We start from the raw sequence: 70,886 nt of genomic DNA on the forward strand, positions 1-70,886 counted from the left end.
CGAACTCTTTTGGTACGGTCTACCATTCCTTTCTAATCCATGTAAACGCAGATGCGCGGATACAGTCCAATGTGTAGGTGGAGTCACGGCGCAAGAGCTCCGAAAAGGTCCTGATTCAGGCGGACAGTATACCCCCTTCCACCATGGTGCCTCCAGTCCCCACCACAAACACAACATTATTTATCTCTAAAGTGGCACTGTGGTGCAATACTTGAGCGCGGCACTGCAAGGAGGGAATCATCTCTCTGAATAGTTCAGAGCTCTGCACTTCGGATCCCACGTTCTGTAAGAACAGTACAGGTCCATATTTATCTCAAAGTACTGAAGCTGTTTCTATAGTCCGGACGTAGGTCATGGTTTTGATTTCGATAGCATATACGTTGGTAAAATCGTCTTCATCTGCGCAGTCCATGACTCCGTCCGGACTGTCTGCCAACATACTGAAGCGTTCACTCTCAATGAGGCCGGGCGAGCTCACGTGTCTCACTTTGAAATGATACTTTTCATCCCATTGAAAGGCGGAGAATCCAATTCTTCTTCTGTGTGCGCCAGGGTGGTCTGCAAAAAAATTGGGCAAAGATTTGGCGATTTCTACCTCATTCCGTGAACCTTCCTTCATTCCAGCTGTGGCTGCGAGCGGTCTTATTACCCATCAAATGAGGGAGGCCTCTCTCAACGCATGAAAGATACACTTTGCAGCCTCTGAATGCCTTTTCTCGTTAGTTTTCATTACGTCATCTGGCGTTCCATCAACTGCTACTGTACCAGCGCATAGGTCAGCTTTGAGTTGATTGACTGCTGCCACGACTTGTGCCTTCGGGGTACGGTTTTCCAACCCTCTCCCAAACAACGACAACATCGCCAGCAATTCAGGCTTAGTGCTGGCACCAATTCTGCTCGCTGACATGCACTGAAGCGGCTTCGAGGTGCTGTGTAGAGAAGGCGGACGAGGTAACACTCCTATCGTAATTCATAGCATGTTTATGACTCTCTCCCGTTTAGGCCGAATGTGTTCTCGGGCGAAAAGAAGGTCCCGTGGCAACTGCTCAGTGCCAGTGCTGACTCGCTTCTGGGGAAGGAGTCACGCCATGCCGTTTAGGGACTGCTCATAATCTCGAGCTGTAGCCGCAAAAAGCCGTGTGCGGTGCGGGACGTAAAACGAAATGCGCGAAGCAGGAATCAGACAGGGTCCTCGGATTGGTAATACGTCAACATGCGACATCTCCGTACCAGCTGAGCAACCTTCTTTTCGCCAATGTTTGAATTGTCCGATCGGACCACAACGGCCCTTGAAAACGCTCGTCATAGTTCACCAGAGACTCTTCGAGCTTCTCAATTGAACCGGAACAGCGAAACGTCTCCCTTACGACAATCGTAAAACAACGCAACGGAAAGAGTGAGCGGTTGTTTTGGATGAGAGCAGCTATCCTACTGGAGCAGCTCTTACGATACTGGCAGGCCTCCGCTCGACGTACTTTGGATCCACGTCCTCTCCCCTCCTTTGAACGGGCTGTATAAACAGCGCGAAAACCGTGCTTGGATACGTCCATCCACCTGTGTCGCCGGGATATAGGACCATCCACAAACACAAAAGGGTACCATAAAGCCAGCTTGTGGGTGCCGAGAAGGGTGGCGCCCAGAGTGTCGGACAAAAAGCAATCGTATCCTTCGAGTTGTACCCTCTATCGGCAGCAAATATGGCATCAGGCATTGGTCGCAATGCCCCTGTCGTTGAGGTACCTTGCACCAACTGTACTAAACGTTCCCAATCATGTAGTAATTTTTCACCAGTACGAGTAAAGTGACAGGCGCAAAAAGAAGGTGTTTAAAGCAGAGCAAAGTGCGTTTCCAACAGGACCAAGTCCCTTCTTGCGATTATTATGTTCTTACAGATACGTCAGCTCCATAACTGATCTCGACGCCATTCTCAGGTGATCACCGTCTAGAGAGAAAACGGTGGAACCACGTATGTACAGTAGGTCGCCATTAATAGCAGCAGTCTCTGACTCCAACTCCGTTAGCATGCTAGTCGCTCTATTTGACGTTCGGCACCACCCTGTTGCTGAGTAGTCATGAGTCGCCCTTGTCTATTTTGAGCCACCGAGGGCACTCCAGACTTCGTAGTAACGTTGAGAAGAAATTCCCATCTGGAAGAAATGATCTCCCTCTGCCGGGTCACATACTACAGTGGGGTACTCAATGTAAGAGGCACAAAGTATTTGTAAGACCACAAGACCCAGGAGGTCGTTTTTGGTAGTCCTTTTTCTCTTGCTCTCGTGCAGGACCCTATTCGCCACGTAGAGAAGTTTTTCTAATAGGCAGTCCGATAGGAAGGTCATAAGACATGACAGAGGGGTGACCAACTTCCACAAACGATCATCATCAACTGGGTCAGATGCGAGGCTTCTTATACTTGAAATAACTCTGTCCAGAGCTGTGTTAGCCACGTCAAGAAATCGCTTCTGTAAAATTGATTGACGTCATCAACAAGGATAGTCACATCTTGAAACGGACTATCATAGTGCCAATTGGGCACCCCAGTTCCGCTGGGCAGTAGCACGATCTTCAAGCTCTTCGGGGGTCACTGCAGCGCCTAGTTCCCAGTTTTGCATCTCCTGTAGGTTTTCACAATGACTCATTGTGCAGCGCTCTTCATCATAACCATAATATATGCGACTGCTGATGTCCTCACACAGAACAGATGCGGAGTCTGCGCATGGCTAGCTGGAGAGCCCGGTACGTAAACCGCATTGTAGACCTCAGTTCTGCATCTATGACGACTGTTTCAAATTCGTCCATAGTCTGAGAAGAATCCGTGGCAGAGCTTGAACAATGGGTTTTAAGTGCTCTTGCGAGCATGGCATATCAATGGCGTCTGCTGAGTCCTGAAATTCATCAAGATCGAATTTCTCGTTATTTACAGAGACAGACACGCGTTGTTGCTGTTCACAAGTCTGTGCTGCACTCCGTGTGCCACGTGTGGGATAACTCCTCTCCGCCCTGGGTTGGGTGAGAGGCGGAGGCTTCGCAGAGGGAGCACGCAACGCCGATGCGCGGCGCGATTAGATCCGATACGGGCGAACTCGCGAAAAGGGAAAGGCTCACTGGCCGGTTACGCACAGTCGCCCTCGTGGTGCGTAAATGGGAGGGACCGATAACGGGTTAGAAGCCAACGCGCGTATAGTCTTACAGAATGGTCATATATGGGCGCGAAAGGGACGGGGGCGAGCTTGCCCCAGTTTACTGGTGGGGACGGGTGTCAGGTCTTAACCTCTCAGAAGGACGCCTCGGCCACCTGTCCCAGTACAGTACCTGCCGCCTAGTGCGTGCTGGGTACTGTACACTATTAATATACCAGCGCCGATACGTGCGCTAACGCGCACACGTAACACGCGTAGACTACCGCACGGACGACACCTGTGCTACTGTACACGCGCGCCACGCTACGACCGGTTGGTACACGCGCTTGCTCCTTACACGTGGGCACACCCGCCCACGTGTGCTCCATGCACGGCCGCACGGTTAATGACCTCCCCGCGCGCGCGACGGTCGTTATACTACACAACGCACTGTACACTATGCGGAGCAGATTTTCAATGTGTTGAGATATTTGGGACGACTTTTTCTTTGTCTCTGTACTAGAGGCTGTAGTATAACGACCGGCGAGCGCGCGCGGAGGTTATTAACCGGGCGGCCGTGCACGAAGCACACGTGGGCGGGTGTGCCCACGTGTAGGTAGCGCGCGCGTTTGCCGACCGGTCGTGGCGTGGTGCACGTGTACAGTGGCACACGTGTCATCCGTGTGGTAGTCTACGCGTGTTACGTGTGCGCGTTAGCACACGTGTCGTCCGTGCGGTAGTCTGTAAGATCACGCGTGTGCAGTAGTGCACACGTGAAGTAGCAGCGTCCGTGCGGTAGTAGTAATTATGGCGCTAGCTTTTTAATTGTGTACAGTACCCGGCACGCACTAGGCGGCAGCCACTATACTACTGTACTGGGACAGGTGTCCGAAGCGTCCCTCTGAGGGGTTAAGACCTGGCACCCGTCCCCACCAGTAAACTGGGGCAAGCTCGCCCCGGGGGCGCGGTCGTACGTAGGCGCTAAAGGGACGGGCCCCGTCCCTTTAGCGCCTACGTACGACCGTTCGGTATTCTATTGCGCGCGCTGGCTTCTAACCCGGTATCGGTCGCTCCCGTTTACGCACCACGGGGAGACTGCTCGTAACTGGCCAGTGAGCCTCTCCCTTTTCGCGAGTTCCTCCGATCGGTTCTATTCGCGCTACGCGTCCGCGTTGCGTGCTCCCACGTCAAAGCCTCCGCCTCTCACCCAACCCAGGGCGGAGAGGAGTTATCCCACAGAGGCGAGTATAGTGGTGCGGGTGGAGCGATATGTCGTATTGCGGGCTGTATGAGAGGCAAGTGTACAGGGTATTTTCTGTATCATCTGTACAATGGAAGTTATGTTGTTGCCAGGGTTGTTTAGGAATGGGTGCTGCACTATCAGTATTGTAATCTTCAACGTCGGAAGTCAAGTGATGGTGAGCTGTGAGATACCAGCTGTCATCAGCAGATACCACCTGAGGTGAGTAATTTCGGCTCGACGGTCTGCACGTCACGGACATTATGGTCCGAATAAGATACAGACAGTGAGCAGCACTGGTACGGGATGGGGAGCTCTTGTTCACCTTATGTGAAATATGAAATGTGTATGCGTGAAGGTTTGGAGGGAATGATGAGGATGGGCCTTCGGAGGCACAGGGGTCGGCTGAGTGCGAGGAGAGGCGACAGGAGACGCCTCGGGAGAAAGAACTATTTGTGAAGGCAGCCCTTTCTGTGTGTTGGTGCCTCTCGCCGGTTGGGGTTTTTGATGTTCGATCCAGCACTCATCAATAGCATCTTCAAAAGTGCCCCGTCATCCCAAATAGTGCGATATGGACGTTGATGTATGTGACATTTTCAGCACTCTCATAATCTACCATACAGCACTCAACACCGCTTGTCATAAAAAGTCCTGAAAAGCTTTCTAATTCCCAGAGCTATGTTGACGTTTGTGACGTCTTTACAGCACTATACATTCTTTCAGGAGCATTTCTGTTTGCTTTAACAGCACGTATGTTGAATTTGTACTAAACTTGTCAACAAATTCTTGACGCCTGAAATCGCCACGAACCGGAGCATAGGGCTATTTTCGCACAACTCCAAGTCTTTTATACTTTTCAAAAAGGGGCTTTGGGTTCGGAATCCCGCCTTCGAGGGCTGATGCCCTAGTGGCGTCAGGAAACTGTGTTGAAAATGCTATTATCGGAGATAAGGGGGGGGGGGGGGCGTATTGTAGTGCAATACGCACCTGAAAAGGGGGGTGAAAAGAAATGAAAATGATGGGGTATGACAAGCAAAAGTGGAAATCATTTCACTTTATTATTTTAATTATTAATTTTAATTAGTTGCATATTAGTTATTTAACATTAGATTAGATCTAGGATCTAGCGCCGAGAGCTACTGTACTGGATCCGGCGGGGCGATATATACCTTAGCCCTCTGACGACCAAGTCAGTAAAGGTAACCCGAGTTGCCAGAGTCTGATATCGCCTTGGTTGAAGTCCGTCTTTTACAAGACATTCCCTTTAACTACAGATTACTTTATCCTTTGCGCTCGGGGGTCCCCTTTTTCCTTATCAATTTTCCTTTACTTCCCTATCCTAATTTCCCTTAATCTTGAGTTGGTCCCACCTTGTAGGATTGCGATCCGCAACGTGACATCATTTGCCATCGGGCTTTTGTGTTGGTGCACCAGTGGTGCTTTTCTCAGTGTTGGTTCCATCGGAATCTGGTTGCGACCGATCCGTTGCTGGTACTTTGCCATCGGGCAGTACGACGGTGTAGCGCTGCTACGTTTTCTTCTTTCCCGACGGGCTACGTTGCCGTGTCCCCGTCGAAGACCTTATCAAGGGTATAAGGTGTACAAGGCGCTCTTCGGGCATTGGATTTACGACCCATCGGACCAGGTTTACCTAAACACCCCTTCGAACTCGTCGAGCAGTCGCCTTTACAAGTCTCTACCACCATTTACCGATTGCGGGCTGGGCCCTTCTCTTTGCCCCCCCCTATCAGGGATCCGAGCTACTGCGGGCGGCAAACCCGCTTAAAGAGGACAGGGAGCTTCGAACACTCCGTAGCGCTGTGCCGTTGGCAGTTGTTGTTTTTGTTGCTGTTGTGTGTGTTGGACCGTCGGACCTTGGTCTCTGCCTAACAGGCGCATTGCACTACAAAAGTGGTCTCCCGACCTAGAATTGCGTACAGGAGACCCGACCTAGAAACTGCGTAAGCTGAAACGGACTACAGGAGTTTTGTCTGCGACGTAAGTTTATTCAGGTGCGGTGGCGTTTTCTATTCTTTTCTTTGTGTTAAGTTAGGTTCGTTTTTGGAAACGAATCATGTCGACAAGCGCCCCCGGAGACGTCGGTCCCGGGGCGAGTAGGAGCCGATCGGCAAGGGCGTCGAGGATCCCGCGAGGTCCTCGCACCTGAAGCCAGGCCAATACAGCCACGGATCCCGGAGATCAAGAATCCCCGACGGGGATTGAAACCGACAAGGATAACCTATCCTACAGGTACGAGAAGATGGGCGAGGAAATTCGCCAAGAGATGACGAAAAATCTCGAGGCTGAATTAGCCCTCGTCTGGAAGCAACTGGAGTTGCAAGCATCCGAGTTCCACACCGTTTTGGGAGAGCTGTCGGCTCGAGTGGATCTCGTCGAGAAGGAGCGAGGTGAGGCGACCGACGGTCTGGAGCCGGAGGTCCTAGCCTCGTTGAAAATTTCGGTCAAGGACGCGAGGTGCGACGCGAATCAAGCCTTGGAGTCCTTAGGAAAATTCAGAGCAAGCATCGATGACCGATTCGATCGCGCCGCGCAACGTCTCAAGGACCTTGAGCAGGCCGCGGATCAAGTTCCGCAAGGATCGGACGACGAGCCGCTCCCTTCGGGTAGAGAGGGCGACCGTCGGTCGAAGAAGGACAAGCCCGCTCGGCAGCGGAGTTCCAAGTCGAAGCCCTCGAAGAAGGACAAGCGACGTGCAAGCAAGGGTCACTGTAGTGACGATCCGGAGAACCGCGACTCACCGTCGGAGTCGCTTGGTACCTCCGAAGATGGTAACGGCGGTTCGTCGAACCATTCGGGCGATTCCGAAAGCCGTTCAGAAGACGGAAACGGAATTTCGTCAAGCAAGAAAATTTCCTCCAGACGAGGCGGAGTCACTTCGTCCGCCTCGCGGAGAGACAAGGACGCGGAGCCCGAAGATGTCGCAACGCGGCGCGGGCCGCGATGGGAGGAGTTGGAGGAGCTGAATCCGACCAACTACCTCTTCAAGAAGTTACTTTCGTACCGAACGTACCGCTTGCGGAACTCGCAGACATATTCGTCAAGTTCCCGGCGGACCGCCGTGCGAAAAATCAGGAGAGATATTCCGCCTAAGGTGAAGAAGGACAACACGTTCACAGGTGAGGACGGGGTCCTTGTGTTGGATTTTTTGGCAAAATTAGTTCAGGAGTTCGATACTCAAGAAATGAACGAGGGGCAAGCGATCCGCCTGTTGCCTGAATTTTTAAGCGGCATCGCCTTGAGACAGTACACTTCGGTGTCTCAGACGGCCGGGGCCCATCACGGAAAGATATCCGTTTGGCCGGAGGCCGTACAGTGGTTGTTGAGGAGTTTCGCAACCGACGAGGCGATCCGTCAAGCTGTGCTCGCATTGCGGGAAGTTCAGCAAAGACCGTCTGAAGACGAGATGGAATTTTATATCCGTCTGACGGACGCAAGCAATCGATGTGGAAACGTATATTCGATGGAAGAACAAATGACGATGTTTATTGAAGGACTCGATTCGAGTATCAAGCCGATGGTGTCTCAATACCGACAAGACAATCGGGACGTTTCGTTTTTGAGAGTAGTTAATTACGCGAAGGCGCATGGCTCGGCGAGCTGCGCTAAGGACAAAAAGACCAAGAAGGTCACGATTCAGACGCCGTCGACAATTAGGGCGGGTAAGAAGCCGAGGGCTTCTTATCCCGGTCGCAAAAGTCACGCCGACGTCCATTTAGCCGAGTTCATTTCAGCGTCAGATGAGCGCGGTGCGCATGGAAGTAGCGAAAATCACTACGAATGAGCGTTAGTAGCCGAAGGCGAGTTCATTGAGCCATCGGAGGGCTACGGACACGAGGACTACGGGGACAGCGGGTCGTCAACTTTACCGACGCCTGCATACACGACGGAGTCGTTTTCAGAGCCCACGGATCCCGTGATGATGTTTCGAGGGCGCAGCCACACGCCGGCGCCGCGCATTCCGATGGAAGACAAGGGTACGACGTTTCGAAGGCCAGGCTGGATGGGAAGGCCGCAACGTCAAGGAAGGCCGCCGGCCCGTGGAGGACCTAGGACGCCGTATCCCGTCAAGACGCACGGTCTGGTGTGCTATCATTGCTATGAAAAGGGGCACGCCGTGCCAACGTGCATTCTTTCCCTCTGGGAAATGCACCGAGTTTTGGAAAATTATGAGGCGTTGTCTCCGATGGAGAGGTTAGGGATACCATCGACGAGTTACCTGAAGGTCAAGAATTGGTTTGATTCGCAGACGGCGAGCACGCCGAGTGCTTCAACGCCAAGGTCGAACCAACCTTTCAGAGGGCCCACCGCGGGGCCCGCCCCGTCGGATGTGAGAAAGATCCCGCAGCGGCAGGAAAACTAGAGAGGGGAATCTCGCATGAGTCGCGAGAGGCACAGGGTCGACGTACTGTGCCGGGGGCTCAGCCCCGTTCCCCGTCTCTAAAGGAAAAATCAGGCCTCGAGGAGGAGGTTGTTGGATTGGTGGATAAGCCCAAAGGGCCAGCTCAAGTCAAGAAAATTTTGAGCCGAGCCCGAGATCATCCGCTGGAAGAAGTTCGAAGACCCTGGTACAGGGTTAAGCGAAGGGAGTGTCCTGAGAAGATTTTGGTCCTTGCGCGAAAAAACTACAAAGTTTACGCGGACATCGGACCCACAATTGGATTGATGAGACGGGTGTTGTCTGTTTTAGACACCGGCGCGGGACCAAACTTTGTGCGAAAATCGGAACTCCCACCTGGAATGGAATCTCTAGTGTCCTACGGACCGACCCAAGACATTGGCGACGCGAACAATAGGCCACTCTGGACTCTCGGCACAATTAGAATGCCTGTGAGGCTTGGAAAATTTGTGGCCGCAGCCGAGTTTATTGTATGCGCAAAACTAGCCGTCCCGCTAATTCTAGGCGCGGACTACTGTGACCGGTTTGTGGAAGCAATTTATCCAAGGAAGAAAACGGTTGAGTTGGCGGATTTCTCGGAGGTTCCGATAGTTAGGCGGTTCTCGGCGAGAAGAGGGAAGAAGAATCTCGTCCTGGGAGAGGACGAGAATGATGGAAAGGTGGAGCGATTTTCCCCTAAGGTAAAAGTGGCAAGAGCCACAACTATTGAGCCAGGGACGCAACGCGTCGTGGAATGCACCTCGAAGAGGGCGGGCTTAGTTGTGGTTCAGCCGTACTCGTCGTTGTACGAAAGGCACGGGCTGACGTGTACGAATGGTGTTGTTCAGGTTGAGCCTGACCGGCCATTTCGTTTACTCGTTGCGAATTTTAGGACGTACCCTGTAAGGGTGCAAAAAGGCCAAGTGGTGGCAGAATTATTACCGCACCCGAGAGCCGCGCTCGAGAGCAAAACCACCATTGGTGAAGTTCTCGAAATTCAAGAAAGGAAGAAGGAAAATTTTCCTAATTCTACCAAGACGCCTACGGGCGAGGCAAGATGCGAACCGTCGGATCAAGATCGCGAGGACCAGCAAGGAGAACGGGAGGAAAGGCTCTCCGCGACGGCCACTACGACGCCGGAGCGGCGGATTGAGCCTCCTCCGCCGGACGTGGAGGAACTCGACCTGAGCCACGTGCCGGACCGGCTGCGCGAGCGGTTCCGTCGGATGTTGAAGAAGTATTCAAGGATGTGGGATGGGACGCTTGGCGAAATTAATACCACAGTCCATCGGATCGAGTTGATCCCCGAGATTCGTCCCGTCGCACAAGCCTCGTATCGGGCCGGGCCTAAAGCCCGCGAAGTAGAAGATGCAGAGGTGCAGAAGATGTTGGAGGCAGGAGTGATAGAACCAGCGCAGTCAGAATGGGCGTCGCCCGTGTTGCTGGTGCCCAAGCCGGACGGTTCAATGCGTTTTTGCGTAGACTACCGCAGGTTGAACGCAGTGACGGTGAAGGACACGTACCCCTTACCGCGCATGGATGACTGCCTGGACTCGCTTGGTGACACCAAGGTTTTCTCCGCGTTGGACGCGATCTCGGGATATTGGCAGCTGCCTATCCTTGAGCGCGACCGCGACAAGACCGCATTTTCGTGTCACTCAGGACTGTATCGCTTCTCAAGAATGTCCTTCGGGCTAACTAACGCGCCAGCGACGTTTCAGAGAGCAATGGATATCCTGCTCTCTCCGTTCCGTTGGAAGTGCTGTTTGGTGTATCTGGACGACATAATAATTTTTAGCAAGTCGTGGGAGGAGCACATCGTGCACGTGGATGAGATACTTTCTGTATTGGAGAAGGCAGGTGTGAAGCTCAAGCTTCGCAAGTGTGAATTTTTCGTCGAAAAGATCAAGTACCTGGGCCATGTCGTTCGGCCAGGAACATTGGAAGTGGACGCTGCGCGAACCGTCGCATTGGAACAAGTGAGATACGCTCAAACGCAGACCCAGCTCAGGAGCTTCTTGGGACTTTGTAATGTCTACCGCAGATTCGTTCCGCATTATGCAAAAATCGCGCATCCGCTCAATCAACTGTTGAAGAAGGGACAACCGGTCCAGTTGGAAGGATTCGACGAACCGTGCAAGAAAGCTTTTCATAAGCTCAAGGACGCCATCTTGGCACCGCCGGTGTTGGCGCTGCCGAAGAAGGACCTACCCTACTCGGTAGATACCGATGCAAGCGACTACCAAATAGGCGCTGCACTATTTCAAACACACCCGGATGCGCAACGCAAACCCATCGGGTTCTTTTCAAGAACGTCAGCCGCAGCCGAGAGAAACTATTCTGTATCAGAAAAAGAATGTCTAGCGGTAATTTGGGCCGTACAGACTCTAAGACCATATCTATATGGCGAGCACTTCATTGTGCATACCGACCATGCCTCATTGAGGTGGTTGATGAACGTAACCGACCCCAGCGGGAGATTAATCCGATGGAGGCTCCGCCTCTCGGAATTCGATTTCGAAATCAAGTACAAGAAGGGCAAGGCGAACAGTCAAGCTGATGCCCTGTCAAGATTACGGACCGCAGGAGAAACCGTCGACGAAATCGACGACGAAATCCCATGCTTTATGGCCGAACCGGCCAAGGGTACAGTGGAGAACGAGGAAAGTTTTGACGCGATAGACGACATCCTCGCTCTTGAGGGGGGGACCGCCCCTGATCGCCTCGATCAATTCCAAGCTGTCACTCCGGAGGAGCTCATTCGCGAGCAAGCCGTCGACCCCTTCTGCAATCGCATCAAGGAAGAAATGGACGCCGGAAAGGTGAGAACATTCAGCATGGAAACCGAGGAACTCGAAAGAACTCTATGCCGTACCGCGGCAGAGTTTGTACAAGTGGTAATACCACAATCGTTAAGGAACAGCGTCCTAGGGTTGTGCCACTACGCAAAATTGGCAGGCCACCCGGGAGGCAGGAAACTTTACAAGACTTTGAGAATATATTTTTATTGGCCTACGATGGCCCTAGACTGCTATGCAGTCGCGAAGAATTGCGCTGCATACGCGCGGGAAAGGGTGAAGTTAAGAAAAAGCACGAAGGAAATGAAGCTGTTCACGCCCAAAGCGCCGCTGGAATTTATCGCCATCGACATTCTCGGCGAGCTAATTACAACTAAACGAGGAAATCGGTACATTCTCGTGATCAGCGATCGATACTCGAAACTGGTACGAACCGTACCGTTGAAGAAGATATCAGCTGCGCACATCGCACAAGCCTTCGTTCACCATTGGGTATTCGTGTACGGACCGTCGGTTAAGCTGCTGGCCGACAATGGAACACAGTTCACGGCCCGGTTCTTTCAGAATGTCTGCCGAATTCTCGGCATACGCAATGTGTTTACGACTACGTACCACCCGCAAGCCAACGGCCAAGTTGAGAGGTTTAACCGCACGCTGACTTCTGCGTTGCGGAAATACGTTGGAGAGCATCCCAAGGACTGGGACCTATTTAGCGACGCTGTGACGTTCGCATACAACACGCAAGTTCATCGAACTACGAATATCGCGCCCTTCGAGCTGGTGTTAGCTCGGGCGCCGAGAAGCATTGCGTTACAAGCACAGCCAAGTTTGGAAGGATTTAGCTCGAATGGAGCGTACTACTTGAAATGGCAGTCGTGGTTGGAAAGCCTGATGAAAGGCGCTGATAGGAGTTTGCGAAAGGAACAAGCCCGGTACAAGCGAAATTTCGACGCACGTCTTCGCAAACCGCAATATGAGATCCCGCCGGGGTCCTACGTGTTCCTTTGGAAGGAGCAGGGCACGGCTAGCGAACCGAAACACAAGCTGGCAAAAGTCGCCACAGGACCTTATCAGGTCCGAAGATCGGATCAACATACAGTAGTCATTGCCATTGGCAATCAGGAGGAACGCGTATCGCGAGACAGGGTGGAGTTAGCCCCAAGCCCGATGGACTATGCGCCGATAACTGGCCTACGGCAAGCGCTACAGTTCCTGGGAGAGCCGGAGCTAAACGAAGAAGGAGAGGTAATGGAGGACGAGGAACGTCCTCACACCCGTGCGCCTACGACGGGGGACCAGGATAATTTAGTTGGTCGAACGCCGACAACGGAGACACTTCCAGACCTACGCGAGTTTGGAAAGTCCAGAGAAGAGGATGAGTTGGAAGATCTTCAGAAGGGGGAAGGACAGTTGGACACGCAGGAAGAAGGAACCGAGAGTCAGGAGTATGTGATCGACAAGATCGTGGACCACGGCTACGACGAGGAGAAATTAATTCTCAAAGTGAGGTGGTATGGGTATACCATCGAGGACGCAACATGGGAACCTATTGAGCAGATCCCCCGCAGCGCGGTAGTCACATATTTCCGAAGGAAAAGGCTACCCTTACCCACGCAAGCGTCGCACGCACAACCGGGATAGCTATCGTAAATAGAATTAGTAGGTTAGAGACAACAGAGAGGTCAGAACTTCGAGAAAGGAACACATCTACGGGGTTCGCAGATAAAGAGTTTGAAGGAAAGGAGAGCAAGGCAGAGAAGGGAGACTGTATCCTTGGATGAGGCATTGAGCCTCTCGGAAAACACACACGCTTCATCACGGTACGCACGAGAAATGACGTTTCGAACGGACGGTCCGCCCACGTGGGGGGGATGATGAAATCAAATTATATATACATATGTAAGCGTGTCGACAACAACCCGCTGAACAGGCGACACAAGTGAAGAGTCGATTCCAGCCATGCTGTGAAATTATAATCAAAAAGCAGGAAAAATTACGGCAGCTGCGGTACGCACGATAAGTGGTGATCGTTTGCCACAGTCGGCGACATAACTATTCTAAGTCGCCCCGCAGCCAAGCCCCACCCGACCTCACACGAAGCCGATCGTCACACTCACTGCTAACCCACTGCCCATGCTCGCCGAGCACGAAGACTCGTCCAAAGGGACCACCCTCAGAAGAGTGCGATTACGAATTCACCCGCGGTGACCGACGTCGACGCTCACAATCGGTCCTATTATATTTTTTTTCCAGGACGGTCGACTTAGCACTTGCCCATCATGATTTCTCTTCAACTCTGTCGTTTCTTTGTTTCTTTGTTTTATTCACTTTCCTCTTTTCTGTTTTGTTATTGTTCTGTTCAAGTTACTATTATTTTCTGTGTCGTCAAGGAGACGACCCCGCACTGCGGGGGTCGATCAGAAGAACCTACAAGGAATAAGAAGGAGGCTATTGCCACGCCAATGAGAAGGGGAACCCTACAGTAGACCCAAGATTCGAAACAAGGCGTCCATTGAGAACGAAGAAGAAGCCCCTTACCCCCCCGTGGGGATGCGCGCAATGAGGCGCGAAGGACGAGCGAGGGTCGTACGAGACCTGATGAGCACCAAGCGGACAGTATGGTCCGTGTCGCGAAAGAATACGTCGGGAACCCTGAAGGATGCCCTCCCATCTTGTACATGAAATTACTTTCGTGGCGACTCTCTTCACTCTTTTACTTTTTTCCTTTACCGTGCAGAAGGCACTGACGAGACACGTAATTATAATAGCCCCACGGGGTGAAGCTCCCAACTGATGGAGACCTCTCAGGCAACGTTCACCGTATACGTGAACCGGCTACTGTGTCTTGTCATTTTTTTGTTTTGTTTCGAGGTTAATCTACGCCGGACGAATGCTATCGTTAGCTCCTTGGGAGAAGGAGTCAAATCTAAGAAAGGGAGTTCGAACCCCCGACGAGGCCTGGTGCAAGTTTCATTGAGATCCTCGATATTGGCTTGAAAAAAAAGCGTACCGGCACAACCTTCACTGGGTGTGCACCGTGAGAGCATCAGCTCAATTTTCGTGCTCAATTGTGCTTAGGACGAGCCCTCGGGCCGGGCGACGCATCAGTCAGTCCGCGACAGGATCATAGATCTCACCCTACAACAGTTGTATTTTTCTGTACTCCCATTTCTCCTTTGTCATCAGGGATTGAACCCAAGAGCGCCTGCTCGGTGTCCCGTCTGGAAAACTCTGACGTCCTTGAGTACAGACTCCATGAATAATGGCGACGTACCGTCGGCAACGAGAATTAATCCTGAGACCTCTCATCTGAGGAAAGAACAGAACGATGATGAGATGGGATTGAGACGCAGATCAACGCATGGGGCCTTCCTTCATTAACGTGATTTCCTACGAAAGGAGATGAAGGTTTATACAGCGTAAGAGGAAACTTTTGAAGGATTTTAGTTCAGCACTTGACGAAACCTGGAGTGCTTTGCTTATTGAGGAAATCGGGGAGAACGCGGAGGAACGGGGACGTCTCGTATGCATTGGACGACCTCAGGTCGTTGAGATCTGAGAAACCAATTTGACTTGGGAGCATGAGCACATTGCATGCCAACACACGAAAACGGAGGTGTCAAACATCGTTTGAAAATATTAAGGAAATTAAGAAGAACCCTAGTCACTGCAAGAACTCACGCCGGTTTGTTGGCATAAGCCACAGCCGCCGATCTCACGACATATCACAATGCAAAAAGAGGGGAGGATCTGGACTACGACCCCCCCTCCCCCTCTCACTCACAGGGCGCCAACCATCACTGTGATCGCTTAGTCATGATGATCATGCACGTACGTCGAGGAGGATGACATTCAAGAAAAAGGGAAATGACGGAGTCCTAGTCACGCGACTTTCGGGAAGTTCTCCCGAGCGAGAACGCGCTGTACGCGCATAGCGAAGAGTTTCGCCCGTCATTTTCGGACCGCCGGTACGCTGAGCGACCTCGCCAATGGCCTCGCACACGCGTTGTCAACTGGTTTTCACGACCTACAGGTTACACTCGCCGCCCCGTGTCCCTAATGACAGAGCGAGGGCCACTCGCCCGATAGCAAGGACTAAAACGCCAAGTTAGGCAACCGAGCGGATGACACTATGTGAGAATGGGGTTGCCGTGAACCCCGGGATACCATCTAAATGTATGAACCGAGACCGGATCAAGATGGCCGCTCATTGCGACGTGATCAACTAATCGTAATACGTACGACCGGACGTGTACGAGGAATCCTCGTCGCCACCTCAACTAGTTGCGACTCGCCGTCAGGACACAGTCCGCTACCTCAGGTAGCAATCTAACAGTAAGAGGGACGCCCCAAACGAGATCACGGGCAACGAAATTGACGTCTCCACACCTATCGCGCCGCGAATCTGAGTCTGCACGTAAGGGATGTTTTCAAAGAGAGAGAGGGTAGAACCTACGTGTGAATGAACCGAGTTCTTGATTCCGCCGGAGTCGGGAGAGCAGAGGTTTCCCCGCGGAGCTTCCGTCGTCGGTTCAATATTTTTCATGGCATGAAATGTGAACAGGGGAAAGGGCTTCCGATCGAGGAACTAAAAAAAAACGGACAGCAATGAAACGGAAGGTCGCGGAAATGGCGAATGCCACTGAAGGCGTACAGGGGAACTGAGTCGAACCGGCAACTACAACAGATAAAAATTGTAGGGAGTCATGGTGGCCATGCTCCTTGTCAGAATGACAGTTTTTGAGGGATTAGGAAACCGAGGGCGGCCCGCCGCGCGAAAAAGAGGAGGTAAGTGAGGAATTTGAAGAGGTAAAAAGGAGAAGACAAAAAGAGGAGGTAAGTGAGGAATTTGAAGAGGTAAAAAGGAGAAGACAAAAAGAGGAGGTAAGTGAGGAATTTGAAGAGGTAAAAAGTGGAAGACAAAAAGAGGAGGTTAACCACAAAAGAGGAGGAAAAGGAAGACGCACATCGAGGATAGGAGAAAGAGAATGCGCAGGAAATTGGGGGAAATTGAAAAATGAAGAGGAGGACCGAAAAGCGGACCACCTCAGAGATCCTAAGGGGGACTGTATTCCCTTGAGGAGGAATCCCCAAACGGGCAACGGAGCAACTGAAGATGCGATCATTGACGACGTCTCGTGGATGGCTGAACAAAAGGGGGGAGGGCGACTAGAAAAATTGTCTGGGACCGCCACGTCCCCGCCTACGGCAAGAAGAGGGCAAACGAAAGGAGAAAGTCTGAGATGCCGTAAACACGCACGTTGCCGCCCCCGTTAGGCAGAGTCAGGGCGTAGGAAAAGAGGGAGAAAAGTGGTCAAGGATAAAGAGGAGGAATTGAAGAGAAGGAAACATAGGGAAATCAGGAAAGGGAAAACTGAAAATGCAAAAGAGGAGGAAGTGGGAAATAACAGGAGATGCGCAGGTGGGTCCTTTTTATCGCCCAAAGGTCGTACGATAAAGTCGCTAGTCGACTATCAGGTGGGCAGGATGGGAAAAGAAGGACAGGTCGCAAGGAAGTGCTGTGGCCGCCGTCTCAACGAGACTATGCCCCAAGGAATTTTCTCTTTGGAAGGGAGGTGACAAGCCGAGCTAGAACTCGCAAGTCGTCCAGGGACACCCCCTGGAGAGCTTCTCCCTCCACACCATGAGCCATGAGAAGGCGATGGTAAACGGCGGCAGCAGAGGTATTTTCTTTGGGAATTGTAGATGATGGAGGGCCCGATGTAGGGGCGAGGAGCGGACCCTCAGGTGAAGGGCAAGCCGGACGTGGGATCGGATCCCCGGCCGACGGTGGGGCTTCCCGAATTGAAATGGTTCCTGTCGAGCAGCTCGTAGGAGGAAGCTCGACGCGCGGAGGAGCCTCAGGGCGGGTTAAGCCCACGGGTGCCGTACATGACGGCAATGGCAAGGTTGAGGTGGGTGTGACGAGCTGTCCCTCGCGTAATGGGGAAGAAGGAAGTGAGGTTGGATTCACGTCGGAGGAAGACACGACTCGAAGCGACAAGGTTTCCGCCGAGTTCGTGGGAGGAAGTACGACGCACACTGGGGCCTCAGGCGCGGAGGGACGGACCGGTGCAGGGAGAGGGGACGTTGGGGCCGAAGGTCGAGAGCACATCTCAGGCTCTCGAGGATCCGCGTTCACCACAGTGACTGCGTTGGGGGTTGGTGGTTGATTTCCGAAACGGCGGCTCATCTGGGCCTCCCAGGCAGAACAGAGGGAGGAGGACCAGAGGTTGATCCACACGAAGTCGCCGGCAGCTGGATGATTTCTAGCAGGGGAAAAAGAGGGTCGCTGGAGTGAAAAGGACCGAGACGAATTTTGTGGAGGAACGCAATCCCACGCTACGGTCTCGATCATATCGAGGAGGGCGTGCACTTCACGGTCCACATCGGACCCGCCAAGGGGGACAGAAAAATCGAGGGGACGCATCTGTTCGCGGAGTTTCGAAGGGAGGTGCCACAGGCGCCAACAGTCGAAAACTTCCCACAGGAGGGTGGCGGCGACTTTCACGCACCACTCCGTGAGAAACACAGTCCACAGCCCGTGCTGCGGATCGCGTAAATGACTGCCGTAATATGTCAGGATGGGGCCTAACTCAGCCCAGAAACCCTGACATACCTCGTATTGACTCCACCAGGACGGGGTTCGTTGGTATTGATTGGTGTAGTGCTGTCTGGAAATTTCACGAGCCTCAATCATCTGGTACGCCACGAAGTACCCAGTGTCGGATCGGACCCGACGTTCAAAGCGTACAGTATTTTGGAAAAAGAAAATACCGTCGCGCTTCGTATGGCGAAAGTTTGTGGGAAGAATGGCTTCGGTCCAAAACGTGGCGTCGGTCGTGACGGTGCGTCGGTTGCGCCACAGTCGGCCCGCCTCGGACACGGGGTCACCGTAGGGGCAGTCGATGAGGTGGTCGAGGGAGAGTCGTTCCCCCTCCGTACGACACTGCCAAGTGTCGCAGTGGTAACATGAAGGTATGAGGGCGTCGGCCATAGGAATCTCGATCCGAGTGAGCACAGCGTCCATGAAGCGCAGGGATAAGGAGGAGCGACCGCGCGGGGAGGAGTGACGTAGGATGGAGGTGGGTATAGCAATGCGGGCGCGCCAGTCAAAGGTGTGAATGGCCTGCAAAGGGAGGTTACCGGGCAACATGCCCGCATCATCGGCGAAATGTTTTTTGATGCCGTCGAGGTCGCGGACGCCCACAGAGGAGAACCATTGAGCAGAAGCAAACAGGGCTGCGTTATCATGCATGGTTTTGTTCTGCAGCTCCTCGAGCGAAGGATGACGGCGGGCTACCCAAGAGGAATGGTAGCCCGGATGGAAGGCCGGCTCGGCAGGGATGGTAACAGAGGGTAGACGGGGTATGGAAGGAAGACCCCGGGGCACTTCAAACTTGCGAGGAAAGCCAGCGCCCGGACGTCTACGGGTGGCACTATCTTCCCAGTGTTCCGATGGAGAAGGAAGCATGGTATTTTCGTCTTACCCTTGCCAGAACGCCGCACAGAGTGATTGATGACCGGGAAACACGGTCAGCAGCGGCAGGAGATTATACGATGGCTGGGCGTTGCGCAAGGGCGCTCAGAAGGGGGATATGTAGTGCAATACGCACCTGAAAAGGGGGGTGAAAAGAAATGAAAATGATGGGGTATGACAAGCAAAAGTGGAAATCATTTCACTTTATTATTTTAATTATTAATTTTAATTAGTTGCATATTAGTTATTTAACATTAGATTAGATCTAGGATCTAGCGCCGAGAGCTACTGTACTGGCTCCGGCGGGGCGATATATACCTTAGCCCTCTGACGACCAAGTCAGTAAAGGTAACCCGAGTTGCCAGAGTCTGATATCGCCTTGGTTGAAGTCCGTCTTTTACAAGACATTCCCTTTAACTACAGATTACTTTATCCTTTGCGCTCGGGGGTCCCCTTTTTCCTTATCAATTTTCCTTTACTTCCCTATCCTAATTTCCCTTAATCTTGAGTTGGTCCCACCTTGTAGGATTGCGATCCGCAACGTGACATCATTTGCCATCGGGCTTTTGTGTTGGTGCACCAGTGGTGCTTTTCTCAGTGTTGGTTCCATCGGAATCTGGTTGCGACCGATCCGTTGCTGGTACTTTGCCATCGGGCAGTACGACGGTGTAGCGCTGCTACGTTTTCTTCTTTCCCGACGGGCTACGTTGCCGTGTCCCCGTCGAAGACCTTATCAAGGGTATAAGGTGTACAAGGCGCTCTTCGGGCATTGGATTTACGACCCATCGGACCAGGTTTACCTAAACACCCCTTCGAACTCGTCGAGCAGTCGCCTTTACAAGTCTCTACCACCATTTACCGATTGCGGGCTGGGCCCTTCTCTTTGCCCCCTCCTATCAGGGATCCGAGCTACTGCGGGCCGCAAACCCGCATAAAGAAGACAGGGAGCTTCGAACACTCCGTAGCGCTGTGCCGTTGGCAGTTGTTGTTTTTGTTGTTGTTGTTTGTGTTGGACCGTCGGACCTTGGTCTCTGCCTAACAGGCGCATTGCACTACACGTATTTATGCTATTTTCATGCACTGTACCATTGCTACGTTGGGAAAATCCTTCCGGTTGGGGTAGAAAGCGAGATGTGCCATATTGTCTCGTAACAATTCGTCTTGCCTTGCTTCAGTACTGTACTGAAGTACGGTGCGCCCTGAACCTATAAAGACACCATTGGAATCCTCATCTGCCACATAAAAAAGGGTACGATGGTGTCAGTAGCGTGTATTGAAGCACAGAGTAAGGGTATCAATATTCTGAAACCTTTTTAATGATTGGGTATGTCAGTAGTCCGTTAAGGTTTAAAAAACTGAAAACGACCGCACTGTAATTATAAGGACAAACGAATCAGTGCCACGCAACCCATTCTTCATGTCCACTTCAATAGGATTTGCTGCCACCATTTCTCTGCATGACAGCGATGCAACGCCTTTGCATCAAGCCAATCAGATTATGAAGAATGCTGTGGTCGATTTCCTGCCAGCAATCCATGAGAGCTTCGGAAAGCTCTAGAGTATCATTAAACTGCCTTCCATTACCCTAAACCTTCCTCGCCAAGATTCCCCATAGGTTTTCTATAGGGTTCAGGTCCGGTGACCTAGTAGGCCACTGTAACACATTAACAACGTTGTCCACAAACCACTTCTTTGTATAAAAAGAACGATGAATAACTGAATTGTCTTGTTGATATATCCAGTTTTCTCCATGTGCCACAGCTGCAAATGGAAGAAAATTATCCTCAAGTAAACTATAGTACTTGGCTGAATCCTGCTTGCTGTGCATGATAACCAAATTGTTTCGCCAGTAATAAGGAAAACAAGACCGACTCATTAACAAACCACGTCCTTGATGGCGTCTACTTAAAACCTTCTTCTCTTTCTGAAGGTCGTGCCAATAATAATGGGAGCCATTTAGGCCGTCTAAATTGAACTTCTTGTCATCGAGGAAGATTGTTTTGTTCCATTTATCATCGATGCAAGTGACATGCTTCTTAACGCAATATGAAATGGGGTCAGAGAAGGAGCACTTATAACTTGGTATACTGCAGACGCGTATCCTTCTTTAAAAGAGCTTGATCCCGAGACCTGTGTACAGGCAGATCAAGCGCCTTAAGTGTCGGATTGGACGACTTTTCACGCTTAGATGCCTCTAATGACTCTTCACTTTAAAGCTGGAGTTAGTTTTGGAGGCCTTCCCGTCCTCTTTTTTCATCCATATGCCGGTGGATTCTTTAAAACGTTATGTACGACAGTCTTAGAGCGACTGATGGACTCAGCGATCTCCCTTATGGACAAACAGTCATTGTGAAAAACCAAAATCTGCCCCTTTTCGACATTGGTCAGTTGTTTTCCTTTGGGCATGTTGAACTGCGGTGTGGTGGACAACTGTGGTTTGAGATGGCTGTGCAAGCTAGGGAAGAAGGTAGTGTGGTCTTCTGGTCGCGCCAGAACTGGCTTACTGTTCTACTGTGTCCCTCGCGGCGTACAGTCCTTATAATTACAGTGCGACGGTAATTGGGTTTTATAGAGAAGTCACTGTATACGTTTTACACTATAAAAAAGAATGCGGGTTAGTAACACGCTTGTTCTTTGCTTTCATTTGAGCTACGGTTCAGTATCGTATCTTTTGTATTCACGTGAAAGCTAAAGGTTTTGGGGGTGTCCTTATACTTTCAGTGCGCACTGTATACAGTGCAGTATTCCCAGATGCTGTGCTATTTGTCCGAAGGTATTAGTCACAGCAAATTGGTACTGTACAGGGAGATACCTAGAAGATGTCCTACGGCAAATATCAGGACAAGCCCCGGGAACCCCAAGTAGTATCTTTCAGTAGCCGCCCATTGGCGGGAATGTCCACCACGTGTACACGTAGAAAATCTCCCCCCGAGGGGTAGTTGTACCTCGGAATGGAAGCTGCGCTGCCTGTAGTTTATGAGCGCGCGCGCAGAGATGAATAATGGGGTGGCACTACGGTACGAACGCTCAACTTACACAATTTCCAATCCTCCTCCCCGAGCCCTCACCTTACACCACTTTCCCATCTCTTCTTCCCCTAAGCATACAACACAATGAAGAGGCAAGTTGTGTCATCACAACGACGACTCTCTCAATGTGCGTATGCTCCCAAATTATAAGACCACGTTGTAGGATACGTGCACGAGTCGGGCCACCTTTCTTTTCAATTAAAGCAACACAACGACGCGGCATGGACTAAAAATGCGCCTGTGGACGTCACCTGATTGTAGTGCAATACGCACTTGAAAAGGGGAGTGAAAAGAAGTGAAAAAGGAAAAAATTGGATACTGTAGTCCGGGTTTGAGAGACACACGTGTGCGACTAAGCGCACGATTATTTTAATTATTTAATTTATTTACTAATTAGATCTAGAATCTAGAGCCGGGAGCTACTCTACTCGCCCCGGCGGGGCTCTATATAACTTAGCCCTTTGACCGACCAAGTCAATAAAGACAACCCGAGTTGCCGGAGTTGAATGTCGCCTTGGTCGAAGTCCGTCTCTACCAAGACGCTCCCTTTTTCCCTAAGCCTACGGCATCCTTCAGCGCTCGGGGGTCCCATTCCTTTTTCCTTTATTTCCCAATCGAACCCGAGTTGCCAGAGTTTGATATCGCCTTGGTCCAAGTTCGTCTTTTACAAGACATTCCCTTCTACTCTAGCCTACGGTATCCTTTGCGCTCGGGGGTCCCCTTTTTTCTTATCAATTTTCCTTTACTTCCCTATCCTAATTTCCCTTAATCTTGAGTTGGTCCCACCTTGTAGGATTGCGATCCGCAACGTGACGTCATTAGCCATGGGGCTTCTGTGTTGGTGCACCAGTGGTGCTTTTCTCAGTGTTGGTTCCATCGGAATCTGGTTGCGACCGATCCGGTGTTGGTACTTTTCCATCGGGCAGTACGACGGTGTAGCGCTGCTACGTTTTCTTCTTTCCCGACGGGCTACGTTGCCGTGTCCCCGTCGAAGACCTTATCAAGGGTATGAGGTGTACAAGGCGCTCTTCGGGCATTGGATTTACGACCCATCGGACCAGGTTTACCTAGACACCCCTCCGAACTCGTCGAGCAGTCGCCTTTACAAGTCTCTACCACCATTTACCGATTGCGGGCTGGGCCCTTCTCTTTGCCCCCCCTATCAGGGATCCGAGCTACTGCGGGCCGCAAACCCGCATAAAGAGGATAGGGAGCTTCGAACACTCCGTAGCGCTGCGCTGTTGGCAGTTGTTGTTTTTGTTGTTGTTGTTTGTGTTGGACCGTCGGACCTTGGTCTCTGCCTGACAGGGGCATTGCATTACACTGATATATAATACCAGCAACTTACAATCGTCTCCTCCAAATCTGAATGGATGTAAATTGACGTTGGTTATGATAGACTGCACGTGCCAGGATGCCCCACACGTTCTCGATAGGGTTCAAGTCGGGAGCTTTGGCGGGCCAAGGTAACGTGTAAACATCATTTGCATCCAACCAATCCTTAGTGTAATGACTTCTATGCGTTGCCGCGTTGTCCTGCTGGAAAATGAACGTATCTCCCACAGTCTCCTCAGCAAATGGGAACAATCCATCCTCCAAAACGTTACAGTAAACGTTTGAGTCCTGCTTTTCATTAATAAAAACCAAACCTGAGGTACCATTGTAGGCAATTGCTCCCCATACCATGACTGACTGATCGCCTTACTGGCGGGTAGAAAAATATCTTGGTTCTGTACGTAGATCGTGCCAATAGTGTGCGGATCCGTCCGGGCCATCCACGTTGAACTTCTTCTCATCACTGAATATGACATCGTTCCAATCCGACAGTGGCCAAGTCACGTGTTCCTTCGCCCACTCATACCTTAATGTTTTATGATTCTCCGTTAGTGCTGGAACACATTTCATTTTCTTATACGTCATGTGGCCACTGGAGGACAGTAGTTGCTGGACGCGGCGAACAGTGACGGACAGTTCCAACGTAGTTTGAAGCTGCCTAGCCGTATAGTTCCCTGTTGATGCATGCCTGAATAAAGCGCGAAGCTGAGTATTTGAAATTTCTTTCGGCCGTCCCAGCTTTTTGTTCCCTTTTTTGACGCCTTGACCTGCTAAAAAGTTGTGGATGGCCGTCTTAGACCTGCCGATGAACTCAGCAATATTTCTTTCCGGGACCATTTAATGCGCTAGACCGAGGATGCTTTCTTTTTTCTGGTCTGTTAAAGGGGTAGACTGTCCCATATTTGGCAGTAATAATAAAGAAACGGGGATTGAAGCAGATGTAGGACCGTAAATATTACTGTTTAACGTTGTTTTAAGATGATTTATATGGTGTCGTACGCGTAGAGATCTTACTTTCTTTCTTGGTCCTATGCTAATTTCGTGCGAAATAAGTGGACGACCAAGAAGAGGGGGGACACTCATCCGTTTATGTTTGTGCACTTGTCCGGGAAGAGAGCTCTTTTGGCTCTGATTGGTAGTATTAAATTTCCACGCCCATGCTTGGTTCTGTAGCGCAACGGCTGATGCTGTGCCGAAAAATTCTGATGTGGTCCTAAATTTATTTTGGGGAGTGTACTGTAGACTCTACTACTGTATGTACGAGTAACCGTTCAGTCCCTAATTCGTATTATTTTCCTAACCCGTATTCAGAATTCCGATAAAATTGCGAAACATATGATCTCCTCCTGCCTCCTTCGCGCGAAATAGTACAAACTGTTCTGGAAACGGGGTACCTTTCTCGTAGCGACGCGTGGCGCGGCAGTCCTGCACCCTTTCCGAGGGGTGCAGTGGTGTGACGCGGCAGTGGCGGGACTCACGAGGGCAGCAGACTGCTCTGTGCAGTTGTGCTTGCTTCAGAAGTTTGATAATGTCAAGCGGCTGAGGATCGTGTCTCTCCCAGATTTACTCACCCAAGCCAGAGCCGGCTTGATATAAACAAGTGGAGCTATACCTACGTATCGCAAAACGCAAACAGAACCATATCTCTCTGATGTGGGAGTTGTCTCCGACTAATTAATATCTAGAAATTAACCAATAAAATGTCCAACATCACAAGTTGATGATTCGAATAACTTCCTTATGTAAGCACCATCACTTATGTAAGCACCATCACTTCCGCTTTCTCAAGTTTGAGAATAATGCTCTACTTTCGTAACATGTGGTCGACAATATACTGCTTGATTGGATGCGTTGCTTTGTTTGTCTGCATCAGCTTCTGCAGAGCCGCGTTCGGTGCGACCTTTGTCACGCCATCCGCGGCGTTGTAGTGTCTCGAGATAAGGCCGATGTTGGCAATTGTTCTGTCATGATACGCTTGTCTCAGAGCAGAAATATCAACCACTAGGCGTGCTTCTGTGGTGTACTTGTTACCAGTGATAACATCAAAGAGCACCTTGGGGTCGGTAAGCAGTAATAAGGGGATAGGCTTTCCGAGAATTATTTGCAAGTCATGCTTAAGAATGAAGGCCTGGTCAAAGGCGTCTGCCAGAGCCAAAGTCTCTCCAGCGGCACTGGACCTAACAACCCTGCGCGACTTGTGAGATGAGAATTGGGGAAAGCAGCAGTCAAAATTCTTGTCCATGAGCAAGATGATAAATCCTGACTGACTATGATGGTCAGGTGTATTGTTAACAAAAGAATCAGAGTGCACAGTGAGCTGTAGACTGTCTTTGTCCAACTTTGGGAAACGCAAAGAAAATTCGGTTGTGGATCTTACATACTTGATTATCTTGTTCAAAGACTTGTACGAATCAGAGTTGAACGTCTCCGGTGTGACCTGTGCTGCAAAAGAAACAGCACACGCAATATCGGGTCTTGTGTTGACAACCCATGCCAGCTTAGCACGAACAGACCTGAAGTCATCAAACGTTGCAGTACCGGGTAAAAGGACGAGCTTCGAAATGTAGGCCTTTTGCGAGATAACTCTCTCTGCGGGCGTCCCTTTGATCTGCATCCCTGCAAATGGAAATGGAACCTGCGCGATGGGTTTTGAGTCAAACGTTGAGGCAGTGATTTTTGAGGAATCCTCCTCAAATTTCTTATCACCTGCCCTCAGTATGTCATCAACATAAGAACCTGAGAGACAACAAGCCTGTCTGTTACACGTTTAAAGAAAAGGGAAAAATCCCCTGTTGCCCGTTCCATTTTTAGCTCCTTCTTGTGGTGCTCGCTCAATGTCTCACCCCAATAATCACCAGCATCGCTCAGCCCGTATAGTGGCTTTACGACCTGTAGAACTGTTCGTTGTCTAGCTGAAGTACATCTGGTCGGACAAATATTTTCCTCTGCAGTTTTTCAGCAGATTGCAAATGCGCTTGGTTTATGTCCGTAGACCAGAGGTTAAAACCAAGGATCGTTGCCAGAGCAACGAGTATTCGAATTGATGACTGCTTCAGATTTGTGGCATTGTGAACAACACTGCGCTTGTCACGGTCCATATGTCCACCGAGAACATAGCGTGCCTTTAGAACTTCTTCTCCATTCTCGACGCCATTGATAGCCAATACAAAGCGAGATGGCACAATATTTGGCTTCTCCGGTAGTTCCTCTTTCATGACCAGCTTGAACGTACCTCTCTTTAAGAGCCCTTCGATCTCGCGTCTCTTCGCTTCATCAAATTGGGCACTTCGTGGATCCCTGGGAGAAATTACCTCTGTGAGATACGTATGTGCGGGCAAGCTCTTCTGCATATTGGCTGGTTCCTGATTCACCAGAGGAGGAGCACTTATGCTCTGTCCTGCGGCATTTTCTGTTGCAGGCGGCCGTGGATGACTACTATGTCTTGTAGCGACTCCTCTGGCGGGGCTCTGGTGGTGCTCCGGTGAATCAAGAAGGCTGGATATGGAAGGCAGTTTGGCAGGCTTGACTTGCGCAAGATTGAACATGCACGGACCAGTACGATCACCAAGGTCAACGTAGTTAGCCTTCCCATCTACGGAGGACACAGGATATGGTCCGGTCCACCGTCTCAGATTGTCTCTGAAGACATAAACGGGCTGATTCAGGCGGAAATAGAACTTAGCAGAGGGCGGGGGCTTTCGGTTCAATGCCTGTTTGACCCTTCTCTGTGCAATGATTTCAGCATACTCATCCCGAGCTGATAAAATTGCTTGTTCCCTTTGAACTTGGTTTGGAAGGCCTGAGTATACTCTTGGGATGCGCGGGAGTCTCCCAAACACTATTAGCGATGGCACAAGGCCCTTGGGTCCGGCCATGTATTCGAAGTGGGTGACATCTGAGTACTCGGTCGTAGTCTGTACTCTGCAAAAAGCTCATTAGCTCTGTTCTTCAAGGTCGAGTCGTTACTATAAAGTGCGCTAGAAACGGCTTGTGGCACAAACAGACCTCTCCTTTTGCTCCACAGTTACACCTGAGAACTGTAGAACTGCTCGCATGTGAAAGAACAGAACATTCATTTTGAGGCAAGGAACGGAAAGCAAGGCCTCCGGCAGAAACAATTCTTGCAGAGCGTCAATGCTTGCATCCGTTGACATGTACGTGGTAGACAAGATATGCAACAATCCATCCTTAAATACATGCTGTTCCTCAGACAGCACTCGCACTTTCTCGATATTGTCGATGAGACTTGTACGCGCATGTTCACGTGTACTCTCTTGTGTGACGCTGTCTACCATAAATCCAGTTTCACTCAGTCCACGAGAGAGGTTCTTGTTCACGAGACTGAAAGCAACTCCGACCCGTAGCCTCGCTCAGATTACTGCCGACTCCGCTTGTGCCAACTAGGAGACCCACACTCACAGTGATTTGGGTCGGTCCTATAGCACTAAGTAGGACTTACTGCGCACCGTGTTCAACGGAACAGGGGGTACGGCGAATATATAGCCTGGCAGTAGCCCTCGCACTAACGGTCCAGAGGACCGCTTCGCACTTTAGTCCGGCAAGCTCTGCGCTACCGGTAACCGGGCGCAAGATTTGCGGCGAGCTCAAGGCTCGCTCTAGCTAGCTTTGTCTTGTGGCTCCGGCAAGACGACGAGCAGAATCGCGTTCAGTTTCGTGTGCAACCAATCTCTCTCGTTTTCCAGGTCCGGTTTCGGCAGTGGCTTTTGGAGTCAAGTGACGATTTTGGGAATGCGGGTAGGCCAACGTTTGTTCCATCCACTTATAAGTGTTCTGGAAGCAGGGTACCTTTCTCGTAGCGACGCGTGGCGCGGCAGTCCTGCACCCTTTCCGAGGGGTGCAGTGGTGTGACGCGGCAGTGGCGGGACTCACGAGGGCAGCAGACTGCTCTGTGCAGTTGTGCTTGCTTCAGAAGTTTGATAATGTCAAGCGGCTGAGGATCGTGTCTCTCCCAGATTTACTCACCCAAGCCAGAGCCGGCTTGATATAAACAAGTGGAGCTATACCTACGTATCGCAAAACGCAAACAGAACCATATCTCTCTGATGTGGGAGTTGTCTCCGACTAATTAATATCTAGAAATTAACCAATAAAATGTCCAACATCACAAGTTGATGATTCGAATAACTTCCTTATGTAAGCACCATCACTTATGTAAGCACCGTCACAAACTAAGCTCCTTTCCGACTATGCAACTGATTTCGCGCCATCAAAAAGGACCCCATATAGCCACTCGGGGATGGAATGCATGGTGCAGACCAAAAAAATGGAATAGAACTACATAAACCACTAACTGTGGGAACGAGATGGCCTCCGAATTGCCTAAGTTGTGTGCTCTCGCCCCAGAACGGTCAGCTCGAGCCCGGATTTTGTCTGACACAAGGAGGGTTCGTAGACAAAGTGCAGAGATGAGGGCTGTGAGGCGTGCATTTGAGATCTGATTGATGGGCCACGTCGCTTTCTGTTGAATGCACCAGAAATACGAATTAGGAAAATCCCTCTAAACAGGCTCCATTTGAATGTTTTTAGCTGACGTGTTGTCAGAGCAGGTGCCTATCACCAAAGTCGACTGTTGGTATAACAGATGCGTTTTTGTTTGAAGATGCGCTCGACTCTTTAAAGTGTCCAAATCGTTAAAGAAATGCTTTTTTTTTAAATCTATCCAGCTCAGTGTCGGTAACAGAACAAAATACGAATTAGGGACCGAACAGTTACATGTAGACCAAGGTTATTAAATCTCACCCCGTCGGTATACCATGCTGTATTACCATATGGTAAACTATGTATATTGCGAAGGGTATAGCTCTATACCCTTCGCAGTAGAGTAGCATGTTTTGGTCCGAGTCCATGCTTGATACTGTATTGCATCAACAGTAAACAACAGCTACGCAAGAACGATACGTTTCATGTGCGAGTGAATACAATTTCCCGTGTTCAAAGTGACGATATTAGGAATTCTGATGTCAAGATTGCAAAGGCTGTAGCAGTAGCCATGCGGTTTGCACGATGGTGTGCACAACGTTAAATAGGGTTTAAAAGGGCCGAGTTCCTAAAGGGTCTCCTCTTCAATGCAGTTGTGCTCCCAAGGTAACCGCGGAAAAGCTGGAATGCAAAACTATAAAAATTCAAGCGAAGGTTGGGCTATCTTGAGATGCTCTCTTGACATCCACACAGCGTCTCTGATCAATTCAGAAGGGGTCACACTCCATATGAAAAGGGCGGGGGTTTCTAATCGAAGTGCAGTTGCTGACTAGTGTCTAGACGACCGGCAATTTGCCTCATATGAGGTCAGGCTTGGCCTCATATGAGGCCGGGTTTTTTTTTGCAAAAATGTATACATTAAATCGAAATTTTATAAAATCAGTTTAGACACCATTTCTTTAACCAATATTCCCTCGGTAATAGCTTCCTGCAAAACATCGGGATAGCAGTTATGAATACACAGAAATACTAAGAATCTAATATAGTTTCAACAATCGGATGATATTTTAAACAGGCGTTTTGGTTTCGAAGATATCAACAAAAAACGTTTTGATGTTCTTTAAAAAAGCTTCTTCTTTAGGTATTCTCAAAAAGCCTGGAAAGGACGTGCAGATCTCACCAAGCTCCACCCTTCCAAAGCGCAGAAGTCAACTGCGGTGGCGAGAGTATATTTTTCCATTTTGTTCAGCTCGCACAAGTCGAGAAAAATTAAGTTGAAAAGTGACCTCATATGAGGCCATTTGTCACCTAGACACTAGAGCTCATGGTTTTCTTGTGCTAAAAATCAGGGAATGTGTAAAGAAGTGTATTGTGTGAGAGCAAGGCAACCAGTGCGCTAAATTTCGAAATTTTAGAGATTTTCCCCTGTTGGCATGTCAACTGGTGCGCTAATCGCATTTTTCGGTTGCTATCTGGAAGCACCTATCTCTATATTCGTTTCTTTCCTGGCGCAGGATAGAAATGGATATAGCACGCGATCACTCAGAATTCATCGATATTTCATAATCACTATAACCAGTCATCTTTCGAGTGCTATATGCGCCGTGCTTCAGACCCCTTGTCTTGGCGAAAAACTTGGGAAAAACTAATACTCGGCCCCTTGCGGGCCGTCACATATGGCGACGCACTTGTTGCGTTGCGCACTGTTTAGAGCGCTGCATGGCTAAAAATGTGCGCTATAAATTAGCGCACTGGTTGCCTTGCTCTGAGCGGTGTGCTCTGATCCCACATGGTAGTGCTACGCAAAACACGGGCTTGAGGGGCGTCCGTTGGAGGTGTAATGCGTCCAGGCGAATCGAAAGTTGAACAAAAAAAAGGGACAGCGGGGGATGAAAGAAACAAAAGAAGAAGTGGGAGCTTAGCGCCTTAGACCACTCGGCCACGCTGCCTAATCAATTGTGACAGCGGTGAGATTCGAACTCACGCATACAAAGTATACTACGACCTGAACGTTGCGCGCCCCACTTCGCTGATGAAGTGCGGATTTCATTTGTATTTATACCCGAAGTTATTTGTGATCCAAAGCATGAAAATCGGATCGCGAATGGATCACGTTGGGGGCCTCTGAAAAAATTAGGGGAGAACGGCGCCTCGAATGGATCAGAAATAGGATTTACAGTTCTCTGTCAACCAAGTGCAAAAGGCGGGCGGGACGCGGCGGTGCGGAAGACCTCCCGCAAGGCGGTGAATTTGAGGCGGTGGATGTGTGATGGCCGAATTCAGAGGCGTCATCGGGCGCTGTTCCACTTCCGGGCATCGTTCCGCTGTTCCGCCTTGATTTCGACCAGTTTCTGCCATCTGCCGCATGGATCAAAGTGTTTTGATCACGTACTCATGCCCACGTACTCATGCCCAGCCTTAGGTACCGCTCCCGCGACAGACGCTTCAACGTGTCCACTGTAAAGAAACCGCGGTAGTCCACCGCCAGAAACAGCCCAGGTCGCCAGCCATCGACAAACAATGAAAGACCTCGTTACAGGCACAGGGTACACTATGCCCCGAGGGTGTTCACGGCAACGATAAAGCCAGTGGGTTTAGTGGCATGGGTGGCATTACCCGTCTTAGCCGCACGCAGCGTACGCTAGTCGAAAAGCCCAGGTTACCACTCGAGTGGTACAATGACAAAACTCACGGCAAGCAGCTGCCGACCTCGCTTTATTTTGCAACGGTAAATGAGATCTCACTCCCCTTCACCACAAAGTTCTGGCTCGTGTTGGACCTGCCGCCCCTCCTACTCACCAATTTCCCCATCACGGTCACCCTGAGCTTCCAAGTCGTCGGGCCCTCCTCACAGTTTGTCGTGTGCTCCGCAAACACGTTATACGTCCCATCCATGAGCATCTTCCCTCTGTACACGATTCTCTCCAGCCCGCTGCGCTTCTTCGTCCCGCACGTGACTTCGTTACGATCCTTGAGCAGCCGTCCCGCCTCGCTGCGCGGCGCCGCGAACGACACCATGCCACCATCCGGCTCCGTCACAAACAGGTCCAAGTCATCGTTCGAGTTCCACATGAGCTCGACCTGCACCTCGACGACGCGCGAGCGAAACGCGACGCAGTCGCCCGCGGCGCCGCCCGTCTGCACGTTCCTCATGTCGGCGCGGAGGGCCCACGAGCGCACGGGCAGCTTGACGCACTTGGCGGTGAGCGCGCCGACGACCGGGCGCGCGATGATGACCGAGCTGTTCCGCCGCACGGCCGTGCGGAAGGTGTTCTTCGGCAGCGTGCGCCCGCTGCCCGTGGGGAGGCGCGACACCAGCGTCGTCGCGTCCCGCGTCACCATCGCCTCCCCCGTCGAGAACACGCGCACCTCCGACCCGTTGCGGCAGATCGGCTGGCTCGCCTTGGCCCCCACTTTCGAAAACACGGCTAGCTGCGGACCGCGACATAGCTCGAATTCACACTCGCCGCCGCACGACAGCGGGGTGGCCATCCGCTCGGAGGCGAACGGGAATGAGGCGCATGGCGTCGCGGTGAGGCACAGCAGGCAGGCCAGGGTGATGGAAGCGAGTCGGTTGGGTTGGAATAGCATGGTGGTTTGAGGGTGGTTTGAGGGTGGTTTGAGCGATTGTGGTGGGGAAGGTCAAAATACTTTCCAGCGGTTGTGGTTGCAATGCGAGTGGCGAAACGAGATTCGAGTTGCGGTTGATATACGGGGAAGAAGGAAGATTCGGCGGCGGGGTGCGTGGACAGGATGGACACAATTGGGGTGTTGAGGGGGGCTGTTGAGGGGGGGTGTTGAGAGGGGTTATAGAGGGGGGGGTTATACATATATGTATAGAGTGGGGTTGAGTAGGAATGAGATGTATGATTTGGTGCACAGGGGAGTTTTTTCTCCAGCGGCGAATTTGGTGTGTTGCGGGCGGGCTTAATATAGAGGGGGCAGTCTCGCGGGATAAAGTACGGGGAACCCATGGAGTGTACCAAGGGTACAGTAAAATACGTAGTTTACATCACTGGCGACGGAGGTACCCTGTACACGCATCGGGCTCCGACGTGCCTTGATCCTGACCAATCTGTTTGCAATGTGTTTTGCAAGCGTGTGCAACTCGGCGTAACGTTGCCGTCCGGCTTGTCGGAGGACGTGCATGACCACTAGTACGGTAGTGTGACGGATGCACCACAGCGCCGGACTGTACGTGCATGGGCAATGGTTGTACCCTCCGAAGGGTACCGGTACCGGTACCTACCATACAGGGCCGTCGGTAAAGCCCCTCCTCTGTTTGATTCGAGAAAAGGTGGTCCCACCTCCCAGGAGGTGATGCATTCCTCAAGCACAGCGACTGTGGAAATGGGCTCTCTCTACCGTAAACCATTTACACAGTTGATGGTTTTTGTGTTGGGGGATTTACGGAGCCGCGGTACGTAACCGAATAGCGTTCCTCGATCGACGTCATGTACGGTATGCATCCATTTTCCAGGGCGGCGAAGAAATTCAATTTCTTCCAAATTTTTTCTCGCATCCCTCACCGCAGTCTTGCGATCAAAGGCGATCCGGGATACTGTATACGGCGTGCCGTAAAAGTACCTAGAAGGTACCGTACAATTGTACGAACCGTATACTGCACACTTCTTCCCACTCTCACGTTGGAGAGCATCTCCAACGGCGAGGGTCTATAAGCACACACTCACACTCACACTCACATGCTGCACGAACAAACACGTGTGCCGTCCTGTGCTCCGTCCTGTGTTCCGTCCTGTGCTCCGCCCTGTATGCCCCCCACCCCATGAGCACGCCTGCCGTTCACTAGTTTCGATGCAGCGCACGTACTTACAATATCCCCGTCGTTCTCGCCACCCAGCCTCCCTGACCGTACCCACTGCAAAAGCAATCACACTCTGCGATTTAGAAACTGTCCCCTGGGACCTGGGACAATGCTTAGAGAAGCAAACTTCGAAAAAAGAACGACGAAACCCCCTTCTTCTTTTCTCGCAACCGCCGTACGGAGTTGAAGAGAGCGCGATCCACAGAAGACCCGGAGAGAGGAAGGCTGTTGTCGCTTCCCCCTCTGTCACACCTGCTTCTACTCTAACAGCAACAACCAGAAGAAAGCCACCTACGCCATGTGGGTATGTACCGTACTTACAGTACCCTTGGTGCAGTGCTTTGCGCTTGCTGCGTACGGTCACTGCGATGTCAGGGGGATTCTATTCCCTCCGTCCAATGACCTACAGCACTCAACTTGTGTAGGAAGCCAACGCCGAAGAGCACTGCAACAAACGGAAAGCCTGCCGTTGTCTGTGCGGATCTATGAAAAGTCACGAGGGGAAGGGGCTCCTACCGGGATCAGCAGCGAAAAGCTTGCGGATCACCACTGGGAACATACGAGGAGCGTTTCGACGTGACAATGCAAGCCGCCGAATGCCGTTGCAGGACACGTCCTGTGGGTGGGAAATCTCCGCGGCCATGTGATGATGCCCACACCCCACCGCCTTTATCGCTGCCATGACAAACATTGGACAAACATTTCATGACAAAATGCTAATGCCCACGTATCGCCGCACATCCCCTTGTCTACCGGCTGACGGGGACATACGCGCCGTGACAGCGGTGACATTAACAGGTTTTGGGGAAAACCGTAATGTTACTGAAAAGGGCTTGGCGGGGTTCAGTGCAGTGCAAAAATTGCAGATGTCCGCACTACTGCCGAAAATGTCTGCACCATAGTGCAGACAATAATCAAGCCAACAATTGTACTGTAATTACAATGGTTGACAGTCGCTGTAGCAGCCGATAGACAAGCATATTGTCGCCTCGATCCCATCGTGCAGACACGCTGTGCGTCGTGCGATATGAGGCCCTCGGCAAGCCTCGGTGCTCATATCTGCACTCGGCGCGTGTCTGCACTCGAATCGAGGCGACAACCCCTACTTGTTTCTTTCGCACCTTCATACGTCTACTAGGTATTCGTCATGTGCCATGCCTGCATGCCTCGGTACGACAGGATGTCTTCGCCGAGAAATTTTAGCCGCTATTCACGTAGGCAGTCAAAACGACCTCGTTGTTTGGGTCCCTGTACAGTATGCCACCGGGCCGCCGCTCCATTGGCATGCCATGCGCGAAGCACCGTACAATACTACGGACTACAGTCCATATCAATAGTGCAGTACTGTGCCACGCTGTAAAATACTGCACTATTGGTGTATTGCACTACTTCAGGAAAGATCTCGCCAATCACTTTTACAGCGTAGGTTTACTTGAAGAAATGTACGTTACACACGTGTCGAAAGTCGTGACAAGCGGCTTTGACCTGCACTATTGACGGTTTGCACTAATCACAACTTCACTATTGGGGAGGTATGTACTCGCTGTAGTTCGAAGGTCAAGAGGGACTGCCCTTCCTTACTTATATCCCTGATCTACGGTACCAACCGTACTGTACCCTAAAGGGTACGGTACCTGAAGGTACCGAAGGGTACTGTATGATCGGGGCATTTGTCTCAACGTGCCCCCTCCCCCCCTTTGGCCATTTTCAGTCTCTGGCCGAAATGTTTACCAGCAGCAAAAATCAGCAGCTCTCACCTTAGAACGGCCATAGCTTTAAGTCACGCAGACATGTTATTCTTCGAACCACTTTAAATACCTAGTCTTCTCTCGCTCATCTCTTCATCATCACATCGTCACGCACACACTCAGAATCTCTCACACACCATTTTACTAGTTTTCCTACTCAAGTTCCTATGAAAATGACTTCGCCAGCAAGCCTGCCGGTCAAGCGTCTATGCATCTTCTCGGATGGGTCGTGGTCGGACGCCGAAAAGGAAGTGGGGACCAACATCTTCACGATGGCCAAGGCGGTGAAGCACACATGCAAGGAAAATATCTCGCAACTGGTGTTCTACGACGCTGGGGTGGGCACGGCCGGGAGCGTGTCGGACCTGATCAGAGGCGGTGCGTTCGGCGACGGAATCGACCGGAACATACAAGACTTGTACTGGTTCCTGGCGCTAAACTACACGGTGGGCGACGAGGTGTACCTGTTCGGGTACTCGCGCGGGGCGTACACGGTACGGTCGCTGGCGGGGATGATCGAGCACGCGGGGCTGGTGGGGCGGGACCACGTGGACTTTGTCAAGGAGGCGTACGACCTGTACCGGTCCGGGGTGGGGAGCGAGTCGGGCGAGGCGCGGGCGTTCCGTGCGGCGCACGGGGAGCGGATCGCGATCAAGCTGGTGGGGTGCTTCGACACGGTGGGAGCGCTCGGGCTGCCGGAGACCCTACCGCTAGGGCTGGGGCTCGGGCGCGACCGGGGCAAGTACGAGTTCCACCACACGCGGATCGGGGAGCTGGTGGAGCACGGGATCCACGCGCTGTCGATCGACGAGACGAAGAAGGTGTTCCTGCCGACGCGGATGGAGGAGCACGCGCGCCGGCGCGCGGGGCAGGTGACGGAGAAGTTCCTGCCGGGGCACCACGGCGGGATCGGCGGCGGCAGCCGCGACGAGCTGGGACTCGCGCACAACGCGCTGCGCTTCATGCTCGACGAGATGCGGCGGCGCGGCGTGGCGCTCGAGCTCGACGAGGCGCAGATGGGGCTCGCGCACGACATCTACGCGCCGCCCGTGGACGGCGGCGGGTTCGGCGACGCCGCGCTCCGCTTCGTGACGGGGACGCAGGCGCGCAAAGTCGGCGGCGTCGAGTGGCTGCATGAGAGCGCCGTGCGGAGGTGGGTGCGCGTCAAGCAGTGGCGCCCCGACGCGCTCAAGGGCATGGAGGAGGCGATCCGCGAGGCAGGGCGCGCGATGGGCGCGAGTTGGGCGGCCGACGCGGATGGCATACGGGCGGGGGCTCCCGGGCCGGAGCGGCCCGGGCTCGACGGGGCATGCGTTCGTGGGAGGAGGTGAGGGGAAGACCCGCGTTGGCGGAAGGCGCGTAAAGTTTTGCGATCGTGTAAAGGTTGGAGGGCGGAGATTCGGGAGATTATTGTGGGACGCAGTGCCGTAGTCGGGCACAGCGAGCGGGGTGGCGCACAGCGAGCGAGTGCGGCAGTCTGGCGGGCAGTCTGGCGGGCAGTGTGCACAGGAGCCTCCGTTCATAAAGTTATTGTGCTGTACCACTCCAGAAAAGTATTATTTGGTAAAAAAGGCTAATTTAGTGATTCAGTTCTCGTTGCTCCCACTGTACGAAAGCATGCCGCTGAGGTAAACTCAGTGCGGACAATGGGTACAGTCACTCATCCCTGGACTCCAGGGAAACGCTCTGGGGCTTGGAGCATTCACCACGTCTACAGTTCCCCGCAATGTTGCCTCCTCGTCTTCGAAAAGCTGAAGGAAAATGTCAACAACGAAAAGTCCGCTTCACTTGCAATAAAAGGGGCAGAGATACTCCTAAAAATCATGATAGCGTTAACAAGATTGTTATGAATGCAAGTGCTCCCAGGCCACAAGTACCAAGAGAAAAGAGTCACATGGGCAGAAAAGAAATGATTCAGCTCGGGACGCCGGCAATTTATCTGACATATGGCGATTTATTGCGCGCAGGAAGCAGAAAAAATTGAGGAGGATCGGCTACAGCAACAAAGGCGGGGGAGAAGGCTGCCCGGCAAAAAAAAAAACAAAGAGAACTGCAGAAAGAACAGTAAGCAGAAGCGAAAAAGCTGAGGGCACAAAAAAGTCTGGGAAGCATGAAAAGTGGCAAGGCCTCAAAGCCTGTCAACTCAACCAAGAAGCGGGCACGATCAACTGCGGTTCCAAAGGCGCACGAAGGCCCCTCCCCAACGGCGTCAATTCCTCATCATTCCCCATCAACGTTGCCGCGTCCGCGTTACTTGGTCTTTCTGGTGCCGGTCAAATTACCAAATGGGAGATTCTGTGATTGGGGGGGTGATGTCACCCTAATTCTGCAAGCTGTCAGCAACAGCATGCAGAATTAGACAATCGGGGGCGTGACAGGGGAAAAGGTGGATGGCATGGAGGGTGAATAGGAAGGGGATGGACGGCTCCGTAGGTGATTTTCATATGTCACCATCGTTTCCAATCACAACGGAAAATAGACCTTTTTCTAAACATCTGTGTATTGCCGCACCAATAAAGGAAAATTCGAGGATTCTCTGATCCAGTACGGCTAGAGATTCTGTATCTCCTCCCGGTTGATTAGCAAACGCAGAGCATCCATCACTACCAGTCTGACCTCATTTGGGCAAGGGGAAGTAGTTTTTCAAGTTAATTTAAAAAGATGTTACCAAATTATACTTTCGTGGAAGGGTACATTGTACAGGGTACTGTTGTGGATTCTCCCATTTGTGAGGTGCCGTGATAGACCTCAAGTGATATGTTAAGGGGTGGCAGCTTATTCTACAGGCAATAGGTGAGAGCACAACAGGCTCGTGGGGTCGTCTTTTCCCCACCGGTAAAACTCTGTCCTTCCTCTTTCTTTTGCTATGAGTCATCCGACTTGCTCTACTTATACTGGTAGCTTATGCCCTTTGGCGTTGTTGTTCCAGGGGAGATCATTCTCCGCAAGTAGAACAATTAGCAAATTGGCTTGTCCCCACTAAATTTACTCACCTGACTGCAGAATGCAACTCTAACCAACCAACCAACAGTGGTATCTTGGGATGCAATCCTTTTGAGTTGAGATCCTAATTGACAAAAGTCAACCACATCCCGACTGCAAACTATCCATCGCCGCAGAGAGCCACAGTCTTCCTGTATCTTGCCTCAGTAAAACGTGTAGCGATCTGCACATCACCCAAGTCACCCAAGTCCGGTAGAGGTACTGCAGTTGCTGCAACCAGAAAAAAAGAATCCTTTTTCTCCGCTCCCATCATTCAAACTTTCGCTAACATAAAACCACTCCATCCAATCTTCCGAAACGCTTTGTAGAATTCAAGAGAAAGGGGATGGGGAGGGGGAGTCCAACTCTGTCATCAAACCCTCATGGAATGGTAAAGATGCGTGTAGGGAGGAGATATCCTTCGTAGGGTGGCGCAAACTGATTGGCAATGACACTGCTTGATTCTTGAGACATTATTAACAGTATCTCTATAAATAAAAATTGCTTCCACGACCTCCTCCCTCATTTCTTCTTGAACTGCCTCAATATTCTGTTTTTTTCCAAAAGGGGAGTGTGCAATTGATACGTCCTCTACGTCGCCAAGATAACCATCATTTCAGCTTGACTCAAAGTGTGGTAGGCTGCATCGCGCAGAGCGACGGGCGTCGCTGTCAGGGGAAGAGCGCTGGCAAAAAGGAAGGGTACAGAAGTCCCCCCGCTGCCTCCCTTCCTCCAGGTGGGGGGAGGAGCGGTACGTATTTATTAGGGCGAGCGGCGAGCTCGCGGGTGCGCGCGGGCCAATACAAGACAGCCAAGTAGGCGCGCGGGATTGCGTGCGCTGGATGCTCCACGTGTACACGTGCTTGTGTGCCGCGCTCCACGTGTACTGCGCGCCGCACAAAGACCCTGATTTTTCAACACCGGTATCGCGAAGACACCATCCGGGGGGGGGGGGGAGGGGGGGCGGAGAAGGTTGTAGCACGGGGGCTAGCTAGCCGTGACCATTCTTCAAAGGTGACTTTCGTTGGCAGCACGCCGGATTCACTGCGTCCACTACGAACACTAGTGTAAAGAAGTATGTGTATTCCCTCCGCATTCCTAGTCCTCCGCATTCCTAGTCCTCCGCATTCCCTAGTGTCTAGTGTAGTGTTTATCCGACCAAGCGTTATCATAACATAAAAATCTACGAATTTGACTTCTCTTTTCAACTTTGATAGCCACAGTTTCTATTTTTCTTTGGTAGAATGACTCATTTTTTTCTAAAGTTCGAACGGAATAGAAAGCTCTCAACTCAATCTTTCTATGCTGCTGGTATAAAATTATCTTAAAGAAAAATGCTTGCTGTGGGCCTACTTTTTCTTTTGAACACTTTTACATGCATCAACGACTTGGTTTCCGCTAGAATCGACAAGCTAATGACTTACCTGTGGTGATCGCCTTTTAGTTTCAAAAAGCAGAAGTGAAATCGCGCCTTGGGTTGTTTAGAAAAAATAAAATAATCTTTGTCTTCATATGAGGGTTATCGGTCCGGTAGACACTGGTCTAGACGACAAGCTATATGCCTCATAAGAGGTCACGATTGGCGGCCTCATAAGAGGTCACGATTGGCCTCTTATAGCGCCAGCTTTTTATACACACGTTAAATCGAAACTTTATAAAGTCAGTTCGGACACCATTTCTTTAACGTACATGCCCTCTGCAATAACATCTTGCAAGACATTTAGATAGCAGTTGTGAATACACAGAAAACCTAAGAATATAATCAAGTTTCAACACGCGGTTGATATATTGAACAGGCGTTTCGGTTCCGAAGATATCAACACATAACGTTTTGAGGTTGGTCAAAAAGGCTTCTTTTTTAGGCATTCTAAAAATGGCTGGAAAAGACGTGCACATCTCACCAAACTCCATTCTTCCACAACGCAGAAGTCAACTGCAGTGGCGAGATTATATTTTTTCTTCTTGTTGAGCACCACAAGTCGAGAAAAATATGTTGAAAAGTAGCCTCATATGAGGTCACTTGTCGTCTGGGCACTAGAGCACATGTAAATTACACTACCTATATTTTCTGTATGCCGTTTGCCTCTAGTTCACAGATCCAGCCTTCTGCATATGTAATAGGAGGCACCCTTAGGGTGACCCCACCGCCAACTAAATTTCTGTCCTAAAATTCCAACCACTAAAGTTTGGACCGATGGACTAAAGTTCGGACCGATGGAAGAAATTTTGAACCCCACCGCGCCACAATTTGTCCTAAAGTTTAGAATTTGGGAAGGATTCTTTTCCAAACCAAAATTATTTGGTCGAGATTTTTGTCCAAAGCGCCGTTTGGGCGAGCTTCGTTCTATAGTAACGGTACAGAAAACATCTGAATTTCATGTGCTTACAGCTCTACCAAAGCTCTTCCAAATGGCTTTGGGGCTGTTTTGACTGAAGTCCCATCAATAGTGTGGGACGCAAAAAGGAGTGTTGGGCAGCCTTCGCTCGTGGACATTTCCCATCTTCTCCCTCCTTCTCGTCTTCTGAGAAGTGCAGGCAATGGCTGAGGTGGTTACTAGGACTGATGACTCGGCAGTAAGAGTGAGGAAAAAGGGTAAGGGACTGGGGTGGTCAGACGAGGAGAATCTTGCCCTGTGCGTTGCTTAGAGCGCAGTGTCTGAGAACGCCGCGAATTGAAAGCGTGGCGTACTTGCCGAGTTGATAATTCCCAAACAGGAGCCTACATATTATGGAGAGCGGGCAAGTGACGAGCAAAAGTTGCCGCCAATTGTGGAACAGACGCGTGCAGTAGCTTGCTTCTTTGCGCCAAATGTATTTCTACGACATACTTGTAGCCTAATTGGGGTGACCCTGAATATGAATAGATGTATCGTGTTACAGGCGCGGTGGGGTTCATCTCTGAATCACCACCTCCCCCAAAGCGCGGCTTGATTAAAAGATAGTAGATCCAATTACCGGAGGACAACTGTCTGCTTTTTGCGATTTTGGGCAAGGCGCGGTGGGGTCACCCTAAGGTTGTGCACGCCAAGTCAACAACACAAAGGGATAACGACTTGCGTTTATTCAGCTCTTTGGGTGCCTTTCACAGTCTGGCTGAGGTCAACTTGTGTGCGCATTCAATGTTCCATCTTCCGACTTCTTGTTTTCATGGTAAACTGCAATTCGAGCACCTGAGCTTCATTCTCTTTGTCAGTACGTCATCGCTCTCATTAGGCAGAAGTGCTAGTTGTTCGTCTTTAGGAATTAAATGGATTGTCGTCTTGCACTTCAAGCGTATTCCGATGGGTGCATCCTGTCCCGTTAAATTTTCCTTTTTTTATTGGGATTTTCTGTTTTCCGCAGCAAACACGCCATCGCACTTGTTCATACAGTACGCTGGAATACTGTACGGGATCAGTTCCGTTTGGAAGCCGAGATGGCTTCCACCCTCGCCGCGTGGATTCTCGCGTTAGCACTACACAAGACTCGGCGTTCTTTCAGGAGGGAGATGTATGCCTGGTCACATGTCCCTTTGACGTATTTCCTCCACATTTCTGACCGTGTGGCAACGTGGGAGCTTCTTTGTCTTGCAACTGCTGACTGTTGTGTCAGATTCTCGCGGGTCCCAGTTGGTCTCTGACTGGACGGCATGCGTTGTCTTTGAAAAAGTCTTTACATGGCGGCAACGGCAACATGGGGGCGTAATTCAGGCCGCTTTTCATTGCTTCTCCTGGAAGACGGTGAGGTTCTTTTGTCAGACCTAGCTGTGCAATACCGTCTAATCGCAGACAACGCATCAACATGTGACAGTCAAAATGTTAATAGGCACTTACACAGATTTCTCGCAAAGTCGGAGAATGGCACCATTTCTGGACGCGTGAAAATTGGCACGAAGAATATCTTCTTTGACAGTGATGACTGGCGTGATCCTGTTTTCCGAATATCGATCTCGTGTGTTGATAGAGCCTGTCTTTCTAGAGATGGTGAGCAGTCATCCGGAGGCGACCACAACAGGGTCTCAGAAGTTTCGCATCCAAATGCAGAAGACCAGGAGACGTCAGTCTTGGTTTTCGCGAAAAGCGGTCAGTTGCAGCGGGAACACGGCAACGATCATGCATACATTGACGTCCATGTCAACGGCGTGCATAGTTTTACGCCTTCGTACACCTCAGAACAGCATTTGCTCGATGAAATACAGGTCTTATTGCAGATCAATTCCTTGCCATCACGACGCAAGCGCGAAGAACGATTGCGAGATCTAGTGGCAGAGCGGGAGTCGAAGGTCGCATTTGATATAACCCTTCTGGAACATGATGAGTTGGAGCACGAATTGTTAGATTCCTCTGCTTCTGCCGTATATGCCATAGCCAGAGGACCGGGTAGGTTTCGAATATACCCCACGAATGTCTACTTTATGCCAATACACGGAGAGTCATCGGAGGCCGTCAAGCGAATACCAATCCGAAAGATACGCTCCATTCGGCGAATGCGACATGGCTGTCAGAATGCGGCACTGGAGCTTGGTTACATTGAAACCTCTGAGGAGGATGATGCACATCGAATAGCCACCTTCATGGTTTCCTTTCCAAGCTCTGCTGTACGCGAGAAAGCCGTTGAGGTATTACTTGGTTTGGTGAAAGAAGGTGTAGAGCTATATGACAGAAGAGAATTAGAGGTTGCCTTGAGCAAGTGGAGAGCGGGAGAGATGTCAAACTTCAGCTACTTGATGTATCTGAACTTGGCGGCCGGCCGAAGCTTCAATGATCTCTCTCAATATCCGGTGTTTCCATGGGTAATTACCGACTACGAATCTGACGAGCTTGATTTGAACTTGCCATCAACTTTTAGAGATCTCTCCTTGCCGATAGGGGCTTTGGACCCGAGGAGGTTGGCTGTGTTTTCAGAAAGGTTTGATGCCATGCCACCACCTCGTTTCTTCTACGGAACTCACTATTCTACTCCAGCGTACACAATTAACTACCTGGTTCGTGCTGCACCGGCTGCTATGCTTCGACTCCAGAACGGACGCTTTGATAACCCGGATAGGCTCTTTAACAGCATTTCGAGTACATGGCGGGGGGTGTTATCAAATCAAGGAGATGTGAAGGAACTCATTCCGGAGTTTTTCGCCATTGGCATAACAGATGGCGCCGCATCAGGAGTTTTAACAAGCCCGTCGACCCCAGGTCAGTTTCTTGACAACATTCAAAGCCTCGATCTTGGTGTACGTCAGGATGGTAAAAAAGTAACTGACGTGGAGCTTCCGCCATGGGCAGGCGGAAGCTCAGAGCGCTTTGTGAGACGAAACCGAGACGCTCTTGAATCTCCCTTTGTTTCTGAGAGGCTTCATACGTGGATTGATATCATTTTTGGAGTGAAGAGTGGGAGCGCTGATGCGAAGAACGTGTTTTACACAGATGCCGCCATTCCAAACTCAATGAATACTGAAGACATATCGAAGATGACGGGGGAAGAGATCGCGCAATTGGAAACAGTTTACCTAGAATTTGGGAGAACACCTCGACGCTTGTTCGAGTATCCACATCCACCGCGGTACGGTTATTTTCATGAAACTACAGACCAAATGGGTGATTCAACAGATATCAATTGGTCTGAACAGCCACAGCTTGACATTGAAACAGAGAAAGAGATCGATAAACAAAATGAGATCTGCAGTACTGTAACTGATTATAGGACAGACAGTCATTCTCGGAGGAAATGTATCAAGACTGCTGCCGATGATGACCGGCATCTACAAACTGGCACCTCATGGGGCCCACACTCTCGACGCCGCAATTCAGTGTTATCTGGTACAGGGGAGCATGTCCTGCTTTCTTATGAACCGAAGGATGAATGTGATCCTCCAGAGCTTCATTCATCTTGTATCGCAAATGTCATACAAGCACCTGAGGACCGTAACTGTTCGAATGCGATTCTTGATATTTGCATTGTTGAAAGTCATCCTGTGGGGAGAACAGATTCATTGCAGCAAGTCAATGATGATCCTTGGCTTTGTACTGTTTGGCTCGATGGTCACCTTAAGATCTATAGTGAATCCAGCACTATTCGTTCAAAGTACTTAGGAGATGTTTCCAGCGTTGTGTATCTATCTCCAAAAAACGTTGTTTACGGAACACAGTCTGGAGATATCAGAGTGTACTACGTCAACACAGGGCGAACCGAAGACCTTCAAAGGGCGGCACATGATGCAGAAGTGACTGCATTGGAGTGCGTGCAAGACTTGCAAGTCATAATCTCCAGCTCCAAGGACGCCAGTGTCAAAGTGTGGCATTTTGACATGCAAAACCAGAGTTTGGCTTCGCTCAAAATAGTTCAAGAATTAGACGCTGAGAGTTCTGTGGAAGATATCAACGTATGCATCGCTCCTGTTAAACGACCGACAAGCACAGTCGATGCCATGCCACAGTTACTGATTGCAGCAGCATCTTTCGAAGGAGACCTGGTGGCCTGGAGCATTCCTGCTTCGGGCATGGAGGAAGACTTCCCAGAGCCTATTTGGAGGGTGGAGTGTCCTGGAAGGTCTCAAAAAGCCCGCGGGGATGCACCAAGGACGAGAGTACGAAATCTCACGTGGCTTTATCAGGGTTTGACGAAGATGCCAGCTCTAGCTTCTGTTCACCCTGAGGACAATTGCCTACGTGTCTGGTCACTGGATGAAACAAATATGGCATCTACGGAGGTGTTCTTATCGACAGGGGTGACAGCTTGCATCACGCAGGCTCCCGTTGCTCGCACTCTGGTCGTGGGAGGGGCGAATGGACAAGTTCATGAATTCGATGGAACTGGGTTATTGCTGGGAAAGGTGATAGTCAAGGGGACTGAGGTTTGTCGTATTTTTATTTCACAACACGCCATGTGTGTGTACCTCTTAACAGGGTCAGGGAAAGCACTGCGTCTCAACCGGTGATCGTTTCGCATGCAGTCGTCACTATTGACTGTTTTTGACGAGAAAGCCGAGTAGAGCGACGCCACAATCTCCCTGCACCCAGTCGGCACAATTAACTTTAAATTATCATCGAGTTCATTTCGTGCTCCGGCAGAAGGACTCTCACTAAAGACAAACAATATATCTCTCATGCACTGCCAATGTCTGCAGAAGCAGACACGGTAGCGTTTGTGGCGTTCAAATGCAAATGAGCCAATTCCACGAGTTCTGGCACTGCGTTGGCGGAGAGTGACGGAAAGTCATACGAAACTGCAGCGTAAATGCAATCCCCATTCGCTTGTTGCACTCTTGCCACGCATGCGCCCGATCCGGAAACTGCATCACCAGTACGCCCATACACAAGATCAACGCCACGAGTTGTCTCGTACTGGTGCACAGCGTAAGATGCGCCGCTCAGAGCAATGCCTGCACGAACGGCATACTCAGCAGACGTGAACAATTTCGAGAACGACCTTAGCATGGATGCGCAGGAAGGCAGAGTGGAACACGGGCATGTCAATTTTTTTAGAGTCTTAGCGCAAAGGGGTCATGCTTGTGCGAAAGTTGAAACGTGGAGCGGCAGTCCAACTCACTTGCATGTTTCAGCATTAAGCGGGTCGATAGAGGTCGGCAGTGACACTTTTGAGTCCTTGTCAGTGAACACGTGAAATTGAGACCATGTGGTTCCAATTTTGGTTGCAGCTGCCGCAGCGACTGGCGAGAAATCCATGTTTTAAACGAGCCAACAACTGCGCGTTTCAAATTAGAGGGCCTCTGTGGAATCCTGGACGTGACAGTGTGGAAACTGCTCTGGAGGGTGGCGCCTCAAAATCCTTAGAAACATCGAGTCCCTTGACGTACAGTATTGGTACGGTAGCATGAAGATGATGCCGACATACGGGCCGCGCCGAAAATGCACAAGGAGACAACTGTCATTTATGCTTTATTCAGAATTTAGGGTCTGCCATGAGAACCGCGGATCTCAATCCGTCCAGGACAATCGGACGGTCCTCCGAAAGGTGTGACGAAGTCGTACTGGGCTGCCGAGGTGGCGGCCCGGCAACAGGTGAAGAGGGGAAGCCCTCACCAGAAATGGCGATAGTCTTCTCTGAAACAGACAAGGTCTCAAATGCAAGTCCTACAAGTTCTCTTCACTGAAATCTAAAGGCGAGCACAACAGCAGTGATTTCGGCTGATCCATTGACCGGTATTGCACGCACGAATTACGCAAGCACAAGGCAAGTATTCAACACCCCATCACGGCACGATCGGTCTGTAGTGATCAAACACTCAACTGTCGAACAAAGACTTTATGAATCGCTCGCAATGACGCCCTCACAACAGTGCCTCCCTCAACACCTCCACACAAACACCAAGCAAACCTGTCAAGAAACGAAAGTGCCTGACAGCGCTTTGCACTGCAAACGTTATGTCTCCCTGCAACATTTGCACTTCGAAGCTCGATACCGTCAAACTATCCCTGATGACCTTCCCTGACAAGTCCAAGACCCCAAACGCACACACAAACACACACGCACATCGTGCTCTCGACCACGCAACACACTCACCCTCCTGAATACAGGTGCGCGAAACCCAACTAAGCGCAGTTGTCTTCACGCACCGGCACCGCCCCTCAACCGAAAGCGAACTGACCCAAGCTAGAGGCTGGGAAAGGCGGCCGTATCGTCGACGTTAGGTGCCATCGGCACCTTGGGGCCATTGCCATACGACCTGTGGCCGTTGGGCCCGGGCCCATCCTGCCCACGACCTCTTCCATAAGTCCCCCTGTTATCACGCCTGCCATCCCTATCCATGCCACGCTCGTACCTGCCACCACGACCCTCGGACCTACCGCCTCTTCCCTCAAACCTTCCTCCCCGAGAATCTCCTCGGCCCCCACGTCCTTCATATCGAGGCGCATGGGTATCGTTCCTGTATGAACGGTCACCGTCGGCTCTCTGCCGCGAATCGGGATCATGCTGCGCACCTTCACGGTCCCCTCTTCTGGAGTCATAGCCGCCCCTCCTGAAATCGCCGCCGCGACGCGGTCCCGAGTATTGGCGGCGGTCCGAGGCGGGATCTCTCTTGAAGAAGCTCTGGATCTCTGCGTTCTTCGCGACGGCGGCATGGGTAGAGTCCTTCAAGGCCTTGTTCTCGTGCTGCTCCTTGACGGGCACGGAGCCCATGAGCGAGTCCTTCGCCGGGCCATGGGCGGGGTCGTCCTTGTTCAGCAGAGACATGTTCTCGAAGCCGGAGCTGACGCCATCGTTGGGCTTGCGGGCGCCTTTGCTGAGCGACGTGAGCGAGGAAGACTTCTGCGCCTTCTGTGCGAGGTACTCCTCTAGAGTCAGATCCTTCTCCTTCGGGGTCGGACGGGGCTTGCCTTCGGGATCTGCGGGGTTTGCGGAGGTCGCGGCATCTGCGTCGGTAGACGGGGCGGCGGTGTCGTCCGCGGTGGCGCGGGCGTCCTGGACGGCTTCGGCGGGCGTTTCGGCGGGGGTGCCCTTGGACGGGACGGCGAGGTCCGTGGCGTCCTCGACGTCGTCCTGAAGCAAGGCGAAGGAATTCATGAGGCGAGGGTGAGACGCGCTCCGAAGGGTGGAGGGCGGGGGGAAGGTAGGGGGAGGGTGAGGGGAGGGGGGTTGGGGGGGTTGTTGTGAGACGAAGGGAGGCAGCAGATGCTGAGCAGCGACGGGCGGAGAAGGGAGGCGAGATTTAAGCTTTGGGGCTTGGCGGGACAAGGTGACGACGGCTGCCCACGGACTCGACGACGACCGCCTCAGCAACTACATGATCACCCATTCAAATCCGTACAAGTGTGTCGTCTCTATTGGATGGTATGCCACTTGGCATGGAAGCAATGGCTGTGTACGAACCAATCAGCACCCGCGGAGGGCCTCCCACATTTCGCAGATTGCCGCGCTTGTGGTCGCAGTGATCCTTGCCTCCGAGATCGTCCTCCTCCTCCTCCTCATCCCCATCCCCATCCCCATCCCCATCCCCATCTCCAACGGCCATCCCGCCCTCCTATCGCTCCCGACCTAACCACTCCGACCTAACTACCGTACTCCCCGCTCCTCTCACCCTTCCCCTGGTCGCCTCCCCCCCTACCCACCTCAGCCATGTCTCCCCACCTCTGCTTCGTCTTTCCTTCGCACGCCGCGGCCCTCTCCCGCCGCCACCGCCCCTGCCCCCCGCCAACCGCGCGCCAGCCGCCCACGATGCACGCCTCTCCACAGCTGTCGCGCCGCGCCTTCGCCTCCCTCCTAGCCGCGCTGCCACTCTCTGCCGCGCTGCCCGCGCGCGCAGACAACATCGCCCCCCTGGTCATGCCGTACAAGGACCTGCCCAAGGGCTTTACCATCCTGCGCCCGCGCGAGTGGAACGAGTTCGAGGGCATGCAGGACTCGTACGACATCAAGTGGCAGGACATCATCCAGCCGCTCGAGTTCATCACCGTCCTCACGTCGCCGCTCCCCAAGGGGAAGACCCTGGCTGACATCGGCGCCGCAGACGCCCTGGGGAAGAAGCTCGCGAGCAAGCGAGGGGGACAGTTGCTGCACGCCGATGCGAAGGATATCGAGGGCGTCCCGGCGTACGTCTTCGAGATTAAGAAGGGCGCTAGCCATCAGCTCACCCTGCTAAGTGTCAATAAGCAGAAGCTCTACTCCGTTAATGCTAGCTGCTCGGAAAAGCGCTGGGGGAGGAGGGAAAAGCTGCTCAGAGGCGTCATCGATTCCTTCCGGCCCAAGCTATAGGGCCGTCGACGCTGCTTTCGTTGCTACTTGCCTGTTTCTTGTGACCGCCACTTTTAACATCCTGTCTCATTACTCATGTTTTGTCCGCCCCTCGGCCCCCCGCGTGGCCAATGCCCAGCATCTGGATAGCCCGGATTTCGCTGCAATAAACAACTACTCCACCATCACCAACCTCATAACCCGCGCCTGCGATACTACGTGTAGGACGTCTGCCTTGTAACACACACCGCGTCGAGCTCCAAAAACGTCGCCACGTCTCTCCCAAAAACATAAATTTACGACGGCATTACGCCCATCTCTCGCAAATTACCCTTCCCGATCGACGAAGCGTATGCACAAACGCTGTTTCCGCAATCCATCCCGACACCCAGTGCGGATCCATCGCAACCAGGGCCGACCAGATGCTCCACCCGTCCGCCAGAACACGTGTTCGCCTCGCCTCACTACTAGATCTTGCCCTCGGCCGGCGCCTCTTGCGGCGCGAGATCCTCGAAGTCGCGCTTGGCCTCGGCGTACGTGATGCCGACGCCGATGCCCGAGCCCAGGCCGAGGATGGCCGAGCGGATGCCCACGCCGCCTGCGGTAGCGATTGTGGTGCAAGGTAAGGACCGCGTGTGGAATGTTAGCGCGTCGTTTCGGAGAGCTGCGTGTGGCGCATGCGCGGATCGAGGATCGCTCCACTTACGGAAAAGTAGGGCGGCGACTACGCCGCCCGCAATGGCGCCGTACGCTGTGCGCTTGATGCCCTTCTCCAAGGCCGTGTCCCACTTCTCGGCGACTTTGAGCTCGCTGGTCGTCATGGTGCTTGTGGCTGGTAGCTGAAGGGAGGGGGCTGGTGGGGAGGAAAGGCGAGGGGAAGCGAGGATGCAGTGAGGGGCAGGCGCAGTCGTGCCGCACGGATCGTCGCCCTAAAAAGTCTAAAAAGATTGTCTGGAAAACCTCGATTTTTGATCACTCGGTACATGTCTATTTTCCAAACGTGTCCTCCTGCCTGCCCGCAGGAGAGCCAGCCCCCACCGTCACCTCTCTTTCAACCGTCCCCAGCCATGCCTTCCAGCACTCGCCCTCCCCGTCACCCACCCGCGGCCGTCTCTACGCTACGCGCCCCCCTTCCCGACGAGCTCGACCCCGTTATCAACCTCGAGTCCGCGTTCCACTCGGAAGGCGCGACCTCCGCCTTCTCCTCGGGCGCGTCACTCGGCACATCCTCCGGGCATTCGATGGGCTGGCGCGCCGGCGTCGCTCTGACCTCCGAACTCGAATTCTACCGCGGCGCAGCAACGGCCCTGCTTTCCTTGCGTGACGCCTTTGCAGACCGCGTCCCCGCCAAGGCAGAAACCTCCGCCCGCAGGCTGCTCGCTACCGCGGAAGGCGTCCACCTCGCCTCGCAAGGCAATGACAAGACCGTCGACATGGACATGCACAAGGACCAGCTGCGCAGGCACTTCCGCCAGATGACTGCATTCGCTGGGCTGCCGAACGTGCGATTCGAACTGAACACCTCGAAAATGTCTGAGCTTGACTTTTGATTCCTTGCCTCTCACCTCTGTGACGCACGCTCCTAGCGCCGTCCCTTCGCGCGGGCGCGGTTCCGTCTCTTGGCCGCGGCGCGCCTTCTCTCGAACTGATCGTCTGGTGACTCGCTCTCATCGCCGTCGTTTTCCACAAAGCCCTCGTCCATGATCTGGTTATCCTGTTCCTCGCGCTCGTCTTCGAGGCGCTTGAGCTCCTCCTTCGCACGCTCTGCCTTCTCGGCGAGCTTAGCCAGCTTGTCAGACGCCTCGACGTACCGCGCGTCGCGGTCGGCGTCAGCGGCCGCCATGGCGGCCGCCGTGGCGTCCGCCACCGGTCGCGGCGGGAGCAGAGTGCGCGGCAAGCTGCCGTGTGAGGCGCGGTGGTGAAGCGCGTGAACGAGGGAGGGAGAGGGCGCGGCGTCGTCTCCTGGGGAGGCGGAGAGATGCTGCCCCAAGGCGAGGAGACGCGCGCGGTACGGAGACAGCTGCTCACGACGCTTCGGCTTGCGTATCCGAGGCGTGACCGCCGCTACGTGCAAGCGACATCGGCAGATTGGGAGAGACGTGTACGGGCAGGAGAGGTGGAAGGGTTGCGCCCGCATGTTGTGGTGGTTTAGAGAAGATGTTGGGGTTGCGTACCGGGTGCAGGGTGAGGAAGCATCGGATGAAGCGGAATGCTGCCGGCAGGAAATTTGGGGCAGCCAGTGGGAGGGCGGGGTGGGCGGGCTGGTAATGATTACAGTGCCTCCTACGATATAGTGCTATAGCGTGACATACCTCTAGCTATGGCACTATTGGGCGGATGGCACTATATAAAGGAGGCTCAAATACATATACTGTACAGTGGTGGCAAAAACTATAGGACAGTAGGCATTTTCCGGTCGCAGGACCTGGATTTTTAAGTACACACCAAGAGCATTGCTGTACGGCGAGCACTGAGCACGGGGAGCCCTAATTTTTAAACAGAATTGCAAGAAAACAAGCGGTTGTGAAGATACTGACTCAAACGTGGAAAACACCCGGCAAAAACTATAGGTACACTTCAATGCAATGAGGCGTTGAAGGAACAAAAGTGCTCACACACGTGAACTCAATAGTCTATCTTCTTCCCTTTGGCGAGGACTACATCCACACACCGCTTGCGCATCGATTGCGTCAAACGCTGTAGTGTGTCAGTCGTAATTCCATTCCAGGCCTCCAGGATGCACGCCGTTAGGGATTGGACATCGCCAAATTGCCTCTGGTTCTCGTACACCCGTCTAACGAGTATACCCCTTAGGTTCTCAATCGGGTTGAGGTCGGGCGAATATGCAGGCCAATCCAGGAGCGAAACAAAGTTGTCATAAAGCCAATCTTTGGCCAGCCTAGAACGATGACAGGGTGCTCTGTATTGCATAAAAGTCTATGTAACTGGTAGATCTTCTGAAAAGGGAACGAAGTATTCTTGCAAAGTTTGCACGTACTTCTGTCCGTCCTGTGAGCCAACCAAAAACGCAAGCTCGGACCTCATCTGACCGGCAAAACACGCCCACACCATGACACTCTGACCGCCGCTGTGCCTTTTGGAAAACCATTACTTCTCTTTCCTCAGATCATGCCACTTGTATGCAAGCCTATCTGGACCGTCCAGATTGAACTTTTTCTTGTCCGACCACACCACAGTGCCCCACCTTTCAGATGACCGAGTCATTCGTTCCATTGCCCAGGCGACCCTACATTTTTCATGTCGTTCATGCATTTCTGGTGTCCTTGCCACCCGTTTATACCGTAAATGAACGTTGTCTTGCAGTAGTTGACGGACGCGACGAGGCTTCACTGTCAATTACAGGGCTTTGACAATGCCGGTGGAGCTGAGAATACCCTTCGCAGCTCCCTGTTAATCCTTTTTTTGTCGGCCTCCGACAGCTTACACGGCCTTCCACCACCATTTATTCGATTGTAGCCGGCCTGGTCCGGTAGCAACGTGCTGACAACGTTTCGAGACCTCCCTAACTCCTCTGCAATATGCGAAACAGGCCAACAGTTGGCCTCATAGGCCACTATCTGGCCCTTTTCGAACGTGGAGAGGCGAGATTTCCAGGCATTTTGTGCAGGAGGGAACTTTTTTCTTATGAACTTTGTGTCCATCACGCCTTTCTATCTTGTTCATGCTACCATTTGCCAAAGTTTCGCGGGAACAGCGTTTCTGGTTCCCGCCATGAATGGTTATGCATTGATTTGTACCTATAGTTTTTGCCGGGTGTTTTCCACGTTTGAGCCAATATCTTCACAACCGCTTGTTTTCTTGCAATTCTGTTTAAACGTTTGGGCTCCCCGTGCTCAGTGCTCGCCGTACAGCAATGTTCTTGGTGTGTACTTAAAAATCCAGGTCCTGCGACCGGAAAATGCCTACTGTCCTATAGTTTTTGCCACCACTGTATTTGGGGACAAAGCACACTGCTAACACAAATGGTGTATTACGCTTGATAAAATTGGGCAACTATTCTGCAAATGTACTGTAAAGAAAAAGTATGATACATTGCAGAATTCTGCAACGTTTTGGTTCAGAAAATGATTTACGCTACGCCTGCAATACTATAATGTGGGAGTATTACATTTTTGTCTCCACACGCACACGAGAGTCGACCAACCGCACCATCGACCTGAGCACAATCAGACATGACCAAGAGGCGCGGATCACAACGGCGACACACCAAAGTCGCCAGCAGACAAAGAGTATCTAGATGGAGACAAATTACGCTAACGCTTCTTTTGAGGAGATCGCAGCTGGCAAACGTGCCTTTGGAGCGTCTCCGTCTATCTCTTGCAGCATACTTGGGTGCTAGATTGGACTACAGCACTCATTTGCGACGAACGCGAACTATATTCCTTTCCAACTACACCTTTAACTTCAATTCATTCACAGACACAGACTGCATTTTTAATTTTCGCTTCGCGAAGCAAGACATCAGCCGTGTAGTGAGAGCGTTAGCATGGCCTACGACAAAAACGCACACAAAAAGGATTTGTTACTACGCTTCTCTCATTCTTGTCACGTGCGTGGTATTACGTCGTATGGCAAGCCCTTGGCACTGGCGCGATGTGGAATTGCAGTTTAGAAAGCACGCTTCCCAGTTGTGCGAATTATTTTGGGAGGGCGTAGAGGCGTTTCTTTCGGCAAGGTTGTCTCTTTTAACAAGTAATCTTTCATCAAGTTATATACATCAAAAAGCACAGTTTTTTGCTACCTCTGTCGCGGAAAAGCCTGGATGGCTGCCCAATTGTATTGGATTTATAGATGGAACAGTACTTAAGATCGCAAGACCGACCGATAACGGTCTCCAAAATGTGGCGTAATACGGGCATAAGTGTGCTCATGCTCTAAAATTTCAACCAGTGACAACCCCCGATGGCATGTTTCTGCACTGCTATGGCCCTCTAGAGGGACGTCGTCATGATTGGACACTCCATTCACGGTCGGATCTCGACACGCAGCTTGAAGAATGTTTATTTGTTGATGGCGTACAGTACTGCATATATGGCGATAGTGGGTACAATTGGAGGGAGTATATGGAAGTACCATTCCAAGGTGCACACTTAAGTGCAGATGCGCGAGCTTTTAATACTTCCATGGCCACCAGCAGAGTTACGGTTGAATGGATGTTTAAAGAAATCAAACTGTTTTGGACGTTGATGGACTTCAAGAGAAAGCTACGTGTCCAGCAGGCACCCGTGGCCTCTCTATACTTTTCGGGGGTGCTTTTGAGCAACATAAGGAATTGCTTGTACAGGAATGAAACGTCAATTTATTTTAAGTGCAAACCCCCGTCGCTCGAAGAGTTCTTGGGTTGGCGGGAGTAGGGAGCTATGAGACAGAGCCCGACCGGAGATTGCGGAAACCAGGTGGGAGTCGCTTAAAAAAACCGACGTGACCGACGATGCCGGCGATAGGATACCCGCCTGTGCGACGAGGTCGTGGTCGCTGTGAAAGCCAATGGGGGTCTCAACGGCGGCTAAAGTGGACAGCCAGAGTGACGAGGTACCGGTCACTGTAAAACCCGGCGGGGCGATGATCAGGCCGGGGGTACGACGTCGATCAGTTCGCAGGCGGCCGTAACATGGTAAGAAGGAAAAGATAGTGGAACGACGAAGGCGCGGAGCACGGGGAAGGGTTAGAAGGGTCTGGGGGCGGACGTGTGTATTTGGTCGGCAGGCTCGGGCGAAGAAATTGGGAGTTTTGGCGACGTCAGGCTGTTGATTTAAAGAAAAGGGTTGTGGAGGCGTGCCGCGGCCAGCGATTGAGAGGCGCTCAGAGTACTGTCTAGCGCTGCCTGAAGGCTTCCATCATCAGCTTAAATTTTTCAAGCTCGAGCTTGTTAGCTTCTTCCCGTTCTTTGCGCCGCTCCTCCCTATCCTTCTCGCGCCGTTCTACGTCGCTGGCCAAGCGGCGTTCTTCAAATGCTATACGATCCTCGTTGCTTTTCTGCAGCGCCGCCGTAAATCCTGCGATATCGTCATCGAAAGGGTCAGGTGTCCCCTCGCTGCGCTTGCGCTTGGACGAGCGCTTCTTCGGTGTAGCACGTGGGTCCGAGCTGTCGCCCTCGATGCCTTCTAATTCGGCATCGGAGGAGCTCGCAGGCTTTTCACGGCGCATAGCCTTTGCGCGCACAATCCCACCAAGACGTTCTTTCTCTGCTTCTCTTTCCTGGGCTGCTTTGCGCGAAGCAGTTTTGCTGTTAAGCAGGTCCTGACGTTCCTCCTTCATGGAGCTTAAAAGCTCCTCCATTTCGCCTAAGTCGCCGCCAACCCCGCTCATCAACCCGTCTATCTTGTCATGCTCATCGAATCGAGCTTGAATGCGCTTGTACCTATCCTGGACGCTTTTCCAAGTCACAGTACAGGTTAAGCGTCGGGTAGCATTTGCTTTCTTTGCAGCGGTCTCGAAGCGCTCCTCAGTGGCGCCGTTAGGTGCAACGTGGGCTCTTGCCGCAGGAACTTCTCGTACTAACACTAGGTCGTCGTCCGGAGTGAACTTCGGCCGACGACCTGTGCGCGCATCTGCGAAACAGTTTGAACGGGGCGTTGCGTCCAAAGTGTTCGACTCAGGCGCAGAAAGAGGAGATGCTACAACCTCTGGAGTGGAAGCATTTGGGCTAGGCGGGACTAAGTGTGGTATAAACCCGTGCCACTGTAGTACCCTTTTCGCGCTACTCGTGTACACGTGTATCTAGATAACTCAAGTACCCCGACGTACAGTACCAAGCCCATTTGCATCAGCCTTGCTCGCTTTCGACACGCGCACACGTGGACCTACTACCGCGCTTGTACACGTGTGTATTATGACGCGACCTCGTGAGCTCTAGCCGTTACATCTCGACCGCCATCTAGTACAGTATATAGTGTCGTTGGCGCTTGCGCCGGGTGGGTTTGGGGACAGGAGACCAAGGACCAAGGACGCGACTCTCGTTCTTGGATTTGCGCGGTACTGACTAACTTCTTCTCGTTCACGCTCTCTCGTTCTCCTCGCTCGCGCCCTAGGACTCTCGTGGCCACGTCGCGTGTTTCCTTCCCGCTCGCGCGCACGGTTCGCTGGCCGTGTGTTAGCCCTGCTGGGTCGAGAGCACCGCGTCGTTCGCTTCTGGTTTCCGTGGTTCGCGAGCACACCTGGGTTCTGCAGTCGCCCGAAAGCCTCTACCACTTCCCCCTAACTACCTAGTACACGACTCCACGAACGACCCTTGTTTTAGGACGTGACCACGTTTCGCGTTCTACTACACTACGGTTGCCATTCCGAAGGTCAAGTGCGAAGATCGAGACGACATCCACGGCTCTCAAACGATGACTTCGGAGGCGGTAGTAGCTATTTGGCGCCATTAGTTTTACACGTATTGCAAAAACTGTTTCAGTTTCCGCTTCACTAAACAGTCCGATTTCCGCAATTTTGATCACGCTGGATTGCATAATTCTGCAATACTGTAATTCGCGTTTCGGTTCCTTTACATACTAGTTGCAGAATTTCGCTGGCGTAATATCCCTAACCACAACAAAGCCTGTATAACACAACTAAATATGTCGTTGATAGGTGGGTTTGTGCGTCGTGCGAGCTATCGCTCGTACAATCGAGCGATTGTGTAGTCGCGCGGTAGTAAGGGAGTGGGTGATCCGGCCAATGCTTTCAAAGCGAGAACGCGCTCCGGCCAATGCCTTCGCTGTAGAAAAGTAGCTTGGTGCCTTTACAAATCTGATGAACGTTCTCACTCTGCAACAAAGGTAGAGTGGCCAACTTTGGCATCAGTATCTTGGGGGGCAACCACGGGAGCCACCACAGGAGCTCGCCGGCGGAGGGGGCCGGGTAGTGTAAGCCCATATAAGCACACACAGAGAGACACTCCTTCCCATGGGCGCCAGTGGTGGTAAAAGGCGGTGATTTAAAAATTTTGAAATGACGTGGCACAACACGTACCGGTCTTGAGATGAACCTAAAGCCACCGATCTCGAGTCCCAGGTCAGGGGCTTGCCAATTTCGCTGGCACGGGAAGAAGAGGGCGCGTCATGAAGCCGTCGGAAGGAGAGCGCGACGAGTTGACTAAGGCGCCGGCTGTGGGAGTAGCAAGGAGGAGGAGGAGCCGGCGCGGTGGCGGTCGACGGAAACGGCGGAAGGCGCAGAAGAGTGCGATACTGCAGCGCGCGTATGGGAATGTTGCTGTTGCATTGGGGCAAGCAAAGGCTAGACATGAGGCAGCGTGCAGTGTAGAAGAAGCGTATGGAGCAGCGTGCCGGGCGGGAGGGTAAGAGGGAACGATGTGCGCAGGAGAAGAGAGGGATTGTTCGGCAGAGGGAGAGGATGGCGCAGCTGTAGCATAAACGCCCCCAGCGATAGGGGTGTATGCACAGTTCGACCGAGACCCTTGTCGATGGGGAAGACGGGGGTGAAGCGGGACACCAGCTAACGGCACCGGGCAGCGGGCCCGGGTAGCGTGGTAGAGCGGGAACGGGGAGGACGCCGGTACGCGCGAGCGGTTCGACGCCTCGACGCCCCGGCGCGGTACTGGGTAACGATCCAGTACCGACGGGCGGAGGCGGAGCCGGCTCGTGGGCGTACCGCGCGCGTCCTCAACCCGCGCTCGGTGCCGCTTCTAAGGTAATTCGCGAGCGTTACCTTAGAATAAGCGGGAAGTCGGACCTTGACGGTCGGTGGGTGACAAGTCCGTGCTTGTCCCCCTCCACCGCCGCCGGTCCGCTCCATATTTAATATACAAAACAATCTATCATAACACTACAGTACCGAGGTACTGTAGTGGGCTACTGTAGTGCAGGTCGGCCTGCACTGTAATACTGTCAGCTATGTCGAGGCTGACAGTACACGTATCACCCGTGGTGCGTGCGCGCTTCGTTCGCGCGTGGTACACGTGTGCACGTGTATGCGCGTGTCCCTTGTCCCCGTGGTGTACACGTGGACACGCGCGGTTGTACTGTAGAGCGTCGAGCTCTACAGTAGGGGATCCTGTTGTTGATCCAATCTAACTAAAAAGTCCCCAGGGGGGGGTATACTACACGGGCCCCCCGACAAGTGTGAACGTCCGCGTTCACATGTGCTTGTAGGGTGACTCGTGCTTCCTTCCCAGACTCGATCCTCGTTTCCCTATCGCTCCCCGCCTGCGTTCGTTCCTCACTTCCTCGTGCGTCGTGCTCTCCGTTCTTGTTCACCCCTTCCGTTGGCTGTCCTGCTCCCTCATCCCTCGCCCGGCATTTGGCGTCCTTCCTCGCTGCGCGCCCGGTCCCCGTCGAGGAGCACCGCTCATACTCCCCTTCACCCGCCTCGTGTGGCGGGGAGTATTTTCCTCCATTTCCCCCTCATCTACCGTCGCTGCCCTCTGTCCGGGGCGACGATCGCGTACAAGGCGCTTCGTGCGGCGCCTTTACGGGTCGCGCCTCTCTCCTCGCAGTTTCCGGCGGTCGTCACTCTGCGTGCCCATCATTCTGTTCGAACATGGCTCTCTTCGTAGAGCAACGGGAGGCGCAAGAGTGAACGGCTCCTCTCGTACGACCGCAGCGTCCGATGGGCGGAGGTCCGTCCGGTGTGTGATCGGCATTCACAATTGCGCTTGCGACGGTCGCCTCACTGGCGGCACCACTCGCCATCGGGGAAGTGCGCGAACGCGTAGTCGTTCGCTACCCTTCTTCTTGCCGCTCGCCGTCGAGGCGAGAGCGCAAAGACGCAAAGTCCGTTTTCTATCTGCCGTACCTCGCCTTCGTGTCGGGCGCGTCGTCGGCTTCCGCTGCACGGTTTGCAGCATTATACCGGCGCGAGCGGGGGCGCTCCGGGGCCTGTGCCCGGGCGGTGGCGGTCGGTACCGCCCCCCGTACTGTAGACTTGCCGGCCCTCGCTGTCTGTGGCGAGGGCGCCGCGCGCGACGACGCGTGACGACGATCCTTATCCTTCGCGGCCCTCGCCACCGATGGCGAGGGCGCGGCGCGCGACGAATGCACGCCGCGGTCCTTATCCCTCGCGATCCTCGCCACCGATGGCGAGGGCGCGGCGCGCGACGAATGCACGCCGCGGTCCTCATCCCTCGCGATCCTCGCCACCGATGGCGAGGGCGCGGCGCGCGACGAATGCGCAGCGCGGTCCTTATCCTCCGCGACCCTTGCCACCGATGGCGAGGGCGGGGCGTGCGACGAATGCAATTCTCTTTGGCCCCCTCGCCGTCGTCGGCGAGGGCTCGTAGGGCAGCGCGGTGTCAGCACGCGCGGCTGAGCAGCATCGCGCGCACGGAAGGAGGGAGCGGAGACGCGGGGCCGGTAGTGAAGGCATGTGCCGCGAGCGCGTAGGCGTTTCTGTCCGGCGACTGCTGCAGAGCGCATTCTCTACAGTGCGACACGCACGCGCGTGCGCTGTCCAGCCCTGCACGTGCGCAGAAGCGCATTGACCTTGATTAAATCCCCCAAAAAAATAATTCCAAAAAATAATTTTCCCGCGAAAATGTATTTTTGCCAAAAAATGAGTCCCCGCCCGTGGGGTGGTTATTGCCAAGTGTCGGGCGCGACGCACGTATTGCTGCCCTGTCATCGATTACATGTGGCTCGGTGGCGCTTCCCGCGCGTGCCAGTGTAATTCTCCCCGCTAATTTTCCGTTATTTTCAGGGGGCGGTGGCGGTGATGATTTGGTAATTACGCAAGCGGTGGTGGCGAATGGCGTGCATCTGGCGCCGCTCACGTGTAACGTTCCCATGTCCCGTAATTTTCCTTATTACAGGGCATGTCTCGGCGGCGGTTTTGACGGGTCTCGCGTCCGTGCGCATACATTGGTGCCCCTCCAACCGAGTTGTTCCTGCGCTTTCGCCCCTACCTTAACTGTCCTGGCGACTGTTAAGGCGAACGCAGCTTCACTCGCCTGCTCAGCTGCACACGACTTTTGCGTGTTTCCTCGCGCACGACCCCTATCGATAGGTTCATGACCACGTCGTCCGTCGGGTTATCGGACCCGGCTGCGGACTGAGGGCTCGAAGTGAGTCCCAACCTTCTCGGTTATACCGAGACCAAAGCGACGGGCATTCTTGGTCGCTTACGCTGCCCACCGAGGGCTCTCGTGATCCCACTGTTGATCTCCTCGTTCTTCGGGTGCGCCTCCTCGCCGTGGTTGCTGGACTTAACGGATCGTCCTGCAATCCTGTTCAGGGGGGGGGGTCGTCCGACTTTTCCAATCCGAACCGGGTTTCGCGGTCCTCGTAATGTCGTTCATTACGAGAGCACAACATTTTTTCAGGCAGTTCGTACTGTCCTGTTCTTATGTCTCGCGTCCTTGACGTCCGAGAAGTCACGACGACTTGACTTGAACACGTCCCCGGCTGTGACCCTCCGATAGGGTCCACCGTCCTCCTTCGCTTCTCCATTTAGTCTGTTCGTGCAAGCTGGGGTTAATCCGCAAAGGAGCGGTTGAGAGCCCCCCCTTTAAGTGTGAACGTCCGCGTTCATGGTTTGGGTGAGGTCTCTGCCGGTACGTCTCCGGAGTCGTTGGGCGTATCGAGACACCAACTCCTCCGGGACGTGAGTCGGCGCAGCCCAAGTGGGCGCGTCGTAATCCGCCCACTTGATGAGGAACTCCGTAGTTCCGTCTTCCATGACTCGGTGTCTCAGTAGCAGTTCGACAGCATACTGCGTTCCCGGGGTGACCTTGTCGGGGAGGTCCCGCGGGGTCGTCGTACTTGCTCGTGGCGCGTCTATCGGAGACGGCGCGTACACGCAGCGGTCGGCGGAGACTCGCTCAGTGACACCATCACGATCGATCGTGATGGTTCCAGTGCCTTCCTTCGGCGGCGGGCACTTGGCCGGGGGTCGTCCGTACCGATCCCTGCCTTCTCGACGAGTGTCCTCTCTGCGGAACTAGGTCGGCTAGCTTCTGCCTCCCCGGCTAAATCGGTCAAGTCGGTGTGGTGTAGCGCATGTGAGATCCCCTCGGCGACACGGCGTTCGGTAGGATTTTCGGGGCGTGTTGCATCGGCACACGCCTGACGCTCTATCTTGTGCACGGGGCTTACGGAAGCCCCGGTGCCTTCACGGTCGGTCCGTGGCATCTGACCTACGGAGGTCAAGGTGTCTTCTCTTCTGGTAACACGCGCCGGGCTTACGGAATCCTGGGCGCCTTCGCGTTCTTCGCGGATGGTGGTCGCCACCGGACCCACGGGGTTATCGGTGGGTTCTTGTGGGGCGTGCCTCCTCATCGGTGAGGTGGGGCACGCTAGGCGGAGCGCCGCCTCCATCTCGATGCGAGATGTCGAGCTCCGCGACCCGGTGGTCCGTACCACCGGGCGCCCTTGGAGTGTGGGCGTACGCGGTAGCGAAGCGTCCGGTCGACCTTGATGACGCTGGCATGGGAGGCCGGCCTCCCACGGGCTTGTAGCCTCGCGTAATGAGGACAGGGTCGGCCTGCTCCTCATGTTCTCCTATGTGGAGGGATGCCGCAGGCGAACTTGTCGCATGCGACCTCGGGGTTCGATTCCCCCTCGCTGCCGGTTTCGGATCCGGCAGCGGCAAACCGCGCCGAGCGCGGCACGTTGTGCCTCCCGCCGTCGCGATACGGCGGATCGTTGGAAGGTCTGTCTTCTGTTGTCCGGGCAATCATTAGACCGTCTCAGCCACTGCGGCCCGGGTCGCAGGGGCTAGTCCGCTTAAGAATTCGTGTAGCGTACGGACGTCTACCGGACCGGTGTGCGCGGTGAGATCCACCGGCTGATAGCCACCGCAGCCGGGATCGAAAGAGAGAATCGGTTCTCTTGATCCGCGGGCGGTATCTCCGCGTCTTTTGTCGTCCACGAACGGTACGCGTGTCATTTGCCGCATGTCTCCGGCGACATGCGGCAGAGCTTGGGTCTCGGACCGAAATTCGCGTCCGTCTTGGGGCTTCGCTGCCCAGTGGCCCGACTGGTGTTGGCACCAGTCGGGCTCTCTTCATGCGCGTCGGGCGCGTTTGGAGGTACAGTGGCACCGAGCCCTCTCGGGGGGGCTCCGGGCGACCTTTCGGCCGATGCCTGTTCCATCTTACGAACGCGCCTGACGGGGTGACGAGTAGTGTACGTACGTCTACCGGACTGGGGTGCGCGGTGTAATCCACCGGCGGGTAGCCGCCCCAGCGAGGATCGACGGAGAACATGGGTTCTCCGGATCCGCGAGCGGCTCCTCCCCGGTCCTGGTCGTGCCCGTACGGTACCTGTCGCAACTGCCGCATGCTTCCAGGGGCATGCGGCAGAGCTTGAGTCTCGGACGCGAAGTTCGCGTCCGCCGTTGGTTTGATATCCTCCGCGCTCCGACTGGTGACGGCACCAGTCGGAGGCCACTCCTGCGCATCGGACGCGCCCGGAGGAACAGTGGCACCGGGCCCTCTCGGGGGGGCTCCGGGCGACCTTACGGCCGAGTCCTGTTCTAACTCGCGCCGGCGCGTCGAGTTGAGTTCCGCAGCCGTATGCGCGAACGCTCCCATCTGTTCGGCAGATGGGGAAGGCTGCGTGTCCCGTCGTACCCCGGAGTTCGTACTCGCGGGTCGACCTGCAACGTCCGCCGTAGGGGCCTCGATGCGCGCGTCCTCGACCAACACTAGATGGAGTGCAACTGGTCGGCGAGCGCGCGCAGGCTCTCCCAGGACTGAGTCACGCGCTCAAACTTTCCTTCGTGGAGGGAGCGCGACTCGTCAGGACAGCGGGCGTAGACCTGGTCGGTCACGTCGACACGAAGGGATGTCCGGACATCCTCGATATACTCTGCGATGCGTTCGTACATCGCGCGAGCGCGTCCTTCTGAGTAGTCCGGCGACGGTTCGCGATCCCGAGGACCTGCGGCGCCGTCGTCGGATCGGACGCGTAGCGCGGACGCCTGCATATCGGTCGGTGCAGAGTGGACCGAGGGTTCGGACCCTTCGCTCATCTCGACGCATACGGACACGGAGGAAATCGGCCGTCTTCTCGGAACGATCGTAGAGTCTTCTAGGTCGGGAGACCACTGTAGCATAAACACCCCCAGCGATAGGGGTATATGCACAGTTCGACCGAGACCCTTGTCGATGGGGAAGACGGGGGTGAAGCGGGACACCAGCTAACGGCACCGGGCAGCGGGCCCGGGTAGCGTGGTAGAGCGGGAACGGGGAGGACGCCGGTACGCGCGAGCGGTTCGACGCCTCGACGCCCCGGCGCGGTACTGGGTAACGATCCAGTACCGACGGGCGGAGGCGGAGCCGGCTCGTGGGCGTACCGCGCGCGTCCTCAACCCGCGCTCGGTGCCGCTTCTAAGGTAATTCGCGAGCGTTACCTTAGAATAAGCGAGAAGTCGGACCTTGACGGTCGGTGGGTGACAAGTCCGTGCTTGTCCCCCTCCACCGCCGCCGGTCCGCTCCATATTTAATATACAAAACAATCTATCATAACACTACAGTACCGAGGTACTGTAGTGGGCTACTGTAGTGCAGGTCGGCCTGCACTGTAATACTGTCAGCTATGTCGAGGCTGACAGTACACGTATCACCCGTGGTGCGTGCGCGCTTCGTTCGCGCGTGGTACACGTGTGCACGTGTATGCGCGTGTCCCTTGTCCCCGTGGTGTACACGTGGGCACGCGCGGTTGTACTGTAGAGCGTCGAGCTCTACAGTAGGGGATCCTGTTGTTGATCCAATCTAACTAAAAAGTCCCCAGGGGGGGTTATACTACAGCAGCCAGCGCGACAGAGGTGGTGGATGGAGCGGCGTGCGCGGCAGAGGTCAGGGGGGCTACCGGGGATTGGAGCTGTTTGACGGTTCTCCCAGGGTACCTCGCTCCCCGACCAGGCAGAAAATGCCAACTGCCGTGTACAGCGAGAGGGGTCAGTGGCTTGTCGAGGCGTTGGTGCTCGGCGATGGGAGCGAGGGTAGGAATAAGCTGGTTTTCAAGAAGGGGGTTCCACATGCGTGCGCAGAAGCAACAGCATCCGTCGAGGCATTCCATCCGATACAGTGGGATTCGGAGCTGTTCGTCGGAGCACGGGAGGGGGAAATCGTACTGTCATCATATGCAGTGTATGCAGCCCGGTTGGAGGAGTTGGCTGAGGACGAGGAGTGGCCCGAGTGTATAATTCCGGCACGCCGCCGGAAGGTGTCGCGGCAGCCGCGCCAAGACGAAGTCACGAGATACGTCCTAGAATTCATCAGGAAGCACCCGGGACTGGCCGTGCGTACTTCAGGCATCGATGCTCGTGAGGCTGTAGAGTGGCTGCCAGGGACGCGATGCTCGTATATCCAGGACAGCCGAGGCGTACTTCTGCTACGCATGACTGCGTAAGGGCGGAATTAGTTAATGCAGTTTTTGCGCTACGCGGCACCGGAGCGGCTGACGCTGCGGAGCGGGTGATGGACGAGGATCCTCGGGTATACTCCTGCTTCAAACCAATTGGTATGATTCTCCATGAGGCAAGAGGAGCGCTTACACAGTGCCGAGCTGTACGTGACGGAGAGGTACAGCGTGCAATTCAGGCATCCGACAGGCAGGTTGCATTTGGGCTCCTAGCCGCGAAGCGGTCTGGTATCTTCATTGTACGGCTCCACGAGGCGAAGCAGGTTGATCATGCAATAGTTTTGGATGCGGGTGCGGGAATAATTGTGGACTCCGAGGAGTCAACTGCCATTGTGCTCTCAAGAGAGAATCTCGCACGGTGTGGCGGTGATGAGGTGCAGGAACTGAGGGTGATGGAAGTACGACAGATAAAGGGTAGGGAGTAAAGGCGGACAAGAAAAAGCGCTAGTTTCTGATTATCCACTGCTCGGCTTGAACAGATAGTAAACCAGACGTCAGAACATGTTGTAGCGCTGTTTGGGGCATCGATTTTGTCAAGCCTTCCGCAATGTTTTGGGAGCTGCGAACGAATCTAATATCAGAAATGACTTTGTCACGGAACCCTTCGCGAGCAGCAGCGATGTTGAGCATGGTCCGCTTCTCCGACGTTCGGGATCCTTTTAAAATCGCGTCGAAGAGAGACTTTGAGTCCGTAAATAGTTAGACGGGGATCCGACGGCAGTATATATCTCCCATTTCAGCAGCAAGGGTGCATGTAACATCAAAAAGATCGCTGAATGGGATAACTTCGCCTGCTATTGCCGAACGGACGACTCTCTTGAACTTGTAAGACTTGAACTGGATTGGAACGGAGTTGCCAAGGCCACCAGCAAGGAATGAGATGTACCCGAGCTGCGTCGACAGGTCGTGATTATTTGCAAATTATGCGTCTGCGAATCCCACAACACGAAGCGAGTCGCGATCGAGCTTCGGAATCTTCAGAGAGATTCGGTTGCATGTCCCGTATTTCGTGGCTTTGTTTAGACGACGGATGAGCACGGACTTCTCCGTGAGGAACCGCTCCGCGGTGACTTGTGCGAGTTGGGAAATCTCAAACTGGCAATCGGGCCGAATATTCGCAAGCCACGCAAGACGCATGCGCATGGATCGGAACTCAGTAAAAGAGGCGTCGAGCGGGAGCTTCTCCAGCCTTTTAAAATAGAAATGTTGGTCCTGTACCAAATTGCCATCCTTGTCGCGAACGAGGGAGAACCCGCTGAAGGTACATGGTATAGTCTCGTCATCGCCCATTTGGAACCGTTCGTTCGTCTTTTTGCCAACTGGCAAAATGCGGGCGAGCCGGCGCGAAGTAAATCATCAACGTATCCACCGCTGAGTCCAACGAGGAGTCCATCTGAGACGAGTTTGTAGAGTGCTGGATCTGACCGAAGGGGGTCATACCTAAATCATGACGGTAGTGTTCGTGAACGGTTTTGTGCCATAAGTCACCGAAGTCGCAAAGTCCATACATGGGCTTCAACAGTTTAAGACATTGCTCTGGTTGAAGCTCAAACTCGGGGACGGGCTTTGTAATGAAGAGCTCACGCGACAGGGGTTCAGCAGATTGAAGATATGCTTGACGGACATCTGCAGTCCAGATCTCGAATGCATGAACGGTGGCAAGGGCGAGCAGAAGTCTGATGGACTGCGGCTGGAGGGTTGCTGCGGTGTGCACCATGATGTCCTTCACACGTTCACGATGTCCTCCGATGACGTATCGTGCCTTGAACTTTATCTGGCCATCGTCGGCGGATTTGATGGCCAGAACTAAGCGGCCTGGTAGGACATTGACATCCTTTGGCACCTCTTCCCGTAGTATAATGCCGAAGGTTCCACGCTGCAGCAATCCCTTTATCTCGTCGCGCTTGGCTTGAGACATCTTTACTGACGAAGCCCGGGGGTCTCTAGGGTCAATGACCTCGGTTAATTGAACTGAGTAGTCATCTTCGTCGGGAGAAGAGAAGTGCGTAGAAGCGCGACAGACGTTGGAGAACAGGGAGTGGGCGACGACGGCTGGGGATATATAGCGCTTAATTTGCGCTACGTTGAAGGGACGGGCAGCACCGATTGCCTCATCTTGTACATATACAATTTTCTTGTTCGCATCCATAGCGAGAACCGTGAATGGTCCGAGACACTCGCCGATACGGTGATTTACGACCTTCTCGCGCCAAACAAGGACCTTGTCCCCCGGGTCGTCAGCACGGTCGGCTGCTAGCGGAACGGAATACCGCAAGGCCCTCGAATACGCATCTTCGCCATGGTGCGCTGCATTTCAGTACGCGCTGCGTGAACTATTTCAGCCCGTTCGCCCAGAGTGTCGTGTCCTCGGGGTCTCTGAGGGGGTGTAGACTCTCGACAGTTCTCCGAATACGAGGGATGATGGGACAAGTCCTTCGGGCCCTAGTATATCGTTCATGGCCTTGACCGCCAGTTGTAGGAGAAGCTCTCTGTCTACGTTCGGATAGTCAATCCTCATCTTTGGAAAGGTAGTACGGACGGGCTCATGGTATCGTTCACCGATTCCTAGGCTTGAATGCGCCTCTATATTAGTACCTTGGACTTCGAAATTGGCTCGTGCTGCTAGAGAGATAAAAGGCTCGCTTTTCCGGAGGTTGCTTCCCTGGTCCACCAGTATTCGGTTCGGTAAGCCAGTATAAATTGAGGCCCAGCAACGTAGGAGTGCGTCCCAGATGGCATTCGTGCTCACATTAGGGAGGAAGCGGGCCGCAGAGAAACGGGTCATATTGTCCACGATGTGCAAGACGGGCAGAGAGTTGATGTACATAATGTCCATCATGATGCGTTCATTAAAGCGTGCATTCTCAGTTCCGAAGGAAACACGGAATCTAACCGGTGCGGTCTGGATACGCTGGCAGGGATGACAGCGCTGAGGAATTTCCCTCAGGACTTTAAGAGTCTCGGGAGTGGCATCTTCTGGACGATCTCTCCGAAGTAAGTTGAAAAGGTTCGTCGCGGATGGATGAAAGACCTGTCGGTGAAGTTTTTGAAGCTGTGATTCGGTGAAGTGGATCGTAGTACCGTTTGCAACTGGCACGTATACGTGACGACTCTGTGCTCTTATCAAAGAAACAAACCACTCGTCAACATAAGCCTACCTTCCGTCTTGGAGCTCGTGCGCGGATCGTCGAGCGAGTCGATGAAAAGCAGTATCGGCGACAAGTTGCTCGCCGTCCAATACGTCCATACCCAGCAACGCTGGGATGTCAGCCTCGACAATGTCGAAATCGACAAGGATGGGTTTCACACCGGGTGGTGTTGCCACGGGCAAAGATATTTGTCCGAGCGAGGGGAAAGATTCGTCTCCAAATCGGAAGCGGTGTTCAGATCGGCGAATGTCTCGACTGTGCTTGTTCACTGCGCAGAGGAGGTGATTTAACTCGCGCTTGCCAACAACTGATTTCGGAGCACCAATGTCAACGCAGAAGCCGAGAGGGCGGCGTGCTGAGCATTCACGTTTGATATCCGCGATAAGAACTTTCGTACAGTCAACTTCAAGCGCCGGCATCTGACGGCGCGGGGATATAGCCCTAGGTTGGTCGGATGCATGATTTGGGCGATGCAGATGAGGTGCGGGTCCACATCGCCTTGACGAAAATTCGATGGAGGCATCTGCTGCGACAAGCTGGCAGAAACGATGTTCGTCCCGAATTCCTTGTCCAGGTCGTCTGCATGATCACCTTCGACACCAGCGATCGCTAAGGCGTCATCGAACTCTTGCGCTGCAGCTTCTGCGAAGTGAGTGGGATCTCCCTCCGTCCCAGGAAGGTCAGTATCGTCACCAACCTGAGATTCTCCCTCCATCCCGAGAACGCAGTCTCGGATGATGTGAACATGTGATTCCCCTTTGCGAAGCCGTGAGCGCGCGTTAGCTTCGATTGCACCGGAGCTGCAGAGATGAGCAGGATTCCATTGAAGGGAGCATTTAAAGCACTCCTTGCGACGACGCGCTTCCTCAAATGTGCGGCCGTTGCTTGTTACTCGGGGCGCCGCGGTGGATCGATTTCGTTCGGTGTGTCTTGGTAAATGCTTGCGAACATCACGAGGGTGGCGCCCGTAGCGTTGGAAAATATCTCTGCAGCTTCTTCTTGCAGCTCAGTTATTCGAGTTGCGAATGCATGCGGGCGGGCCTCTTTAAGCTCATTTGACAGCTGTAGGCTTTCATGTAATGCCGTCACGAAAGAATGGAACTTGTAGTGATGTGAGACTATGTTCCGAATAGGAGCTAAAGCCATTCGCAGCTGAGAACTGCCTTCCGCAAGAAGCGGATCTTGTTCTCATCAGATCGGAATCCAGGGGGCATTGCGGCGTGAGGAGTTCAATCTTCTCAACAAGATTAGTGAAACCCTCTGAGTGTGTGGTCAGGGAGCGCGCGGACATGAAAGCGTCCAGGCTCAGGCCCTCAAGTGTGGATTGGACCTGTAGTTGTTAGGTGTCACTATTGTACTCGCGCTTCATGAGGTCGTACACTTGGTTATACGACATTCCTGGACTGTATTGGTTCAGCAGAAAGGTACGGGCAGGGCCCTCAGGTACGTTCATGAAGTACTCCGCCTTCTGCACCGCGCTCAACCGGTGCTGGCATGCGCATGCTTCGTAGTCTCGGAGAAGAAGCTCCACCGACTGCGACAAGTCGCCAGTGAACTTCTGACCAAAGAACTGCTGGCGGACATAGTTTGCCTTGCGAGTGTCCCCCCAATCGGGGGAGTTATTGAAGGAATCGGCACCTCGAGTCCGATGACGGCGGGGTTCTCTCGGTTGCAAGGGGTTCATGGTTGTAAGGGGAGAGGGTAGCTCCTAGCCGCGGACCTGTCCAGTGTCAAAGACAACGCAGCTGACTCGGAACCTGGAGAATACCGAGCAATGCTCTGCAACAATGGCGTGGCGGGACCTGGGACCGGTGCCGGGACGTCCGGTGCTGTCCTCTGGGATGAGCCTCCGGGGTTGGAAGCAGCTCTAACTGTTGGGGTGCCACCCGTTCGCCGAGAATGTAGGGCACGTGCCTGCTTGAATTTGTCCACAACCGAACGAGTTGAACTGGGGTCCAAACCAAGTACAAATGCAAGCCAAACTTGGTTCATGATACTTTTGTGGGCCAGTTCATGGTCACGGAGAAACACTTCTGACACAAAGTCTGCAGGTATGTCATCAAAGCCGTAAAGTTCGGCAATGCTGTAAAGAACCTTGATCGGGAATGTGGGTCGGCTGTAGTATTCTTCGGTAAAGACAGATGAAGGGGCGGTAGCATGTCAGAGATGGTCTCGCAAACCTCTATTGGTTTAGGCATGACTGCTTGCGTTGTTCCCGAACTTTTCGCTACAGGATACAGATGAAGCACATTTCTTGCGGAACCGAGGTACTGACTGTAGAAGTCATCCTCTTCTTGAATGCACGTGGCCATCTTCTGCAGGCGAGCATAACGCTGAAAAGCTTGTGCCTTTGTCATGGCCGTTGGAGCTGTGTCCCCATCTGTAGCGGTCGGTGAGTAGTTTGTAAGATCGGCAGCGGCGGGCGCATTGTCTTGCCACATGTTACGGAGGGTACTTGGGGTCTTTGGATGTGTAGAAAGGGGGAAGATTGGAACAAAGGAAGCACAAATCACACCTTCGAATCCGGATTGTCGTTGATAGGTGGGTTTTAGCCTCGCGCGAGCTCTCGCTCGTACATTCGAGCGATTGTGTAGTTGCGCGGTAGTAAGGGAGTGGGTGATCCGGCCAATGCTTTCAAAGCGAGAACGCGCTCCGGCCAATGCCTTCGCTGTAGAAAAGTAGCTTGGTGCCTTTACAAATCTGATGAACGTTCTCACTCTGCAACAAAGGTAGGGTGGCCAACTTTGGCATCAGTATCTTGGGGGGCAACCACGGGAGCCACCACAGGAGCTCGCCGGCGGAGGGGGCCGGGTAGTGTAAGCCCATGTAAGCACCCATAGAGAGACAAAATAACTTCATCCTTTGAGTACTGAACCATGCCGGATGATACACGTGTGAACTAATGATAACCTGTGCCAGAGGGTGAGCCATAGCACTATATAGAGGGAAGCACTACTAAAGTAGGCACTATTGAGCGACCCCCCCTGTATTTTTCTACGAAAATGTACAGCAGGCACACCCCTTCCTGCATTTTCAGTTGTGTCCCTTGCATCACGACCATTTCCTGTACTCACGCTGATTCGCTGTAGCTTCGTTGCTCACCCACCCTTGGTGTCGCAGGTTCTCTAGAACACATTGGTCGCCGTCAAGAACGCTCGCGTACTCCGTCCACGTATGAGGCAAGGCCCTACGGAGTTACATGCGACGGGCACCATGCCTAATTCCTCCCTCTCTTCTCAAAGTAGTATCACAACTGATTCGTATACTCATTGCATAACATGAACGAATAAAGATTGGATCCACTTTACTATTTTCTTGTGAGTAGAGTCCGAAGGATTACGCATGAGTGCCGTCGCGC

The 70,886-nt window shown here is 52.9% G+C and overlaps 4 protein-coding genes; 1 reads left to right on the plus strand and 3 right to left on the minus strand.

The window, feature by feature from the left end:
- Nucleotides 1–42,046: 42,046 nt before the first annotated feature.
- On the plus strand, nucleotides 42,047–45,298 carry CHC_T00008588001 (WD40-repeat containing protein). Its single transcript, XM_005712788.1, has one exon. It carries the CDS (start codon nucleotides 42,047–42,049, stop codon nucleotides 45,296–45,298), a length of 3,252 nt encoding a protein of 1,083 aa, XP_005712845.1.
- A 166-nt stretch (nucleotides 45,299–45,464) lies between these two features.
- On the minus strand, nucleotides 45,465–45,797 carry CHC_T00001861001 (hypothetical protein). Its single transcript, XM_005712789.1, has one exon. The coding sequence runs from the start codon at nucleotides 45,795–45,797 to the stop codon at nucleotides 45,465–45,467; it is 333 nt and encodes a 110-aa protein (XP_005712846.1).
- A 795-nt stretch (nucleotides 45,798–46,592) lies between these two features.
- Nucleotides 46,593–47,886, minus strand: CHC_T00001862001 (hypothetical protein). XM_005712790.1 is given in 2 exon segments: nucleotides 46,593–46,974; nucleotides 46,975–47,886. The coding sequence occupies 1 exon segment, from the start codon at nucleotides 47,884–47,886 to the stop codon at nucleotides 46,975–46,977; it is 912 nt and encodes a 303-aa protein (XP_005712847.1). The 3' UTR covers nucleotides 46,593–46,974.
- A 1,222-nt stretch (nucleotides 47,887–49,108) lies between these two features.
- Nucleotides 49,109–49,937, minus strand: CHC_T00001863001 (hypothetical protein). XM_005712791.1 is given in 4 exon segments: nucleotides 49,109–49,520; nucleotides 49,521–49,651; nucleotides 49,760–49,874; nucleotides 49,875–49,937. The coding sequence occupies 2 exon segments, from the start codon at nucleotides 49,872–49,874 to the stop codon at nucleotides 49,521–49,523; spliced, it is 246 nt and encodes an 81-aa protein (XP_005712848.1). The 5' UTR covers nucleotides 49,875–49,937; the 3' UTR covers nucleotides 49,109–49,520.
- Between the last annotated feature and the right edge of the window lie 20,949 nt (nucleotides 49,938–70,886).

The sequence above is a fragment of the Chondrus crispus genome, genomic scaffold, assembly GCF_000350225.1.
Source record: "Chondrus crispus Stackhouse genomic scaffold, scaffold_117, whole genome shotgun sequence".
NCBI classification, from domain to species: Eukaryota; Rhodophyta; class Florideophyceae; order Gigartinales; family Gigartinaceae; genus Chondrus; species Chondrus crispus.

What these genes read in the sequence shown, in the direction of transcription:
- CHC_T00001862001 (XM_005712790.1), bottom strand. Translation starts at nt 47,886, where the DNA reads ATGAATTCCTTCGCCTTGCTTCAGGACGACGTCGAGGACGCCACGGAC.
- CHC_T00008588001 (XM_005712788.1), top strand. Translation starts at nt 42,047, where the DNA reads ATGGCGGCAACGGCAACATGGGGGCGTAATTCAGGCCGCTTTTCATTG.
- CHC_T00001863001 (XM_005712791.1), bottom strand. Translation starts at nt 49,874, where the DNA reads ATGACGACCAGCGAGCTCAAAGTCGCCGAGAAGTGGGACACGGCCTTG. An exon ending in AGTCGCCGCCCTACTTTTCC is followed by an intron (nt 49,652 to 49,759) that starts GTAAGTGGAGCG and finishes TCGCTACCGCAG; the next exon opens with GCGGCGTGGGCATCCGCTCG.
- CHC_T00001861001 (XM_005712789.1), bottom strand. Translation starts at nt 45,797, where the DNA reads ATGCTAAGGTCGTTCTCGAAATTGTTCACGTCTGCTGAGTATGCCGTT.